Consider the following 72,089-nt stretch of genomic DNA (forward strand, 5'->3'; position numbering starts at 1 on the left):
GGTCCCAATCAGTGAAGAAGACAATAAAATGTCATCGTTGATTTGTGAGATATGATAACAGAGAACAAACTCTATATATGTGAATGTTGAGCTTGTTTCAATGTGTAGTGCAGTTTGTGACTGTATATAAAGCTGTTCTGAAACCATCATTTTGTCATTTTCAAAATTCCAAATTGACCGTGGCAAACAATGTCTGTGGCACCATTAAACTGCTAGTGCTTTGGGACGGCCTTGGCAACAACACTTCACTGACTGAAAATATATTTATTAATAAATTTAATTAAAACAATAAAATGCGTCTGTGGCTTTCCATACTTCAATAAACAAAATTCAAAATTGGACCGATATAGGCAATATTTCGAAAATCATTTTATATTTTATAAATTACTAAATTGTCTGTGGCTATATATTTTATAAATTACTAAATTGTCTGTGGCTAACCGGCAGTCGGATCGATATGCATGTGATGGTAACATATGGGGCGCTTATCTCGATATATCTGAGACATCTAGAAGAACTACATGACGGGATGAAGAAGACCACTCTGAGGGGATGAGAAGTCCATGACCAAGCTCCGAAAATGTCGCACTCTCAAAGTAGGCATTAAGGGGGGAGGTCAAAGAAGACATCTTCGAAGACCGATGACGTGGAAGAGTTCTTCTAGACCCACCAGATGAGGGAAGCTGTCCATGGTCCATGGCCGAGCTGGAAAACTGGAAGGAGTGAACTTGTCTGTCCGTTTTGCATGTCTGTGGCACCGAACCAAAAACACCAGTCCGAAGCACCATTGCTTGTCCGTGCGTCTATATGTCAGGAAAACCTTACCCGTCCGCTTCTTGATCCTTTATTTTAGGCAGCAACACATTCTTTTACTTACCAACATAATGCACACAATGGTCTCATTGGCCTCCCGTGTATTAATTCATTAATAAATCTAAAAACAATAGCATTTTCTTTGGGCTCATTCAGTGAATTACTGAATTCCAATCAAATAGGTCACCATTTTAGAACTATAACATACTTTAAGGGCATGACTGGTGACATGTCCGGGGTCCGTACTCGACAGCGAAAGCTGCTTTTTGTGCCCGGAAGGGCGGATGGACCCTCATTAAGCATTAACATACATACATACACATACATCATTTTGTGATGGTGGATGAGCAGTGGCTATGCTTTCATGACTGTTCTGCTAGGCGCTGTGCCGTAATTGGACTGGCATATCGATGTGGTGGTATGTGTGTATATATTCTCTCATTTCTATCAATTTATCTGCACACTTGTATCTTAAGTGATCCCACGCAGGGGAAAGTATAACTGTATTGAATTTAATTATCTCCCTTTATATATATATATATATATATATATATATATATATATATATATATATATATATATATATATATATATATATATATATATATATATATATATATATATATATATATATATATAGCTTTAAATGCATATATGTTCATGTTTGGAGATATCCATACTTAAATATTTTTTATAATGTTATTATTCTCATAAGAAGTATGGATTTCAAATTGAAGTGTAAGGCAGATTATCACCAGGGTGCTGCATGCCTGCCGGAACAGGCATGTGGAAAGCACTGTGTGCCTTGTTGTTTAGTTTTTCTTCTGGTAATGAGTTGTTCGTCTGTTGAAACACTATCAACACCAGACTTAAACAATATTCTCAGTACCGGCAGTTTGCTGTATTGTGAATTGCTAACTTCTCATCTGATGAAAGACCACGTGTTCTTTGAACCCCAAGAAATGCCTCAATTTATAATATACAATAAAAGAAAGTTTTGTGTAAAACACAAACAGGTACAATCTGGTCCCAAAATAGAAATGTTAAGAAAGGAACTGTTAAGGGGGATAATAGTCTGACTACCTATGCTTTACAATTCTCGGGCTTACCGCATACAGCACTTTCAGTGCTTTGATTATGTTAAGATTTAAGATTGATTTTAGCTTGACTTTTTGAAGTATACAGAGAGCTACTGTACCCACCAAGGTATCGGCGTTGGCGTCACATTCTGGTTACGTATTTGTGTGCAAGTTGGTAACTCCAAAACTAATGAAGGGAATGGGATGAAACTTAACACATTCATTTGCAAGCATAATTGGGGGGTCACTTTCCAGTGTTCCTTACTTTAATTGGGATTTTAACATAACTATGGTCCTTTTTGAACTAAAAAATGCTACATTATCCAGGCACTTGTTTTACTATTGAGCACTGATAATAGTCTAGCACACTGCATGTACTTGTTAATAAATAAGTAGGGAGATATATAATATTCTCTACCATAGTCACTTGTATTGTAAATTACGTACAGTCTCGTGAGAAACATGCGAAAGTTAAGATAAATCGTTGCAAATATTTTTACATTTGAATCTCACGAGGATTAAGTTAAGCTTGCGGCAATTTCAACGTTGAATATTCGAGAATGTAAAATCTTGCTATACGAAACGGCGACGGAAAATACTTGCATGTCAACTGCTGTCTTTTAACTGGCCCAGACAGGACACCGTATTTTCAACTGCACTTAATCAAACATAAACGTAGCTCTGCTGGGGGTATGGTCGTATTTATATAAATACACATCAAGCTTATCTTAAAACGGCCGGTTTATTAGGTATCAGTCGTTTTAAACGAACAGGTGATAATCATGCGTAATATCTATAAATAGACAATTGTATGTTGTTGAATTTTCATTGGCTGCGAATATCGTATGATTAATACTATTTGAAGGCAAGTTTCTCAAACTCCCCTTTTATTTCCCTGATCAGTACAGAAACCACTGCCACCGCTCAGAGAGCCGAATATTTTTTTTTTCACTTATAATTTTTAAATAGAATACTTTATGTCATTTTAGTTTTCTTTCATTAAATTGTTATGCTTAATGTACAAGAATTAAAAAAAAATGTATAAAAATCATTTTGTAAACATAACAAAAGATATTTTACTGTGACACCGTATGTATTGTAAACAATGGTTGAAGTTAGACAGTTATTGAACGATTGCGCAAGATTTTGATCCGGCACTTGTTTTAAAATGTAAACAAATTGAATGTTCTGAACATATTTTATCTGGTAAGGATGCAATTGTAAATCTGCCAGTTGGATATAGGATCCTTTTCTGAAATTGGCCGCCATGTTTTTGTCACATGATACAACTATCGCCACGTGGGTTTCAGCCAAAGCGTCACATGACCGCTGTGAGGAGTTTGCAAGTTTTTAAGTATGACAAGATTGTTTAAAATTTGTGTTTTTTATCAGTTGTTTTACTGTGATTTCATTTTAACATTTGAAATGTAAACATTTGAAAGATGAACCTTGAACAAAATTTTCAAACCACTTGCTTCAAAACACAGAATGGATTAAACTGTTAAAGAAGACACTTTTACGTAAGTATTAAATTGTAATTTATAATTATCTATCATGCATTGTTTTTTTATTTAACTGAGATCCAGTATTTTTATTTTAAATGTATTTGCAGATATTATCATTTTTATAGGAACAACAGATGTCTTATTTTTGTTTGTTTGTTTGTTGCTAACAGTTACATATATCATTGGGATATTCGATGACATTTTTTTCCGATCACTTTCGGTTTCAAAAGTCAAAGATAAGCATATCGAATTTTCAAGTTTTGTGTAGACGCACAAACTCTTAGGCACAAGGTTTACATATTTTCGTAACTATTGAATGGAGGGTGTCAAATGTGATTAGAAGGACAGCATGCGTATACAATGTTGTACAGCTCCTCAAAACTCCGAAACCGAAAGTAAAGTTAACATGTTTACGTCGAGTTCACTCATTTGTCAATAATAATTTAATCGTTTTTTTCAAACTTAACTATTTTGTGAAGCTAAATATGTATGCACCAAGGCAAAATATTTGATTATTGCTGTGCATAAATTGAGGGGCTTTTTCCAATGAACGTTGTACAACAGTGAGAACTGATGGTACAGGCTTCGTTCAGACATGGCAATAATGTACAATGCTGGATTTTTTTCTCATATCTATAGTGAGAAGACTCCTTTCCTTATCTAAATCAAGACGCCATTTTTAGCTCACCAGAACCGAAGGTTCAGGGTGAGCTACATGTATTAGTATCAAAGGGGGATACTCCGCAGTCCGTCGCCCATTGTCCGTCGTCATGCGTCAACAATCATCATCTTCTCTGGAACTGATGGGCAGATTTACCTCAAATTTGGACTGTAGCATCCTTGTGACAGTCACACTTAAATTGCTCATGTCATTTCAATTGGCTCCTTTTAGGGGTAAACAGAGCTAAAAACAGAAAAAACCCTTGAACATCTTCTACCACTAAATTAAATGATAGATGACCACCAAAATTTGTCTGTAGCATTCTTAGGCAGTCTTGTATAAAATTTGCTCATTTTCATTTGATTGGCCCGTTTTAGGGGTCTCTAGAGCTAAAAATAGAAAAACATTTGGACATCTTCTTCTACAGAACTAATTGATGGATGATCACCAAACTTTCTTTGCTCATATTAATTTGATTGGCCACTTTTAGGACCGCTTAAGCTAAACATAGAAATACCTTTAAACGTCTCCTTCTACAGAACTAATGAATGTATGATCACCAAACTTTGCCTGCAGCATTCTTAGGTAGTCTTTTATCAAGTTTACTCATATTAATTTTGATTGGCCCTATTTAGGGGCCGCTAAAGCTTAAATGCCTCGGGCCATGACATTTCTTCAAATATAGTTTAAAGATATTCTATGCTCAAATTTGATATTAGAAAATATTGACAGTGGATACATCTCTTTATAAATATATTAGGTGGTCATATTATGAATATAGAGTGTCTGTTTTTGTATAGAAAAGACCCACTTTACTTGGCCTAAATTAGGGAATGCAGCTTCCCATACATAGTGTATTCATTCTTTTATTCAAATTCGATAGATTCAGTAAGAATTTCATAGATTTCAATAAATTTCTATGATAAAAATATTTTACTCAAGTATGAGCATAGTATTATATCTTTTATAATGAAAGGGAAACAACTTATGGTGGAATGTCTGCGATACATGTGTACATTTATTTTACATAGTCTCATAGGTACATACTTGCAACATAGATAGTTTAAACAATGCCTTTCCAAAATATTAGGGCAAAATATTTCAATTTTAATAATGAATAATGAAATGATGGGTTAGATGAGTGATCTAGGGCCATCTTAGTGGTCCTATTGTTTAAAAAAACAATTAGAAAAAAAAACATTATTGTGAAAGTATATTACTAGAGGGGCAAGTTAAAGTTGAGCTGAACTTGCCGAAAGAGCTGGACTTGCCTTTCAGCAAGTGCATTTGAAAAATAATTTCCAACACTGAAAAGCAGTTGTTTCTGGTGAGCGACTCAGGACCATTATTGCCCTCTTGTTTATATTCATACTCTGTAGCTTTAATTACATTTTGGCTGGGATTTACGTCGCGCACCAACATAGTAGCAAAGGGGTCCGTCACACTTTGGTGTGTTCATATATATAAAATATTTGTCCCTAGTATATTTTTTGTGAGATTGCTTGTGTAAGTTAATTACACTATAGATGAACACACCTAAGTGTGTCGGACCCCTTTGCATAGTCATAGTAGCAGACGATATATAACAACCAACCTTTCAAAACATTACAGAAATCATAACGCGTATAAACACTCATTTTGTCTTGTGGACAGGGGGATATCTAAAATTAAAGTAATTATTATCATTTTCGAAAAAGCGGAAAACAAGTTCCATATCGGAAAAAAATCTTTAAAAAATGGAAACTTCCTCGTATTTTGAAGCAACTTGAGCGATTTTGATTTATGAAAGGATGAATTATTCCTAGAGGTGGTCTTTTTTACGGCACAGTTTTTGTTGGGTTTGCGTGATAGTTTTCTCTCGTTAGGGGCCTTTATTCTCATATATAGTATATAATTTGTTGTGTCTGTTAACTGATCCAATTTTCCAATATTCAACTACCATTCACATTGGTTGTGTGTACTTATGGATCAGAGGCGCTACTATGTAAACATAGAACTGATAAACCGGGCTACTGGCTGATATTTTTACTACAGGCACAAAAAAATAATCGTGATTTATTATTATGTGTCAGAATAAATAACCATTATTTGAGAGTTGTTAAAAAAACAACGATTTAACAACCAAGCAACAGATTAATCTGAATATTGATTATAGGATTGGACAGGAAAAGGAAAGATAGGATCAAATGAAATACATGCTAAAATATACAGGCCGAATTTAACATTATAAAATTCACAACCATTTAAATAATCTGTGGGCTCATCCGATGTTTAGATCTGCCAAAATAATGAAAGTATTTTTGAACGTAACATTAGATATTGTTGATGTTTACATGGACCTTGTGGATGTCTATTTTGTATGGTGGCGGATTTGTGCCATTTGTGTTTTCGCCCCGCGACCCTGCCAAGCGAAAAGTCGAAAATTAACTAGGTAAAATGGCGGGGGCGCGCAGCGAAAACACGCTAATTAAAAAATTAAACTTCGCCGCGCGCCCCCGATAATTAGCGTGTTTTCGTCCCGCGACCCCACCCCCAAGCGAAAAGTCGATACTTAACATGTTAAAATGGCGGGGGCGGGCAGCGAAAAAACGCTAGTAAGCGAGGGCGCGGGGCAAAGTTTAATTAATTAAACTTCGCCGCGCAGGACCGCAGAGCGAGACTTAAAAAATAAAACGGCGGGGTCGCGGGACGAAAACACGATAATTAGCGGGGACGTAGGCGAAGTTAAGTTAATAAAACTTCGCCGCGCGCCCTCGCTAATTAGCGTGTTTTCCTCTCTCGACCCCGCCAAGCGAAAAGTCAATATTTAACAAGTTCAAATGGCGGGGATGTTAATAAGCGTGTTTTCTCTCCGAACCCACCCCCTCGCTAATCAGCGTGTTTTCGCTCCGCGCCCCCGCCATTTTAACTTTTCGACTTTTCGCTTGGCGGGGTCGTAGGTTGAAAACACGAATGGCACAAATCAGCCACCATAATTTTGTTGAAACGACTAGTTCATTATGCACATAAACAAAAACAAATATTATCATTGGCGTCCGCGCCGAAACGTGAAGCCCCTTATGGAATGAAATCAGATTTTGTGAAAGGGCAATTGCAACTTCTTGGGCCTTTTCGTCTGTCATAATAGCCGATAATTCTGATTGGTACGAGGGTGTTTGATTATCAAAAAGAAATGTCGGATATGTACAATGAATAGCGAAGTGGAGAATTTCGCAATGCAAACATATTCTAATGAAATTATCTTATCCGTCACTTAATCGCGGTCCTCGGTTTTTTTTATTAATCATGTGGGTTATTATGTATGTTACTGCTGTACCTATAAATAGAATGATGACCTTGACATTGTAAAAGTCCGAAAATCTATTTATAGAAGTAGTTTTAGTTTAAAGAAACGATCATTCGTGTCGCACTATGACTGGATAATTTTGCAGGAAATAAAATGCAAAAAGTATTATCATTTTGAAATTGTCGTTTCCGTAGGTCTCTCCGGTTTTCTGTTTTACGGCCCTGATTGCACTTATGGCATTTCTTCCGTGAATATTTAAATAGACCTAGTTCATAACTTTAAATGTCGCTTTTGCGACAGTTATACTATAGTTCAAGTCAAACTGTTCTATGTTTTCGTTTGAAGGCAATCGATTTTATGGTAGTTTGAGTGGAATGTTCACTTGCCAAATAATGTCAGAAACTTTTGTCTGCAATTTTAACATGAGTTGTTATGGGTTTATTGAAGTGGATCAGATGAGGTTTTTGAAGTAATTCATTAAAATAGTAAACTGACCCACCAAAAAAATTCATTTTGACTACTATTTAGAAAATACCACCTCAATCTACGGAAACGTATAGCGACCACCCTTAAATGATACATATCAAATGACTTTTTTTATAGTTTTATAGTATGTTTGTTATATATAAACATGCTTTGAAGGAAGAAATACATATTTAAAAAGATGTAACGGTTTTATTTTTTCATTTTGTAAGAAAGTTAAAAGTAGTTTATCTTGCATTATAAGATAAAAACGTACGATATATTACGAAAAAATACGTATTATATATGGTTTACAACATAACTTGATTTAATTGCTCCCTTTATCAAATACAAATATCTTGACTTTTCTCGTGTCACACATCATATAAGACTATCATACAAAAATGCGGTCAAAATCAAATGTTAGGGTGATGAAGCGCCAATATTTTACGAGTATATTTTTCATAGGAAAAAATCTCTCTTTTTTCGCAAAATATATAATATGCAGTCCACCAATTTAGCTACTAATTGATTTAAAATTGCGCGCGTAATGGAGGAGTCACATTCCTTAATATTTGTAACACAGGCACGAGTATCGGACCTGGGAAGAAAAAATATGACCAGGTTGATAAAAAAATCCTGTGTTCATCTTAAAAGTGTCAAAAACCACAAAAAAATTGTAAATTATGACCCCCTTTAAAAATATACTATAAGTTAAGAGAATTCGCTCGTTTCCTGATAGATATTTCATGAACGGGAAGGGCTAGAGACTTGGGATTGGTCTCATTTTGAAGCTTAATACAAACGTGAAATAGTGATAGAAGTTTTTTTTAATTGTCTGGTCAATTGTTTTCACAACGGCCCGGGAAATGAATCCCTTGCTCGTAGGCTCGAATCTGGAGTTTCCGGCCTTCTCTTAACTTATAGTATATTTTTAAAGGGGGTCATAATTTACGGATTTTTTTATCAACCTGGTCACATTCTTCCCAGGTCCGATACTCGTGCCTGTGATTTGTAATACAGAAAGCCTCATTCAAATGGTTCATAAAATATATAATCTTTAAAAAAAAGTTTTGTATTGTGCACGATTTTTCTGTCCTCTTTATCAAATATGAATTGTAAAAAATGTAATATTATATTTCATAATGATAGAGGTATGCGAATAAAAAAAAACCTCAAGTATATATAACTAATACATATATAAATGAACTGAAAAATTTCACATAAATTTTAATCCAGCAATATAAACAGCAGATTGAGTAAATGATATATATTCAAGATCAAATAACAATGTAAATATTGGTCAGATATATATCGTGTGTTCAATAAATTGTCTTAAATTCTGTTTTACCAAAATGTAGGGGCGGTAGATATAACTAGATAATTATTTCAGATCAAGTAAGTTTGTAAAAATTGGTTAGGTATATAATATGTATTAAATAAATTGTCAAAAATTATGTTTTAGCTAAGATGTAGGGGTGGTCGCTATACGTTTCCGTAATACCCCCTATAGAAAAGTCAAGACTTTTGTATTTGATAAAGGAAGCAATTAAATCAAGTTATGTTGAAATTATATATAATACGTATTTTTCGTAATCTAACGTACGTTTTTTATCTTATAATTGTAATGCAAGATAAACTACTTTTAACTTTCTGACAAAACGAAAAAAATAAAACACTTACATCTTTTTAAATCCTCAAAGCATATTTACATATAACAAACATACTATAAAACTACAAAAAAAGTCATTTGATATGTATCATATAAGGGTGGTCGCTTTACGTTTCCGTAGGGGTATATTTTGGATATTATAGACCTGTATATTTTGGATATTATCGTTAATATTGATAGAATTTCAAGTTCCTGTGTAAAAAAGATAATAGTCTGATCTCTTACATGCCTACCAAAGTTCATGATGAACAATGTCTTTTGTCTGCCGATTCATAAATGATATACAATTCTGGTAAAAACCAATTAACCATTGAACATTATTTATCAGAATATCTGGTCATCAGATGTCTACTACTACTAGTTCATCTTCATTTGCTGGGTTTTTTTTGCATGGACGCCCTTTGATGCTTTGCATCAATGCTTTTCTTGTTCTTTTACTATAATGATTCCAAGTACATGGATGGTATTTAACTGGCTATGAAATATGCGTGAATGATTCAATGGAAACACGTGTTTCATATTTTAATATTCTTGAATCTTGAATACAATAACCAAACAAAATTAGCCAATCGCACATTTCTATATCGAAACGTATGGAGCTGTCGAGCTGTCAAAAAAGGCAACTAATCTATCAACATAATAAAACTGTTATTGTCCAACAATATTGACCTGACACTTCATTAACTTTCGTAAAGGTCATTGGATAAACACTGGTATCTATCTAACGTCATTCAGGTGTGGTATTATGGTATAGATACCGAACTAACGATTTGAAAATCCCTGGTTCTATTCCCAACCAACACCTAGCAATGAAGATATTTTTTTGAAATTTATTTGCAAGAATTAATTATGTCTCCCAAAAAAATTTTGGGAGACATATTTTTTTGCCTTCGCCGTCTGTTTGTCTGTCCGAGAAAACATTTTAGGTTTAGGGGTTATATAACGGTTAAGAGAACAAAAGGTCCATTCCGTGATCAAAGGGTTTATGGGCTTGTAGATCTCAAGCAGACAAAAGAAAACAACAAAGAAAATAGCCCCTTAACCCAAATTGTTGGAGCGGACAGTCCGTCCGTCCGTTCCGTTATCCGTCCGAATTAAGGAAAGCAAATAAACTGCTTGGGTTTTAATTTCTGTCGTAATTTATGGCACTCAAAAATTACAATTGAAAAATTCTAGCATATGTTATAAGATGAAATGACAAGCATATAAATTTAAACTCTAACTCAAAATATGATTACTGAGAGATATACCTACAAACAATGAAAATGGAGCCCAGATCCTGGACGAACCGCACCCGCCTTTTAAACCGACCTTTTGGTTTTGGCACGGGACCATGTTCAATAATTATAAGTGTCCAATACACGATCTTAAGGAATACTCATAAAATATCGAATTTAATGATTGCGTTCTGTCACATATAAGTAACTTTTTCAAAATTTCCAGATTCATGCTAATTTTTATGAAAATTATGAAAATGTCTTTAAAAATAAAATACAGTGAAGTGAACAAAGAAAGTAATTTACACATTGCAAACGGCACTTACAATCCACGTAAATTACCAAAAAGAGGTCAAAATATACATAAATACCTCTTACTGCGTAACGCAGTAGTATTATTGTGATTGATACTACAAAATCAGTCATTAATCGCACATAACATGTAAATAACTAATTAAATATTGAATCTTTTTACTTTTCTTAAGATCTTAATACATTTTTTTTCAAGATTGATTTTCTTGAAATATTTTGGCTGATCTGGAGGCGTGCAGCTATATCAAAGCGCTGTTTATAGATGTGTGAAGTTGGCGGCCTGGCGGCGTGAAGTTGGCGGCCCAGTGGCCTGGCGGCGTGAAGTTGGCGGTCCAGCGGCCTGGCGGCGTGAAGTTGGCGGTCTGGCGGCCAAAAATTTTAATGTTGTACAAATGTTATTTTAACAATAAAACAGCATTTAATGAAGTTTTAAAGATAATTATTGTTATTTAAAAGATATATAAAAAGAAAAAATCACTTTCATAGAATTTTTTTATTTTGTCTTTTTTGTAAAAGTTGGCCCCCAGGGGCCTGGGGGGCCGGCGGCAAAAATTTAATTTGTAAAAATGTTATTTTTCACAATAAAGGCTTTTTAATGAATTTTTAAGATAATTTATTGTTTCTTTTGTTTTCTGGTCGAAATATCAATTAGGCTTAGGGTTATTACGGTTAAGAAACAAAGGTCCTATTCCGTGATCAAAGGTTTATGCTTGTAGATCTCAAGCAGACAAAAGATAACAACAAAGAAATACCCTTAACCCAAATTGTTGGAAATACATCGCGTTCATTATTGAATAAAACATAATAATTTTTTTATTTTTCGATTTATGGCATTCAATACAATGAAATTTAGCTTTTTTAAATGTAACAAGCATATAAATTATAAAAATATATGATTTGGTAGACTATATGAAACAAAATAATACCAGTCCGGACCCCGGCCTTTTAAACCCCTTTTCATTATAACAAAAAATACTTCAGAGTTTTATTTTGTAAATACCCATGTGGCCCGCGGCCAAATATTAAGGCTTTGTAGAAATGATAAAATAAGGCATTTAGAATTTAAAATTTAGTATTTTAATGTTTTCTTTAATGTCAATCACATTACTTTTTTATGCAACTTTTTAAACGCACTACGATTTAATTTTTATCAATTGAATACAGATAGTAATTGTGTAAAGTTTAGTTTTGAATAATGGTCTCAAGTGGAGTGTTTTCTCTAATTCAAAGGCAATCATTTCCAAAATTTTGATTCTTTTTCAAAAACCCGTCGAAATAAGAAAAATATTAAAAGACGCCAATGTAATTCTTAATATAGGGGTTATGTATATATAACCATGATTCGACCATGAATATAACACTTAAACGGTCGCTCTGCCTACTGCGCTATCAAGGCACGTTTTACTTGCCTTACCTTTTTTATGGAAAGCCATGGCTGTCTTATATTGTTCTTTTTCAATTTATTTAACCATTTGGATAATATATAAGTTCGCTTCGACTATATATGAATTGAAAACACCTTCTAATTTAACCGGAATCCATTATATTAATCCACTGCTACAATATATGAAACCATACCGTCAGTGTATGAAACAGAGTTAGCAATATATAAGTTGATTTTCTCGATATATGATTCCAGTTTTTCAATATATGGTACCAAAGTAGCCATGTATGGAATCAGATATCCTTATATGAAACCGAATTTTCAATATATTAATTCATTTTTCACTATATGTAACCAACTATCAATTTATAAAACCAAAGTAGAAATATATAAGTTGGTTATCACATTATATGATACCAATTCTTCAATATATTGTACCAAAATAGCCATATATGGAACCAGATATCCTGGTATTAAACCGAATTATCAATATATTAATTCATTTTTCAATATATGAAACCAGTTGCTACTTCGGTTACATACATTAATAAACTGGTTTCATATATTGTAAAAATGAATTAATATATTGATAATTCGGTTTCATATCAGGACATCTGGTTCCATGTATTGCTACTTTGGTACAATATATTGAAGAATTGGTATCATATAATGTGATAACCAACTTATATATTTCTACTTTGGTTTCATAAATTGATAAATTGGATTCATATATTGAAAAAATTAATTGATATATTGATGATTCGGATTCATATAAGGATATCTGATTCCATACATGGCTACTTTGGTACCATATATTGAAGAACTGGAATCATATATTGAGAAAATCAACTTAAATATTGCTAACTCTGTTTCATACACTGACGGTATGGTTTCATATATTGTAACTGTGGATTAACATAATGGATTCCGGTTAAATAAGAAGGTGTTTTCAATTCATATATAGTCGAAGTGAACTTATATATTATCCAAATGGTTAAATAAATTGGAAAAGAACAATATAAGACAGCCATGGCTTTCCATATTTTTTTCGCATTTTTATCAATCTTTGTTATGTAAACAAAGGTTTACGTCGAACTCGATAACGTTTACATTAACGGGTCATACCATTATGATATAATGGGTTGTGCAAGTTATTCAGTTATTTCACTTTGCATTTTTATTGATATATAGAAGAATGAAAGTGGATATGGATACGTACAACTGAGCAGCGTAGTGGTTAGAGAGTTCTGATTATGAGGAGAAAATTGGATGATTTATTCTATTATTCATTTCGTGTTAAGTGTCTTGCTCAAGAAAATTACGGCTTGTCCCTGACTGGCTTTGTGCCCACACGGCGAGCGATACATAGATGACTAGTCTGACGCGCTTACCACTCGCCATAATACTACTTTAATTTATTAATTATAAATATACATGCATAATAAGTACTATAATAAAGTAATGATATGGTTATAAAGATATTTATTTCGTGTACAAGTGATGTTTTTATTTTTAAAATATGTTAGAGAATAATATGACCGTATGACCGTTATAAAATAAGATTCTATTCCAAATATTGGCATCATTGTAACAAAAATGTATTTTTACCATAATTCATGCGGTGTTGAGGTATAACTATTATGCGATGCAGATCGAAAATGGGTGCAAAACCTTAATAATTTGAATAAGAAAGCAAAGGTACTGTACATTTATTCTGGAAATATCCGTATATACAACACCATAAGAATGAAGTGTTGAAGTACAGCAATAGTAAGAACGATATATTGATAAACATGTGATGTATGATAATAATTTAAACAATTACATACAAGCAACATACAACATATACAAATGTTAAAACAAATCAATGTTTAAAAATTACAAGTTCACGTATTGAACTTTAACAAATAATAGCGTTAATATAACAACATGGAAACATTCAATACATTTTTCACCCGAATAACGACTAATTTACACTTGTGCTAGCAATCGGAGTCCCGACCATTCAACCTTTCAGTTTCATTCAATAACAAGGAGGAAATCATTTAGGGTATGACCATAACCCCATGCTATAATCATGAGTTATTGTTAATAAATGTGTAAGCAAAAGTTATTTTGTAAAGTCAGTAAAGGATGATTACCTGACTTATACTCATGGTTGGGACGGGGAGAATAAATTGGATGGGACCCGAAAAAAAAGTTTTAAAACTTCATAAAGGACCATTCATATTTGTTACAGAAATTGTACACCATACATTATTAGCCTGCGTTCAAGTCTGTCATTCTTATGTGCTTCTGTTCGGCTGATCGATATTATCAAAAACACGAACAAGTATGAAATAACGCGTATGTATGTAATGAATAAGCAAAAAATATCAACGCCTGAATCCCAGGCGTACCATACATAAAACAAGTTTATGCCGCTCCCTTCACAAAAATGATAAAAGAGCTCTCAAAGTGATCCCTTGCTTATATAACTTTTAAATAACAAAAACTTCATTCAATACCATTTTTTATATCATTTCAATAACTGTAAAATTTTAAGAGGTCACTTACTTCACAAAAATTATAAAATAAAGAAAAAAACGTGATCTGAAAGTGATTTTTTCTTTTTATATATCCTTAAAATAACAATAATTATCTTTAAAACTTCATTAAATGCCGTTTTATTGTTAAAATAACATTTCTACCACATTAAAATTTTTGGCCGCCAGGCCGCAAACTTCACAAAAAAATGACAAAATAAAAAATTCTCTGAATGTGATTTTTTCTTTTTAAATATCCTTTAAATAACAATAATTATCTTTAAAACTTCATTAAATGCCGTTTTTTGTTAAAACAACATTTCTACCACACTAAAATTTTTGGCCGCCAGGCCGCCAACTTCACAAAAATGACAAAATAAAAAAAATCTCTGAAAGTGATTTTTTCTTTTATATATCCTTTAAATAACAATAATTATATTTAAAACTTCATTAAATGCCGTTTTATTGTTAAAATAACATTTGTACAACATTAAGATTTTTGGCCGCCATACCGCCAACTTCATGCCGCCAGGCCGCCAACTTCACGCCGCCAGGCCGCCAGGCCGCCAACTTCACGCCGCCAGGCCGCTGGGCCGCCAACTTCACGCCGCTGGGCCGCCAACTTCACGCCGCCAGGCCGCTGGGCCGCCAACTTCACTTAGGAATCCTTAAACACGAGCAGTAACTGAGTGTTGTTTAATAATGAAACCATATGTTTTATATTGCGCTAAGTAAGTAAACTAAGTATATCAATGCAATATTTTTAATGACGTTTATTGAAACAGAGAGCAGAGCGTTCCTGCAACTGGGGAACACAAGTACGTTACAACATATGGACGAATCATACACGGGTTAGAGAATTGAAAGAAAAAGGGGATATTTAATATTTTTAAATATATAAATACAGGATTTATTTCATCGAAAGGTATGAAAATAAATATTTCATGAGTAAATATTTCATGAGTGGCGGTAGCCATAAGTGAAATATGATATTTTTTCATACCACATTTTTTTCTCACTTTTTAAGCATTTAAATCTTTCAACAATATTTCTCACTGTTTTATTTATTATAAGTATAATTATCGCCGTTCCTGGACACAGTTCTACCTGTACACCGCCTGCCTTTAGCCAACCAAAGCGAATGATTGAATATCACATGATAAGAAAATGGAAGTCAAAAAACTTCAACGAGGGATGCTTAAATGGCCTCGCCCAACCACCTATATGTACAACTGAAATATACCATTATCAATGTACGAACTCAGTACCAGTCTTTAGGCTTTTGCAGGATAAGCATAGCAAATTGCAATATTTTTATGCTATATGTCATTTCTGATAAGGGAATGTAGTCCAAAAAAAGAGTATATTTTGTTTTCTTTCCAAAACTTGCACTTAAATAAAAATAATATAAATGCTTTCTTCTTGGCGAGTTTACTACTATAAATGTTGTTATTGCATCATACCTATAATATAGCAGAGTCAGTTATAGTCCGTTTTAGGGGGAAAAACACGTCGCAAAGCAGTCGACGGAGCATAGAACATATATTCCATTTATAGAATGTTCACAGACGTGTAGCAAGTAACTGTTGTTAATTACGCAAGGAGCTAATTATTTTTGCCGATTGATGCACTTATTAAGTAACGCATGTAGTCTAACTTATTGTACTACATGTACGTGTTTGTTATTGCGATTTTTTTCTCATAAGCAAAACTGCTTATCTCCTACATTCTGACCCAGAACAAAAATATCCCAGAATCTTGCTTCGCGCGTCAAAATATTTTGGCAAGAACGGAATGGTAGAGTAAATCAAGTATTTTTGTTGGCTTCATGTGTTGACCACATACAATAAAGGTTTTAGGCAAGAAAAGAAATATTAATTCTATATTCATGGCTAAACGTCGATTTCTAGCATTTTTGGAAATACTAATACATGTATATATTTGTACAGCTATAGCTCCGTGCACATCCAGTAACACAGGAATGTGCAATTATCGTAAAAGTAACGCTGAAGCTGTGCAACGCTATTGCCAAAACGAATAACACAGTAAGTTAACGAACCAAAATATTTTATTCTTTATCAAATTCAAAGAAATGAATTAGCGCATACGGCTGCTTCTACATTATACTTTAACCAGCATAACATGTTTTTCAGGAATTTGTTTACTTTCTTAGATCATTCGTGGGAAAGACAACCTGATTACCGTTTTGAAACTGTCTTTTGTGTTTTGTCAAATAAATATATACATTTAACACATTCAAACATTTTTTCATATTCTGTATACACAAGACATTTGTTAAACTACAAGTGTCGTATAACAATAGAAGGAAGCATGTTAAATAGGATATAGCTACTTTTAATGAGATAACCGCAGTTGATTCAGTGCTTCATTTACGAATTTTGCGTAACCTCGTAAAAATGGTCTCAATTAGGGTTTTTTTGTGCTAAATTTAGTGTAATATGACCCGAGTAAATTGGAAAATGTCTCAGGTATACGGGGTAACACCTAATATATATAAAATCATAAAGTTATAAGTACGTTACTGTATTTAAAGATATCAACAAAACTAAAAATCGCCATCAATACGCTAGTCAGATCGTCATTTTCACGAATGAACTTGAAAAATAAACATTATCAGGTTTAAAGTATAATGTCTCAGCAACCGTATGCGCTAACTCGTTTCTTCCAATTTGGTGTCCAATAAAAAATATTAGTCCATTTACTTATCGCTGTGCTCGTTTAAGCCACTAAATTGCACAATTCTGCGTTATTTTTGCACAATTCCTGCGTTATTTGCACATTTCTTCGTTACTGGATATACACGGTGTATAGAAATCATCTGAAAGGCGATATATCTTTAATACACTAAACATGTTGTCAAGCAATCCATACTTTGTTTAATAAATGATGAATTTTTAATCTATATTTAAGAAAGCTGGAGATGGCAGAGTCTTGTGATAATGAGATTTTCCGTAAAGCCATAGATAAGAATTATGTGGCGGTCAAGAAGTATTTGCATCCGGATCCCATAATTGATTGTGAGACAGGCTTTGAATTACTTACCGTCGCAGACAAAAGGAATATCCAGGTACGATATAAAATAGTTTAAAGACCAGTAAAGTTTAGTTTACTTTATCCAATTGTCAGTACTTTATGACATCTGTGACAATGGTGAATTTTTTAGCTCACCTTGGCTAGCTCAGGATGAGCTTTTAGGATCGTTGAATGTACATCGTCCGTCCACACTTGTTCGTTAACATTCTAGCGGTCACATGTTTGCCTCAATCATCACCAAACTTTGTCAGGATGCTTGTCTAGGTAATAGCTCAGATGAGTTCGAACATGGGTCATCTCGGGTGAAAAACTAGGTCACAGGAGCTAGAAATAGAAAAACCTTGATATTACTCTAGTGGTCACATTTTTAACTCAATTATCATCAAACTGGATCAGGATGCTTGACTAGGTAATTGCTCGAATGAATTAGAATTTGGGTCATCGCGGATGAAAAACTAGGTCACAGGAGCTAAAAATAGAAAAATCTTGTTAACACTCTAGTGGCTACTGTTTGATCCAAATATCCTGGAAATTGGTCTGAAAGACTTTTTGATGATTTCTAGGTCACATTCGAATATGGGTCACCTGGGGTCAAAAACTAGGTCAAACCGCCCAAGTATGGAAAAACCTTGTTAACACTCTAGTCGTCACATTTTTTACTCAATTATCATCAAACTTGGTCAGGATTATTGTTGAGATAATTGTTCGAATGAGTTTAAACATTAGTCATTTCGGATGAAAAACTAGGTCACAGGAGCTAAAAATAGAAAAACCTTGTTAACACTCTAGTGCTCACATTTTTGACTCAATTGTCATCAAACTTGGTCAGGATCCTTGTTGAGGTAATCGTTCGAATGAGTTCAAACATGGGTCATCTCGGATGAAAAATTAGGTCACAAGAGCTAAAAATAGAAAAATCTTGTTAACACTCTAGTGGCTACTGTTTCGATCCAAAAATCATGGAAATTGGTCTGAAAGTTTTTTTGATCATTTCTAAGTCAAGTTTGAATATGGGTCACCTTGGGTCAAAAACTACATCACACCGCCCAAATATGGAAAAACCTTGTTAACACTTTAGTGGTCACATTTTTGACTTAGTTGTCATCAAACTTGGTCAGGATGTTCAACTAGGTAATTGCTCGGATAACTTTGAACATAGATCATCTCGGATGAAAAACTAGGTCACAAGAGCTAAAAGTAGAAAAATCTTGTTAACAATCTAGTGGCTACTGTTTTGATCCAAATATCCTGGAAATTGGTCTGAAAGACTTTTTGATGATTTCTAGGTCACGTTCGAATATGGGTCACCCGGGGTCAAAAACTAGGTCAAACCGCCCAAGTATGGGAAAACCTTGTTAACACTCTTGTCGTCGCATTTTTTACTCAATTATCATTCAACTTGGTCAGGATTCTTGTTGAGGTAATTGTTCGAATGAGTTCGAACATGGGTCATCTCGGATGAAAAACTAGGTCACAGGAGCTAAAAATAGAAAAACCTTGTTAACACTCTAGTGGTCACATTTTTGACTCAATTGTCATCAAACTTGATCAGGATCCTTGTTGAGGTAATTGGTCGAATGAATTAGAACTTGGGTCATCGCGGATGAAAAACTAGGTCACAGGAGCTAAAAATAGAAAAATCTTGTTAACACTCTAGTGGCTACTGTTTGATCCAAATATCCTGGAAATTGGTCTGAAAGACTTTTCGATGATTTATAGGTCACATTCGAATATGGGTCACCTGGGGTCAAAAACTAGGTCAAACCGCCCAAGTATGGAAAAACCTTGTTAACACTCTAGTCGTCACATTTTTTTTACTCAATTATCATCAAACTTGGTCAGGATTCTTGTTGAGATAATTGTTCGAATGAGTTCGAACATGGGTCATCTCGGATGAAAAACTAGGTCACAGGAGCTAAAAATAGAAAAACCTTGTTAACACTCTAGTGCTCACATTTTTGACTCAATTGTCATCAAACTTGGTCAGGATCCTTGTTGAGGTAATCGTTCGAATGAGTTCAAACATGGGTCATCTCGGATGAAAAATTAGGTCACAAGAGCTAAAAATAGAAAAATCTTGTTAACACTCTAGTGACTACTGTTTCGATCCAAAAATCATGGAAATTGGTCTGAAAGTTTTTTTGATCATTTCTAAGTCAAGTTTGAATATGGGTCACCTTGGGTCAAAAACTACATCACACCGCCCAAATATGGAAAAACCTTGTTAACACTTTAGTGGTCACATTTTTGACTTAGTTGTCATCAAACTTGGTCAGGATGTTCAACTAGGTAATTGCTCGGATAACTTTGAACATAGATCATCTCGGATGAAAAACTAGGTCACAAGAGCTATAAGTAGAAAAATCTTGTTAACATTCTAGTGGCTACTGTTTTGATCCAAATATCCTGGAAATTGGTCTGAAAGACTTTTTGATGATTTCTAGGTCACGTTCGAATATGGGTCACCCGGGGTCAAAAACTAGGTCAAACCGCCCAAGTATGGGAAAACCTTGTTAACACTCTTGTCGTCGCATTTTTTACTCAATTATCATTAAACTTGGTCAGGATTCTTGTTGAGGTAATTGTTCGAATGAGTTCGAACATGGGTCATCTCGGATGAAAAACTAGGTCACAGGAGCTAAAAATAGAAAAACCTTGTTAACACTCTAGTGCTCACATTTTTGACTCAATTGTCATCAAACTTGATCAGGATCCTTGTTGAGGTAATTGGTCGAATGAGTTCGAACATAGGTCATCTCGGATGAAGAATTAGATAACACCGCCCTAATATGGAAAATCCTTGTTAACACTGTAGTGGTCACATTTTTGACTCAGTTGTCATCAAACTTGGTCAGGATGCTTGTCTAGGTAATTGCTCGGATAACTTTGAACATGGATCATCTCGAATGAAAAACTAGGTCACAAGAGCTAAAAATAGAAAAATCGTGTTAACACTGATGTGGCTACTGTTTTGATCCAAATATCCTGGAAATTTGTCTAATTTTTTTGTTGTTGATGTTTTCTAGGTCAGGCTCGAATATGGGTCACCTGGGGTTAAAAACTAGGTCACACTGCTCAAATATGGATAATCCTTGTTAATACTTTAGTGGGCACATTTTGACTCACCTGTCATAAAACTTGGTCAGAATTCTTGTCTAAGTAATTGTTCGGATGAGTTCGATGGGTCAGGTGAGCGATCTAGGGCCATCTTGGCCCTCTTGTTTACTTTGTTGATTATAATATAATTACTAAGGCATTTGGGGAATTATCTTATTTCATGCTTGGAACTTACATTTATGATATTTTTTAAAAAAAAAAATACCTTATCATTTTGCATTAGCTATTTCAAAAATTGAACTTTGTAACACTTATCTTATTCTTACTTTCGAAACACAAATTAAACGCGTACCGAACGTATTGTTATCAACATTTAATTTATAAAGAAATAAAACAATTGTGAAACTTATTGATAAAATAAAATGTTACAGGGTAAGGACCCAACTGATAAGAATGAGACGATATTGAGAAAAGTAAAATTCAAAGGTGCTAAAGGTTACACAGATTTTAAAGAGCGTCTAAGAAAGACCTGGCAGACTGACTTATTAGACCTTATAGTTTGTGCAGAAAATGGACAGGACACAAAAGAGATTGAAAGCCGGCTTGAGAAAACTGCAGTGTTATGTCCAGAGTATATCAAACGCAGAGGTGGTAAGTCAATTGTGTTACGATTGCGTGCGCACTGTGTTCAGAGGTGAACATTTGTGACTGCAAGCATGTCGGTTGTTCCATCATTGTCTGTTTGTTTGTTTGTTTCATTTTACGCCTTTTTCTAATCATTGTCTGTAAACAACATATCCACCTGACCCAAATTATCGATAAATATCAACTTTTACAGAAATGATTTAAAGTGCGCCTTCTACAATATTCCCCTTTGTTGGTTCTTGTTTGATACGTAAGTAGGCCATGTTTAGCTTAGGATAAAAGTCAGTGGTATTGCACAAGGAACTTCAAACATGTTATGCTATATTTAAGAAATGATATCAGTTTGAGCGGTATTTCAATACCGGTGCGTAGTATGGCAGAAAAGGTGAGATCACAAACGATATGTTTATGCCCCCGCCCTTCCGTCATTACATATAAGTAAATATGCACCACATGTTAAACGTATGTGACACACATGTTTTACATCTGGTAGAAACATACGGTTTCTACAAGAAAAGTACCCCATATGTTTTACATATGGTGCAAACACAGGTTTTTCATATGTGTTTTATATGGATACACATGAATAACATATGATTTTCATATGGTAGGAAACAGAGTTTCTCCAAGAAAAGGACACTGTATGTTACATTTATGGTACATATGTATATGTTTTTCAAATATTTTTTCACATGAATCATGTTTTTCGATTGTGCTCCAGAGTTTGGTTTGCTGGAACTTTAAAAACAGTATTCTCACGAGTGGCGTAGCCACGTGTGAGAATACTGTTTTTAAAGTTCACGAGATGAATTTAAAATTACATCTTACACAACAAACAAACAAATTTTCTTTTTATTTTATGCTTAAAAACAAGTTAAAATAAAATTTCCTTTATATTAACTTTAATATTGAAATCTGTTTTCCCCATTGATAGCCTCAAGAAAGTCGAATTTCTCATTAAATACAAGAAGTTTTGGGCTGAAAAAAAGTTCGACAATCAACGTTAAAAGGCGGTGATATTATTCATTTTATGGAAAAAAAATGAATGATCGTTTGTTTTTATAATAAAAACAAACAATTCTAGTAGGAGAAAAAGTCCAACCATCCATCCATATTTCTGTTACTTACTGCGAATTTATATTAGACTTGGCTTTGTTAAATGTAAGCGGTCGTCATTTTTAAAAGTTGCGCATTTCAAGGTAGGAAAATAATTCTGTTTGATTCAGAGGGATATCATTTGGATTTATTAGTCATACACCTTTTTAAAAGAAAGAAAACTTATTTGAGGATTGTAACAGACAATAAATTAGTATTGACAGATAACTTGAAACTTCATAGGTGGATAGATTTTACTGAGGAGGGATGCAGCACACAAGAATGATAACCTACCCTGCATTATTTTTCAGTTATTGCCCTTTGTTATTTTCAGCCATCAGTATTCACATAGGTTTCAAATCTGTAATCACTATAGCCATCAGTTTTCATTACCAAAAGACCTCTTAAAATGGAATTATTCTGCTCTACTACATATACATTCTTCCAATGAGCAAACACATTCGGCAGGGGATGGCCATGTTGACATGGCTCTTGTTAACCTCAGATTTGGCAGGGAGGTTGTCCTTGAGCTCTTAATGACCACTGTTGATTCTGACAAAGTGGTATGCGGGGGTATTCACAGTGGCAGTTCAAGCTTATGACTAAAAGGAGGATATAATAATATCTATAGCTTGTGGTGGCAGATTTGATGTAACGGTAGTTATAGTCTGTCTGCAAGTTGGATTTTACATTATCTATAGCTTGTATTGGCAGGTTTGATATAACGGTGGTTATAGCCTCTGACTGCAGGTTGGATATAATGATATTTATAGCTTGTGGTGGAAGGTTTAATATAACGGTAGTTATAGTCTATGTCTGCAAGTTGGATGTAACGTTATCTATATAGCGTGTAGTGGCAGGTTTGATATTACGGAAGTTATAGTTTATTTCTGCAAGTTGGATGTAACGTTATCTATAGCGTGTGGTGTCAGGTTTGATATAACGGTAGTTATAGTTTATTTCTGCATGTTGGATGTAACGTTATCTATATAGCTTGTAGTGGCAGGTTTGATATTATGGAAGTTATAGTTTATTTCTGCAAGTTGGATGTAACGTTATCTATAGCGTGTGGTGGCAGGTTTGATATAACGGTAGTTATAGTTTATTTCTGCAAGTTGGATGTAACGTTATCTATAGCTTGTAGTGGCAGGTTTGATATAACGGTAGTTACAGTTTATTTCTGCAAGTTTGATGTAACATTATCTATAGCGTGTGGTGGCAGGTTTGATATAACGGTAGTTACAGTTTATGTCTGCAAGTTGGATGTAACGGTATCTATAGCTTGTAGTGGCAGGTTTGATGTAACGGAAGTTATAGTTTATATCTGCAAGTTGGATGTAACGTTTTCTATAGCGTGTGTTGGCAGGTTTAATATAACGGAAGTTATAGTTTATATCTGCAAGTTGGATTTAACAGTATCTATATCTTGTGGTATAACGGTGTTTATATCTTGTGTCAGCAAGTTTTATATAACTGTATTTATGGTATCTGTCCGCAAGTTTGATATAACGGTTTCTCACTTACCAGATAGGAATCCGCAAATGTTACTAAAAATAGCGGTGCTCACATGGGCATTTATTACCCTTCCAGATTTTTTCCGCCTTTTTGATTGGATATTGATCACCCGAAAGAAATTGATATTACCGAGCCAGACGGGTAATATACACACTAAATTTCCCCGTTGGGTACCCCACGTTGTAAACAACATGCGCTGTGGCGATGCGCGTACGGTTTGATCATACACGATGTAAATTCCGATTTACAGGCACTTTTTAACTGTAAAATGATAAATTTTTACCAAAATAGAGCAATGATACATATTCTCATCTGTATTCAGTATTGAAAACAAATATGACCTTGTGAAGCTTGATATTGATATCAAAAAAGTGCGTTCAACAGACTACTCCTTTTCACTTGTTTACATTCGTTACGTTCGAAAGAATATACGTCATGTATTTATGTGACGTCATGTTGTAGTGAAGGGGTACCCCAAAGGGAAGCTTATTTCGACGTTTCATTTGAAGTAGCAATGATTTATTTTAAAATCATCTAAGCTCGACAGGGGAAGGGTAATAAAATTATAATTTTGGTTTTGGAGTGATATATGTGGATATATTACCTGCCAAGATAAAATATCACCCTCGCCTGACGGCTCGGGTGATATAAAATCTTGAGAGGTATTGCTCTTTTAGATATTTTAGTAAGCTATATATTAGTATATTAACAACACGTGTAACTTTTTACTCTGAGGCTCTACATAAAATTACTGAAGCTCAATCAGGTTTTCGTAGTGGATATTCGACCATTGATAATGGTTTTGTATTATATTCAATAGTGAGTAAATATTTAGGTATGAAAGGTAAAAAGGTTTATGTAGCCTTTATAGATTTCAAGAAGGCATTTGATTCTGTAAATAGATCAAAGCTTTATTATGCATTGTACCAACATGGTTTTAAAGGTAAATTACTTTTTGCTATACAGAGTATATATAAATCAGTAAAAGCATGTGTCAAAAGTAGTAATAATAATTTAACTGATTGCTTTGAATGCCCTCTAGGTTTAAGACAAGGATGTAAGCTCAGTCCAATTTTGTTTTGCTTATTTATTAATGATTTGGAGTCTTTTTTGAGACAAAATGCTACTCATGGTGTGCAGTTATCACCTGGAGGTATTGAAATTTTTCTTTAAATGTTTGCAGATGATGTAGGTTTGATTTCAGATACCATCGTAGGTTTACAAAATCAACTCAACGGTCTTCAAAAATATTGTTTAGAATGGAAACTTAATGTAAATGTTGAAAAAACGAAAATTGTTGTTTTTAAAAACGGAGGTCACCTATCTAAACGAGAAAAATGGTTTTATAAAGATAACCTTATTGAAACAGTAAATGCCTTTACCTATGTGGGTTTAAAGATCCTGTATGTTTTGTAATTGAGATTGCATACCACTCTTCATTGAATTATATATGTATGTAATTATGCAAATTTGTCAAGTTTCAAACATGGAAGAATATGTAAAATATGTATTGCAAATATTTGTACATATTTAAGGTAATCATTAAATTATATGCATTCATTTCTTATTGGAAAAATTGACTTAGAATTTATAGAAAACTAAATTCTAATTACCTCCCTTTATTTACATGAAATATTAAATTCGGTAATATCTTTATAAATAATGTTTTTTGAAACTTACAATATCGATAAATCTTTATTTGAGCATCATAATTTGTATATAAAACCATAAAAATAATGTGTTACAGGATCTTTAAATTTCACTAGTAAATTATCATTGTATAAAATGTCTGAAAATTTAGCTATAAAAGCAAAAAAAGTATTAGTTATCCTTTTAAAAAATATGTATAATCTTTTACCAATGTCAGGTAAATCTTATTTTAAAATTTTTGACTCAAAAATATGTCCTGTTTTGTTATATGGGTCAGAAATATGGGGACTTGAAGTTAGGGATTGTATAGAACGTGTTCAAATATATGCATGTAAGAGATTTATGAATATTTCTTTAAAGTCGTGTAATGCAGTTGTAATGGGAGATTGTGGAAGATACCCAATGTATATATATGCAACAAAAAGATGTATTAAATTTTGGATACGGATTTTATATATGGATGATGAGAGATATGTTAAAAAAAGTTATTTTATGCTTAAACGGTTAGATGAACTAGGTTATAAAAATTGGGTGACAACTCTACGATTAAATCTCTATAAGAATGGTTTTGGCTATATTTGGGAACAACAAAAGGTTGAAAATGCAAACTTATTCCTTACCCTTTATGTAAATAGATTAAAAGATCAATACATGCAAAATTGGAACAGTGAGTGTTTAGAAAACAGAAAGCTAGTATTCTATAGAAATTTTAAATGTAATATTAATTTTGAAAAATATCTGGACTGTATAGATATATTGAAATTTAGGAGTAGTCTTGCTGCTTTTAGGTCATCTTCTCATCAATTGAGGATAGAGAAAGGAAGACATATTGGTATTCCAAGGGAAATCCGTTTTTGTATACACTGTCGATATGAAATTGATTGCGAATTTCATTTTCTGTTAAAATGTCCTTTATATGATAATCTACGTCAACAATTTATACCAAATAAGTATTGGGAACATCCAAATAATCATAAATTTAACTTATTAATGTCATGCAAAAGTGTTAAGACAATACGAAACTTATCAATGTTTTTATATTATGCATTTAAACTGCGAAATGAATCTTTATCTTAAATACCCTGATGTCAGTTGCTAAATCTTATTACATAATTATATGTTTTGTGAAAATTGGCTAAAATGCTGCTCTGACAACATGTCATTGTTCTTTATACAACTCTATGTAAATCTGTATATTATGCGATGTTATATTATCCTAACTAGCTGCCATGTTCATTATGCTATTGTGTTTATATATATATATATATATATATATATATATATATATATATATATATATATATATATATATATATATATATATATATATATATATATATATATATTATGTATACATGTGTATGGGCCGGTGGCGTTAATGCAAATTTGAAATAAACTGTTATATCCACATATATCACTCAAAAACCAAAATAACATATAATGTCTCACTCCCCCTACACATATGCGATACTCACTCTTTTTTTGACAGAAATGAAACGTAAGAAAAGTATGACATTATCCACAGAATAGAAATAAATTCAAATATCTTTCACGCTTCAATGAGTCCAAAATTTTCCTATCGATCTAAAATTAACACACCTTAAAATAGCACACTAAAAAAAGCACACCTTAAAATTTCACAAAACTGATATTTTGTCACTTTTCCTAGAAAACATTCATGTTCTTTTGTAATGATAGCGTTGCTTCTTGATGGCGAATCTCATTTCAATTTTTACTTTAATTGAATATTTTGCCAAAATCACTGAAAAAAGTTAACGGTAAAAAGGTTTTTTGTTAACCATTGAAGTATGTACTGACTTCCTAAGCCTCTTTTAAAACAAGGTTGTAATGCGTATAAGAAGTAATTTCATTGATTTTAATATAAAGTTTCTTGTGTGTCCAGGTGAATGAGAAAAATAATGAATCATTGGGTTAGGTGGAGGATAGGGAAATCCCAACACTCGAGCAATCGGTTCCGTCGGGAATTCGCCAAAGCTCTTTCTCGAAAGAACCGATTACCCTCTGGTTGGAAATTTCCTATCCACTATCTAACCCAATGATATATTCTATTTTTCAATAGACTCTGTCAGCAAATGAGATACAATAGCCTGAATAGCTTTGAAATAAGGCAAGTTATTTGCAACCAACCCGTCGATATTTGACATAAGACAAGGGACTTAACTAGTACGATGAAATTGAATTAATATATTAATAAGTTATCTCGCTTTCTGCGACCAAAACACAGAGGCATTCTTGTGGCAAATGAAATTCATGATAATGTTGTTGTATAGATGACATTGTAAATTGTGCTGAAACAGCAATTGTATTTACATTTTAGTTCTATTTAAGATTTTTTAGTAATCTTGTAATATGGGTATGATTATAATGAGCAAAACCGAAATTTTGGTGTTCAGCTGCACCGTTTATCAACGCTCTACGACACGTCGCAGGCTAATATTTGTCACAGACCGGTACGGACCGTTTTGTTATTGTGTGTCGTAGCCTACGGCGTAGTAGAAAATGTCGAAGCTTTACGACACGCTAAGGGTAGGCGGACGATGTTTCTGTGACCTTTCGGAACTGCCTCGGCTATATTCGAAGACTGGCGGAAAGGGCCGAGTAGTTGCGATTGTTCTGTGACGTCAAGACTGTCGATCGCTGTTTACATGTATACATGCTCAGCACATTATTTTTATGAAATAACTTTTTTCAGAATAAAACACATAGTGCATGAAGTGAATAACTGAAATAATGACTGTCAGATTTGGAGCTAAAAGAAACATAAGAAAGAAGTCCCTTAAAATAAAATAGTGTGAGTTTTGACTCAGCCCAATTGCATATAATTTATCATTTAACAGAAATACGGAAATATGCGGGATTAATAATTCAATGATCAAAACAGCATACAGAAGTGCTCTATTTAAGGTATCATTAAAACGACTTTTGTGGTAGTAATTTGAATTGAAACAGCAGGGTGTTAAAGATAAAATTTCATTACCCCTGTGTTACATAAAATATACACAATTGGCATTGTACACTTGTAGGTGGATTTGCAAGGCGGTAAGTGTCAAACAGATTGACACGTGCACGTGGTCGGTTGTTTCTTCCGACAAGTTTACAAGATCATTCAACCGGGGAGTTTTAGAACAATGACATATAGTTAATTACGTAAAATTATGAAAATCGCAATTAAATAACTTTTACATATAGCAATCTAATCAATGTTTATTTATTTTGTAAAGACGAGCATTTATGTGTTACGAGGAACCAGAAAAAAATGTGTGTTATTTCACTACCCATCTTATAACTTAAGATTTGAAAAAAATATTTAAATATATTTATGTGACTTAAAAAGTTTTTGTTTGTCATCGCAGACCAATCAGATAAAGGATAAAATCAGGTAAACTGAAAACTAAAAATGCATTTTCACGTGTTCTGACTTTTTTCAGAGAGATAATTTACCTCAATTTCATATGTTATAAAATTTCTTTAGTTTTTTGTATGAACTATTTCAAATCAATTAATTGTAGTCTATATTTGCTAATAGATTTCCACTTTTTTACAACAATAATCTAAATGTCAGGTTCGCGATCGTAAGGCGGAATTCTCAAACAATCTTTATTTCTTGCATTTTATGGCAATCTTGGCCAAAAAGCTGAAAAGGCATCTTTTGTGCTTTTGTTAAAAGCTGTTTTATATAATTTTCTACTTTTTCCTTGAACTAACTCGGAATTGTCTATAAACTTCTACTACATTTCTATGTAGGGCGATGCATTTTTTGCCCTACGCAGATTGCGCATGCGCGAGAAAATACTACTTCCGATCGATTTTTCATAGCAACGGACCGCGTCGTGAAAAGGTCTATACAAATCATATTAAGTGACGATTTTTAAAAAATCTTAACTCCCTTTGTCCTGTAATTTGCAGAGGTAAAATAGCAGATAAATGAAAAACTCGATCTCCTCGCTTTCAAACATGCATAACAGGCTTGATAATTAATTAAATGGTTATTGTATGTGACTTTGTATCTTTCTCAAATGAAAGACAGTATCGAGTTTTTAAAGTTTACAACTTAGTTTTTTTCTCCCAATATATCAAGTATAAGTCTGCCGAAATTAAGTAAATTCATAGATATAAAAGTAAACAATGCATTATTAAGCTTATAGTTAAAGAAATCGAAAGCTGTTGACATAGGGTCGAGTATGTTTACAATTTGATTTTAACAAGGTTGTCAGACATTTTCAATCAAAATTTTACCGAAACTGACTTTTTGAATTCCTGTTCTTTATAAAAGATTACACCCTGTATTTTACATATAAAACCACGTGGTAGAAATACTTTTATAGTCTGATTTTATTGACCTGTCAGATATGAATACATTTTAAGATTAATTTAAATATTTGATCCAACTTTGGTTATATCTATGTAGTTAACGATAATTAATATGGAATATTTAAATAATGTTTTGAAAAGTCACAGTATATAAGTAGTTATCACATCCTGTTAAGTGATTGCCTGGTATACGATTGGTCAGTGGTCAGATGATAACTGTTGTCATAGTTTTTTTTCTTTATTTATTTCTGAAGTATTTTTAATAGAAATGACTAAATATTTGCAAAAATGTAAAACAAACCAGCTAGTAACCGCCTCCGTGGTCGATGGATTAGAGTCGATGACTTCTAATCGAGTTAACTCTCTGGCGTGGTTTCGATCCCCGGGAGATGCTTTGGTTGTTTAGCGCGGAGGAAGGTAGTCTAGTACTGGTGTAACTCTCCAGGAACGATGGTTAGGAAAATACCCGCCTATATGACTGAAATACTGTTGGAAAAAGGCGTAAAATGAAACAAACAAACAAACAAACAATCTCCCTATTGCGTTACAACGCTCAGTATAACTACATGTATTTCACAGAAACAAATAAATGTAAACACATATAATAAGGTGCTTTGCCGAAAATCTACAGTATATCTTTATATTGTGTGCTTTGATCTAATAAAATCAAACAAGGTGCGAATTAAGTCTGATTATGAATAATAGCCGAGGAATTCCGATAAGGCAAAATTAAAATGATGGAATTACTTCCTGTTTCGAGTAAAAATCTCCGCCCCCTTCGTGATAACGATTTGTTTTCATATTTTTAATGTAATGAACTATGGAAGAAATATGTTCTTCTTAAGCTTGTCCACACCCTCTCCCATTAATTCTTTGGAATGAAGAAAGAAAATGTTTATTTTCAAGCATACAATGTATTAATTATAACGATGGATTGTATATGAATTCATGCAATTATTTAAACAGGGTTTAGCTATAATTATGCATTGTTAAGTTAAACATACCATCTGAATATAGTGTTACATATCTACTTCTTATTCGCCGTATGCATTATTTTGTTAATAACCATGGAAAATTGAAGTTAGTAAACACCTCAGCAGTTTGTATATTATATAGAAAGATTGTCACTGATTAACACTTTTTTCTACTCTCTTTTCAGAACTTCAAGGCGACCTGATTAAATTCTACAGAAAAAGGTGTAGTTCAATACCTCTCTCACCGCTTCTTGAAGAAATAGAGACACCTCTAGCTGGGTTCTACGTGATGCCAGATATAGTCGCCGTAAAACAGAAATCCCTAACTTGTCATGAGGAGGAAAGAACACCGATCAAGTCTTTGAAAGACCTGTTTTCAACCGGAAGTGGAGATCAACAAGAAATTTATCTATCAGCTGATGCAGGTTTTGGAAAAACTGCTTTTTCAAAATATCTTGCAATCACGTGGTGTCAAGCTCATTGCCACGATGAAAACTATGCCTGTTTTAAAGACGACGAGTTAAAGACGTTATTTGACTTTAAGTTCTTGTTTTTGGTTTTATTAAGAGACTGTACATCTGTTTGTAACATTGACGATATGATCGAACAGCAAATTACCAAGAAAATTCCTTCCTCTGCAACACTATATGAAGTTTTACGTAGAGAAAAATGCTTGATTATATTGGACGGTCTTGACGAATGGACTCACCCTGTAAATAGTTGTGGCGAAGTATCAGAAAAAATCCCACATCGTTATGTACGTGATAATTGTGTTATCCTAACGACAACCCGACCGTGGAAGCTTGGAGTCGCAAATCTCAAAACAAGTCAAATAAACAAAAAAGTAGAATTGGTTCAATTAAGTGCAGATTCTACGCGGAAACTTGAAGAAAATGCTATAAGGAAAATGACAGGTGTCCATAACGATAGAGTATTGAAGAGTAAAAGACAGGACTTTAATAAAGTGATACGTGACCGTCGCCTAGAGCACATGCAAGAAATTCCACTCCTCCTTATGTATATAGTATGCCTATGGTGTAACAACATTCCCATAGGAGAGTCAAAACATGAAATTTACACCAATATCATTGAATTTCTATTATCGAGAACGTCAAAGAAACACCCGGAAGTTCAACCATCTCGTGAATCGTCTGCCTGTGAAATTCCAGATTACTTCAAAAGTCATGAATTTTGTAAAAAGTTTTACAGCCTTATAACATCATTAGCAGAACTAGCTTACCAAACATTATTTAACAAAAACAGAGAAAACACGCTTGTATTTGATAGAACGGTTGCTGAAAAATATCTGAAAGCAGACCACATGAAATTAAGTCTTCTCTCAGGAATATTGTCAGAAAGTAGAAGTAAAACTTTAATCAAAGAAATTATCAGAGTATCGTTTTCCCACAAAACAGTGCAAGAATACTTTGCCGCCATATTTATAGGTTCTCAAAGTGACGCTCAGAAAACTATTGTAGAAAAATGCAGAAATATTCAAGACATTCTGGACATGTCAAAAATTTGTGAATTTATAAGTAAAATGAATGCTGACCTGATATGTGCAATTTCAAATGATTTTATGTCTGTGATAAATGAAGACGAGAAAACACGCGACTTTAGAACTAGGACAGATGACGAGTACTTAAAGTACATTACTCCATTGTATAACATACAGGAAATGTTCATGTCGTGTTTACAAGAAATGCCTATAAGTAAAAATATTCAATTATGTTTACAAGATTTCTTCATTGTCAGGAGCACCGTGCACAGTGGGCAGTTACAACATTGTTTGTTAAAACAAAATAAAACCAACATAAAATCACTTTATATAGACATCAGCTTGACTTCCAGCAGTTTATGTGAAATTATAGATTTATTCTTTCTCAAACATCTCAGACATATACAGAAGCTTCTCTATGGTGGTAACAGGAAAAAGGAAGCTGAGATCAATCTGATATTGTTTCCCAGTTTACAGTCCTTAACTTTGAGGTCGGGTACATGGACAAATGATGAAGAAATTCGGAGTGAAAACATGGCGCGATGTCAAAACTTACAATATTTATATATTGACAACTTCACATTATCTCACAAAATACTGGAAAAATTTCTCAATTTTATCTCCGGTCAAAAATCAATGAAAGAGTTGACATTGAATTGGTTAAACTGTAAAGAACATGGCCGCCGTGATTGTAAGAGATTGAACTTGGACTTGTCTCAACAATCAACTCTATCAAAGTTAGACTTGCAGCAATTACCTGGGAGGCTTCAATTAAATATATCAACACCGTCATTAGATGATGTTTGGTTGGATGACATCAGTCTAGATGAAACTTCATTGTTACTGTCACGTGACATGTTGAATATTGAACGTGTGGAGTTGTGTGGTATAGAAATGTCTGCAGTAAGTTTACAGAACTTTTTCACCGTGCTGGAAAATCTGCCGCAGTCAGTTACAGTAAAGATGAGACGCATTAAACCGGAAACAGAATATGACCGTGTTAGAGAAAATATTCGGAGTTCACAAATTTGTCATGTGATACACGACGGGGAGCTGTTAAAGTTCAAAACAATAAAACCAAGCAAAGAATACTGTAGACAAAAAAAAGCATTGTGAAATAAATTGAAGAAATTAATTCAATTATTTTAAATAATTAAAACAATTTTAATATGGACACTTAGAAACAAAATGGCGACTCTTCAATCTTTAATAAGGACATACATGTACTTCCGTTTTCAATTAATAAATTAAGTGACAATTGTTTATAAATAAAAACATTTAATTAATAGAAATAATTTAAGGAAGTTTTTACGGAATTTAATGGATATAAAAGTTGGATTAGGATATGGAAATATTTAACAGGTAAGTGATTTTATATTGAATATTTATTATTATTATTATTTTTTATATACATGCATATAAAAGAACTGAAATATATTATTAACAGTGAACAATACTCTTATTAACTTTTTCTTGAAAATATATTTGATATAAATAAATTAACTTTTTAATTAATATTTACCATGAATTTTTATTCCCGAAATAGATTTTTTTTTAATCAAAATAAAATATTTTTTAAACATAGTGCATGTAATTGTATACATAGGTGAACACAGTTTATTAATTAACCGTCTATTATCTCCTATACATTTTATTAATTTCAAAAATATTTAAAGATTGTTTTTCTTTTCTTATTTTCAGAAATATTCTCGTTAGATTTTTATTTTTTGTAACAATTTAATTGCCAGACTCTTTAAATTATTAATTACTTTTAAAAGTGTCTCCTTTAATAACATTAAATGCTGACCTGTCAACCAGTTTCCTTTAAACCATATAGTAGCCCTAGGGTCTAAACTGACTCAGTCTGGTGGTTGGATGGGGGAGCATAATTTTCTTCTTATAATTAAAAAAGTTATCTTTTCTAAATCAATCAATACTGTCTAGTTTACCTGTACCAAGTATGTTTAATTTAAAGTCCTTGGGTCAATGTTTGCCCAACGGAGGAGGGGGTGGGGGGTGTCTTAGATTTTCCTTAAATGTATATGGGTAACATTTTAGATAGTCTTCCCTTATACAATGAAGGTTTAATCTTAGATATTTGTCAAGACACATACTTTAGTGGAAATCAATCAAGTTTGTTAAATTATAGCTGTTGGATTAAATGGGGGGTCATGGATTTTGATTAACATATAAAACTTTAAAAAAATCATTTCAATTCACGAGGGCCTAAAGCTGAGGTGTTTTGCATGTGTTCCTCAAACAAGTTTATACAAATTATAGCTGGGGGTCAAAATTTCCCTGGTTTGCCGGGGGTGTAGATTGTCTTTATATGTATGTAGTAAACCAAATAGATATCTAATTCTCTAAAATCATAAAGGCTAAAGCTCCGATATTTTGCATGAAATATTGTTTTGTGGACCACTATTAGGTTTGTTCAAATTGTAGTCCGGAGGTCTCAATTGAACAGCCCCTGGGGTCTTAGATTTTTTTACATACGCGTATACATTTTTATAGTTAAGATTAAACTAATCAACTATAAAAACATCGAGATTAAAGCTTATGAACTATTGGCATGAACTATTGTCTTGTAAATTCTAGCAAGTTCAAATTATAGAATCAGGGTCTATATTGGCCCCACCCAAAAAATCATGGATTTTCCTTAAATGTTTATCAACCATTCCAAACGACCATTGTTATTTTAATACTTAGCAACCCTTAATTTCTATAGCAACTTATGACATAGATAATAACCATTAATTACTTTCCATAGCAACCACTGTTTTCAAAAGCAAACGTTAACTTTCCATTGCAACAAGTGAATGTCTTTCATAGCAACCATTGAACTTTCATAGCAACCATTGATTTCTATAACAAATTTTGACTTTACTTAGCAACCAGTGATTTCCATAGCAAAAAAAAGAGAAAAAGCCGAGCGATACAGGTCCGGCCTTGCGGTGACTTTTATCTTAAATGTTCAATATTTCAGATGCAAATATGAACTGCGTGAAAATTATCAGATTAAGATTAGAATCAATATCTGCTTTTCATTCATAACTTGTAAAATTAATTTCTCCATGACAGTTTTAGCCTTTATAATCAGGTGAGCGACATAAGGGTCATCATGACTCTCTTGTTCACAAACATTTGACTACATTAGAATAAAACAGTGTTCTGCAAAATTTCCCCATTAATAAGATCTGCGTTTATCTTGTGTCTTATTTCTCACTTCAGCGGACTTGGATCAAAATTTTTGAGATGCAGAATTAGGATTTATATAGTAATAGATTATTTCAAGCAACAAAAATACCACAGGTAAGCCTTAAATTATCTTTATGATTGACAAATCAATTAAATCCAATTAAGATAGTAAAATAAAATATAGAAGCCAGCTTTCATGCAAAAGACAATTGCTTCATTCAACCAGTTTATAAATGGACGATTTATAGGGAAATTGTTGAAAAAAATTGAAATATTACGCCACGTTTTGTAAGCCAAGTTTCAAAACTATCTGAGTCTAATACCTCTTAAGCAAAGTTTGGTACTATTTATCTTACGAAAGGTCCGTGGTTTACTCGGATATCAGCTTAGGCCAAATAGTTAAATTCACTTAGCTGACAGCAGGCCCGATGTTCTACTCAAATGTCACCTATTAAGCTCAGATGGCTTACAGTAGGACTGAGGTTTATACTGTGATGTCATCGCATGTGGTTCTACTAAGATGTCAGCTGGTGGCTAAATAATTAAATTCGGTTCGCTCACGGAAGGTTTGTGGTTCTACTCGGATACCAGTTTATATTCAGCTTGCTTGGGGAAGGTGTATTAGTCAATTCAGTTCCTTCACGGAAAGCCCGAGGTTCCCCTCTGAAATTGTCAGCTCATGCCTATATTATTCCATTAAGTTGGCTGACTCTACTCGGATATCAGCTCGTGCCTAAATAATTCAATTCAGTTTGCTTATATTCTACTTGTATACTAGCTTATATGCTTAAATAATTCTTTTCAGCTGGCCGGCGAAAGATGTATTATTTAATTCAATTTGCTAACGGAAGGTCTCTGGTTCTACTCGTATGTCAGGTCGGGGACTTATAGTCATCCATGTAAAGTGAAATTTAAATATATCATATTCAAATTTCTATCACTTCATGGCAACTATTTTTACAAAAGAGGATGTAAACATAATCACTTATACTTTATGTAATTTTTTCAATGAAGGTGACATGACTAAAGGCCCTTTAGGTTTGGTATATTTATCATGCTATATAATTTAATTTAAGAAAATATGTTTACACATGTCACTATAATAAATATCTTACTTTACTTTTATTTACTTTAGTTAACTTTACTTTGCTTCACCGTTCTTGACCAATTTAATTTTGTAAATGCTTACAAATAAACACAAGCCTATACATAATCTTAATCACCTAATTAATACAAAAATTATGTTGATTTACTCTGGCTGCTGAATCAGTTGACATCCAGGATTTTCTACCTGAAATTTCATAAAACACATATATTATTGCATGTATAATATATCTACACTGTTACACAATAGTATCATTTATTCCGTTTATCTTTTATTTTCTTCAGAAAATCAGCTTCAGTATTATCTACAGTTACAATCTTGATGAAAATGCTTCTACGAGAGTTCAATATAAAGACTAAACAACATATCTGAAAGAAAATTGTGAAAAAACAGTGCATCATGTATACCTTGTTCAAGCTTCTAGTGCCTGGCTGAAACGAAAACGGACCAGCAACTTTTGGCAAACCTGTTTTCTTCAAGAAGAACTTAAATCTAAACAAAAATTTCTAACCAAGGTCAGTAGAGCAAAAGGGGGGGGGGGGGAGGAGAAAAAAACCTCCTCCGTTGAGCAAAAAACCTCCTCCGTTGAGCAAAAAAACTCCTCCTTTGAGCGATAAAAACCCTCCTGCATGAAGCAAAAACCCTCCCTGTGTGGAGCAAATATTACTACGTTATGATACAATGACTATCGTGCGTGCGTGCGTATGTGTTCACGCAAAATGAAAGAGACTCGTTGCGTTTGGTTTGTACCAATCGCTTGATAGTTTCCATTCGGTTTTTTTCCATTTGCCGCTTTAAATATAGAGAATAATAGGTTGGTGCCGTGGATGGAGAAAGTTTATCTGGCGAGGCGGAGGAATTTATTGGGTGAACCAGATAAACTTTCTCCATCCACGGCACCAAACTATTATTCTATTTATCCTGTCACCGTTTTTTTTTAAGAATTTTATTAGGCAAACTACCTTAAATCACAATATAGGAAATGTTTCTATATAAACAAAAAAGGTCCGAAGCGTGCATTATTCTACAACAATGCATTCGCCGTTCTTATTATCTCCCTGTGTATTTTCACATTGAGGGTGCCATTTTGTTTGAAAAATGTGATAAATAAAAACATTTTTTTGTCGAATTTTGTTGTGAAAACTATCTAGAATGAAAGAAAATGGTCTAACTAAGAAAATGAATTCGAACACCAATATCTTTTATTCAGTCGTTAACGCTGTACAGACGTTTAAAGTATTGTTTACGTGACGTCACAATGTAGCGCCAAACAGCACGTGCAAAACAATCAAATCAAGTACGCTACTCTAATGTCGCAAACGAGTTAATTTTTATTTCGCTTGAAAAATTATAGAGTGAAATAAAATAAACAAACAAAGTTTTATCAACGTTTCCAAAATTCGTTATTCTACACACAGAGGATTTAACGACAGTTTTTATATTTTTTTCTTGAAAAGTAGTCCGGCAAACATGCATACCACGTGATCAAGTGCCGTAGATCAGTAAAAATATACGGCACCTTGTTATCGGGCCGAAATTGATACAAGTGACAGGATAAAGACACTTTTCAATCTAGGTCGTTCGTTCAGTCGGATATAAATGCGATCTTGCTTGCAAGTTGCTTCTATAAGATTACATCAGTGTGAAAATACAACATCATCAAAATGGATAGTGAAAAGGAATGGCACCAAGATTCCTGAAAGTCTGCGAGTGCCTCATAGTCAGTCGCAGACAAATAAAACGGATTCTAAAGAGTCCCTTGAAATCAAAAATATCATTATCTGCATTGTCACCAAAAATTCCTGAAAGTCTGCGAGTACCTCAGAAACTGTCGCAGACCACTGAAATGGGTTCTAAAGAGTCCATAGAAAGCAAAAATATCATTATCTACATTGACACCAAAATTTCTGAAAGTCCGCGAGTACCTCAGAAACTGTCGCAGACCACTGAAATGGATTCTAAAGAGTCCCTAGAAAGCAAAAATATCATTATCTGCATTGACACAAAAAAATCCTGAAAGTCTGCGAGTACCTCAGAAACTGTCGCAGACCAGTAAAATGGACTTTAGAAGGTCCCTAGCAGTCAAAACCGTCATTATCTGCATTGGCACAAAAAAAAATCTGAAAGTCTGCGACAGTGGCAGAATCAGTCGCAGACCTATTATTTTGACTCTGGAGAGTCCCTAGATGTAAAAAATGTCATAACTGCATTGGCACCAAAATACCTGAAAGTCTACGAGTGCCTCAGAATCAGTCGCAGACCAATTATTTTGGCTCTGGAGAGTCCATAGAAGTCAAAAATGTCATCATCTGCATTGTCACTAAAATTTTCTGCATTGTCACTAAAAATTCCTGAAAGTCTGCAACAGTGCCAGAATCAGTCGCAGACCAATTATTATGACTCTGGAGAGTACCTAGAAGTCAAAAATGTCATTATCTGCATTGGCACCAAAAAACTCCTGAAAGACTGCAATAGTGCCAGAATCAGTCGCAGACCAATTATTTTGACTCTGGAGAGTCCCTTAAAGTCAAAAATGTCATTATATCCTAAGGCACAAAAATGTACATATGTATATGTGTATAAATGAGGAGGAAATCGCATAGCTGCACTAACTTCTGGAAGTCCAGGCGAGTTTCTGCAAATGTCGCAGACTGTGGGGTTCGTACGTATTTTGCTGTATGAAGGAAAGAACCTACATAGTATATAAAACTGTCGTTAAATAGGAAATGTGTCATTGAGTTAAAAATGTTTTACACCCAACATAGAAACAGTACTGCAGTATTACGTAAATTTATTTTAAGTATATTTACACAACATAATGAAAGCACAATACAATCAGTCTTACAAAAAGATGCATCATTGAAAACCTCTAGCTTTAACACAAGGGCTGAAGTGTGAAAGGTAATTTGTCCATTTTACAATGTATTGTTTATTTGGTTCTTTTTTTCACATGCAACAACACTATCCGTTTCAGGTTTTACACAATCATTCGGAGTCTTCCTGTTGTTCCATAGCATCCTGTCCTTCTAGCTCTGGAATTTCGTTACTATTTAGAACCTTGTCAAATAAAAACTGCCTTTTGAGTATACCGTATTTCAAAGCTTCCTCCATTGTCTTACCAATCTGTATCAATCAACCTATTCACTGTCATTTAATAGATTTATAAATAGGATCTTTTTCATTGCTTCAAATAACACCACTTTACTATCAAAACTGTTTATTAGTGCTTTCCTGTAGTGCTTTTCATATTCCTGAAAGCCCTTTCCTTGGCTTCACTCAGACTGATGTCGGTATCATCCTTCATAAGCTCATTTACCATGGAGTCATACTGCGACTGGCACTTTTGAAACGCTTCATCTCCAATGTTGTCCCAAGGATCGGTCAGCAATGACAGATGCGTCATCTTCATTCTCGCTATGACTAGACTCATTGTCTTCTATGGGTGCAAAAATATCCTCTTTCACTGATACGTCTGACATCGCGTCCTCTTCTGAGTGGATGTTTGACATCATGTTTTCATTCGGGTCTTGTTCTGAATGCGCTGTTTTTTATGACGTAACATATTATCCTTTCTCACAAAATATTTCCAAACAAATACCGCACTGAAACATCGTCCTCACTCCTCAAAGTTTTTAAACAAGAATGAGGAGGAGTGAGTGAAGTCTTCAATTAAATACTTGTCCTAAAGATGCGATGTCGATTTTACCCGTGTTCTCTTTATGCTTTCTTTCGCTAGATGGCGGATCCTGTCTATGCTTTTTATTCTTTCTGCTTTTGTCACCAACTTTTGAATTCTGACGTTTGCGTTTTTCACTGGTAGGTTTTATTTCTTTCTGACCTATAATTGACAAATCTTTAGGTTAAGCTTGACGTCTGAGCATACTTTTAGCTATAGCGGTCATCTGTTCTGCTAGAAGTACCATTCGTATGTACATTTCAGATCGCGATGTTTTACTGTTTGGTCGTCCAGTCATTTTACTTGTCATCGCCACGTTTTCAAATATGTCCCCCTTTCAAAAGTCTACTATTTTTTCTTTTGTTGCTCCTCGCTGCGTATGAAATATATTCATTTTTACGAATGAGCGTTCATACTCTTCAAGAACCAAACGATGACTAAACTGAATAAGGTATGTCAGTCTCACTTTAGATAACATTTTCTACATTTGAAAGTCAGTAATTTTCTGGTTGGTTAGGTATTATATCAAACACTTTGCACTCTAAGCGTCTACTCTGCCAGTATTCACTCCTCACCATCCTCATGCCACTCCTTACATCCCTCATCTTTACTCCTCACCTTTCCCATGTTACTCTTTACCACCCTCATGCCACTCCTCACCTCCCTCATGTTACTCCTCACTTCCCTCATCTTTACTCCTCACCTTCCCCATGTTACTCCTAACCACCCTCATGCCACTCCACACCTCCCTAATGTTACTCCTCACATCCCTCATCTTTACTCCTCACCTCCTCCATGTTAATCCTCACCACCCTCATGCCACTCCTCCCCATCCCCATGTTACTCGTCACCACCCTCATGCCACTCCTCACCTCCGACAGGTTACTCCTCACCACCCTCATGCCACTTCTCACCTCCGACAGGTTACTCCTCACCACCCTCATGCCACTCTTCACCTCCCGATGTTACTCCTCAACACCCTCATGCCACTCCTCATCTCCCCATGTTTCTCCTCACCACCCTCATGCCACTCCTCATCTCCCCCATGTTTCTCCTCACCAACCTCATGCCACTCCTCACCTCCCCCATGTTAATCCTCACCACCCTCATGCCACTCCTCACCTCCTCCATGTTACTCCTCACCACTCCTCATGCCACTCCTCTCATCCCCCATGTTACTCTCTTGACTATACACAAGGTGATGAGGAGTAAAGATGAGGGAATTTTTATATGTTATTTTCTGTTACTTTCTTGCTCAGTTGATTTACTTTGTTGTTTAACTTTGTCTAGATAATCTACATGTGCTGATAACCTAATTGGTGATAAATATATTTTGCCAATGTTAATTGATATTAAGATATTACCTTAAAGGAAAACAATTTCAGATTAAATTTCAGTCAAACGTTCAATCTTCACCACTGGTTGCATTACCTGCAAACATAATAAATACCGATATCTTAATACTTAATAAAATTCATAAACATTTTTTTTTTAATTTTACTGTTTTAAATTTTATACTATCTCTCAAATTTTGATATAGTATAGAACATACTTTAAGTAAAAAAGTGCAGTTTAGATTGATTACCGTATATTAAAAATAGAAATGTTTCAATGGTTGTTGATTGAAATTCACCCTAGACATTCATTTGTAGAAAAGTCTGCAATAGTGGTTCTGCTATAATTTTATAGCTTCTTATTTGGTTTGAGTTGAGGATTCAAACCGTACTGCTGACCAGTAAAATGATTGTTTAATCTGAATAATGATAATTGATCATTCCCATGAATCATGTGATATAAATATTAATCTATTGAAGGAAATACCTACTTCTTTTCAAAATTAGTCGTCAGATCCAATAAAGTAGCCACTTTGTCTAGCAGGATGCCCTGCTTATGCAAAAGATAGTTGCGCTGCAGAGAGAAAATATCAGAGTATTTAGAGAGAATAAAGCTATTCTAATAGTTGAAACGAAAATTCGATGGTTAACTTAATAACTCCAAGTTTGAAGTAATTTTTTTAGTAGTGACAGAGACATTTCAATATGCCAAAGTTTTTATCACAAGTTATGCACACAGACGACATAATCATATTAACTTTTCGTTGAAAACAGCATTGCCGATATGTAGCGAAGATAGATAATAAAGACCTTTACACTTCTATCACATAGGTAAATATTGAAGTGAATATTAAGTTACCTGATTGCGGTTTTCCTCCAATATATATATCAGTTCTTGGGTTGTTTTTGTTCCAATTGTTGTTTACACAAAAACAGCTCGTTCCTTGTGGCCATTAGTTGAATTTCGAGAGTTCGCATCTGAATGAAGAAATAAGAAATCATTATCTAATTATTTCAGTATAAACACGGATGTTTCTGATAAATTTGAAATCTAGAATCAACTTTTAAAGTGATAATTTAACAGCTAACATTTATCAGAGAGTTAATAGTATGTAAAATAAATTACATAACAAACCTGCTGTCGTAATTGTTGGTTTCTTTCGCTAAATTCCCAATTCTCTATTTGGAGCGCATGGTTTGTCCTCTCCAATGATTTTTGTTATTTTTTTCTTCCATAGTAATGTTAATCAATTGATTAACAGCCATTTTTTTTATTTTAGAAATTCCGTACCACTGAACCAAACATGGAAATTAACTTTTAACGCCTTAAGTAGCGTTTAAAAACAACAACATTTCCTTCTACATTCAAAATATTTCCTTTTTTCACTTAGTGCTTTCATTTAAGTTTCCGCAAAAATGTTTCCTCATCAAAAAGTTTCCTCAAAATGTTTCCTAACTCTCGTAGCGTCCTCATTTTGGCTCTACTGGTAAACGCCTAGCACCCCTAGTTTTTTTGCGTGAACACATACGCACGCACGCACGCACGATAGTCATTGTATCAAAACGTAGTAATATTAAGGTTCTTTGCTCGACGGAGGAGGTTTTTTGCTCACGGAGGAGGGTTTTTTTCTCCCCCTCCCCTTTGCTCTACTAAGGTCGCTGTCAAATATTTAAGAGTTCCTTCAGAAATTCTTGTTTGTGAACTACTTTTATACTTTTAGAAACAAAATGAAACTTGTAAAAAAATGCTTGTTATTAAAGTGGATTGGCCTACAGTGGGCACAACTATTGATAAGAACATATTAGATGTGTCTTTTGGGTATTCTTATAAAATTTTACTGAAAACAAGAATGTTGATAGAGTTCTAAAGACATTTAGGTTGAACACAATGAATATATATGGTGAGTTATAATATTTTGTTCTAAAACACTTATTATTACATGCTATATACATGTACTTATATGTCATATCTAACACTTACCAACAACACCCATATACAATTCTTTGGTGGTTTACATTAACATATCATACTAAATACTTTCAACATTTATTTTTGGCACTTATAAATCTTACATTATAGACCAATTCACTTTAAAGATAATAACAATAATGATTGAAGCACCATGCCTCCAGATTCATGCTGATTTTCATTAACATTTTGAAAATGTATTTAAAACTATGATATTGTGAAGTGAAGAAATGAAATAATTTATACATTGCAAATGACACTTAACATCCACGTTAATAACAGAAATGAGGACTAAATATGCAATAAATAGGTCTTAAATTCTACGTTAGTTACGCAGTAGAAATATGTACCGTAGTAAGTACTGCAAAATCCGTCATAACATGGAACATTATTACTTGAATCCTGAATATTTTTATTTTCTAAAAGTCTTAGTACATTTTTCTCAAGTTTGATTTTCTTGAACCATTTTTGTTCATCTGGAGAAATGTAGCTGTAAAATTGTTTTTCTTTTATTTATTTAGATATACATATAACATTATGTTCTGCAATGTTAGAGTGAAATAGTTTAGCATATATTGCATGATGACTAATTGTAAAGAAAGCAAATAATATTTGAATTCTGTACAATAGTTTAAAGGGAGATACATTTAAAATTTTCATTTATTATTCTGTAATTGCCCTAAAAAAAATACACTAGGTAGTCACAGGAACAAATCTTTTCTCATTATAAAGTATTAAATGATGGTTTTCTAACCTGACCCACCTGGGTCAGGTATGAGCGTTAAGATTTCACATTAATTGTCACAGTGAACGTTGGCAACTTTAAAGAACATATCAAATAAATTACTTAGACTTGTTTCAATCATAAAATATCCACAATATCTGTTGTTGTAACTTCCAGGGTTTGTACATGTCACAAAACTTGTTTTAAAACTACTCTGGGATTCTGTCGGCTTCTAAATTTCTTTCAACGTATAAAGATATATTTACGCTTCAAACCCGAAATATGTAGAATTAAATGCAGAAAATCATGCTAGGATTTAAAAAAAATGCCACTTTAGCGTGATTTGAGTTCATAAGATCATTTTGATATTTTTGTCATTAATTTGTAGGACCCTTTAATTTTGATAAATGCATAAAATTATATGACAAATAGGAAATTTAAAATATTGCTGAACAGCTATAAACGAATGAGAATAAAGAGAAATAGTGTGTAATTGTTGCATTTTGTTATTGGTTATATCTTAAATAAGATAAAATTTATCATTAATGATAAAAATTTAACAAGTTTTATGACCTAGATAAAACGGCGGTAGTGTAAATATAGATTTCTAACCGAAGCTTTCTTCATTAAGTTTACTTATGTCCATACTTTAAAGAAAATACAAACCCTTATTGGTTGTGTCATATGTGTTTATCAATTTTAAGTTGATCTGTATATTTGTACATAATATATTAATGTATTGAATATCCATGCTCTAGTCAAATTTAATGTTGTTTTATTTTCCGCTCATGTATATGCAGATGTGTATAGTTATCTATAAGGTCTTACCATTTTTTGTGTTTGAGTAACTGTGTATCTGATTGTCAAACAAGTATGTTTATTTGCATGTACATAGTTTATATTCAGTGATCAGAAAATGACATGTATATAACTTACCTATGTATATGTAATAAAGAAAGTTACATACATTCATACATTCATGTAACACAATAAGGATACATCCAGAAGGATGGGATATTATCATGCTACTTTGACGTGAAAAATGGCGAATTAGGGTCATCAAGAGATGTGTTTTTTGTATATGTATATAGTTTTCTTAGTATGGTTTTGTATAATATACAAAGATAAGTATTTTTGTATTTTGTGTACGTATTCAATATAGCACCTGTTCTCTAAAACCACAATCATATCAGTAATTATACACTCATACAACAAAGTTGTAAAGAAAGTAATTATTTAAGAATCACCTTAGTTTTCCTTTGGCCTTTTCATATTTAGTTTTGTCCCCCAGGTTTATTTTTGAAGTGTGGAAGTTAAGAACTTGAAAATTCATAGATAAATAAATCTCATTGAACTTTAAAAAACCATACCCGCTTATAATACATTTTAGACTTAAAGCCCTTTAAAGTTTGCAATGCTTAATTGTTGTTTCGAACCATTGAGGTAAATTGCTGTTTTGTGCACATTTTTAGCGTTATTGTCCATCAGGCATTGTAAATTTACATATTTTATTTATTGCCGGGACACAACTCGTACACATTTCAATGCATCTACATGAAACGTTTTTGGTAGAAATATCTTATTGAGGTATATGCCGTATGTAAATTTTGTAGTTATTTACCTTTTAAAAAGTTTATACTAAATTTGTGTGTAGAGCATACATTAAAAGGCACATTATGCCTCAGAGATCTGTTTTTATTAAATTCTTTAGAAATATCAAACATGTGTTTAATAATGTTTTTACAATAGTACAGTCCCTGAGGACCTTTTGTGTGCAAAAAAGGTCCATGGATAAATATTATACCAATGTAAAGCTAAATGTTTGAAGTTCACAAAAATTTTGGGTAGACATGTCAAATCATGGTACGTTTTGAGAAATCCAAGATGGCCGCCAAGATGGCCGCCAAATTATTGAAAAATGGCTAATATGTATTTTATCTGATAAAATTAGTTTTCTTTTGTATTTATTTTAAAAATGATATAAGAACTTCACATCCTGTTGGAACAATATGAAAATGGAGGCATTTCCATTATTTTTTCATATTCTCTAAATTTCATAGATAAATTTGCTAAAAAATGCATAAAAAAATTATCAAAAATTGATATGGGGCTGACATTTTTTCCTACCAGCTAAGGCATAGCGGTGTAAATGAATATTTTTACCATATACTACAAAGACTTGAACAATATCATACTAATATCACCCTTATTTTTATCTTCATTGTAAAAGAATGTGGATTCTGATATTCTTAAAGTGGGTGGGGTAACGAAAATTAAATCTCAGTATATTTTGATAACTGGTTTGTTATGAAAATTAAAACTATGAATAGTCAACATGTATTGCACTTTGGCATGTACCTTGAGTTATAAATAATTAAGAAACTTAGACTGATATTTTGTTTATCAATATTCAACATGTTCTGTTGCCATGGCAACGGAGAAGTAAAATGAAAGACACACCTAAAACGTATGACACTTTCAACTTTTAGCATTTTAAGCATGTTGATAAGAATGACACAGACTTAAAAATAAATAATCGTTGCACAATGCCGTGTTAACAAATTGAAAAAATGTAACATTAAAAGAAGTCACATTTATTTCTAGCAAATTATCAACACAGATAACAGCTGACATTTTGAAATTAGATGAATAAATTTATTTCAAGCATTTGCATCATGCATTTGCTTTTTTCAAACTGCTTTACATAGAAAAAGGTCATGTAAAATTTGCATGTTGTTATGTTTATAGTGATAATAATAAGGTCTTAAGGTAGAAATGTATACAAACATTATCAAATGTTTGAAACTGTACATAGGGTAAACATTTAAGACTTTGTAGCTAAAACGAGAATAAGTAGGTCACTGGTTCAAATTCTAGGTCAACCAATATCAAATTTTAATGACAATCGAATTTATTGTTGAGTTCAAACTTTTTGGTTGTAGCTTGTATTATGAAACTCTAACTTGCATTAAATTAAATACTTGGTCAACTGATCTCAGTGTATAATTCTGCATCTGGAATTTTACAATCAAAATACAAAGAGATCACTAGAACAGATTAAGGTCAGCTGGCATGTCTTATTGTGTCTGTCAATATCCAAATTTCTTTAGCTTCAAAAAAAAAAAGAAAGTAGGTCACGAGGTCTTAAATTCTAGGTCACCTTATACCAGTGGGCCATGATTTGAACAATCAAAAAAGAACACAAGGCAATTCTTCCAACCAAATGGTCTTGCATTGTGGTTTCTGACATAAAGAGTTTTTTATATAAAAAGTTCGGGGGCCATTTTTATGCATATAGTGGCCGGGCGTGTGTCCAAAATAGAGAGAAATAAGAATCCCTAAAGATAGGCAAAAAAGGCAAAATTGAAAATGTTGCAGGCTCGGTTTGCTTGAGCTAGTCGGGGGAGCATCATCCGGTTCAACCGGCTCTTGTTTTAATCTAGACTCATGATCATTATTTGATGCCTGCAAACTTAGCACTTTACGGAGAGTGTCAGATGTGAAGTCCAGGCGTCTCTTGTTCCACAGACAACAATTGATCTCGGACATTGAGTTTTACGGTCATTTGTCTGTCAAAAAAGTTAGTACCGTAGCTTAGTAGAAATTGGTCATTACTCTTCTGGTTATTTATCCATGAAAGTCAGATAGTTTTACCGACCTTCAAGCTATCAACAAAGAAGTGTTGAAATTGGCGTATAACCCAGGCCCGGCCCTATCATGATTTGAAGAAACATGGTAAAAGTCTTCTAGAAATTATTTCACATGCTCTAAACAATTGGGTTAAAGGGATGATTTTATAAAGGATTTTATATATAAGTGAGACTATGTAAATTTATTGACCCTTGGGAAGGTAATTATAATCAAACGGATCATGACTTAACCAAGCTTAGTAGTTGTGTATTATATCGTGACATAAATTGATATGGTCATAGAATGAATGCTTCACACTAAAATATCAAAGCATTTTATTTATGGAGAAGTTTTCAAAGCCTTTTCTTTATAACACAAAGTAAAATGACTCCTGGGTTAGTCAACTTTGACTAGATTGTCAAGATTTGAAAAATAAATTAAGGTCTTTTTGACAATTCTTTTAACCCAAAATCTAAGATCTGGGCAATTGGTTTTGGAAAAAATATGATTGTAAAAAGTTTTCCTGTGTCTCCATATGAAATAAGTTGACCCTAGGGGTGGGTTAAATTTTCATTTGAATAAATTTTGTACTGGTCTATACAAGGCTACAACAGAAATAATTAGCTATAGGCATCGGTTTGGGAGAAGTATTTAAGCTTTTCCTATATGTAAAACGAAGTGACCCCTGGCATAAATGAATTTGACCACAATGTCGTGATTTAAGCAAATTTAATAGTATTCTATACCAGGTTCTGTAGTTATGGAGATGATTATTTTCACGGTTTTCCTATATTTACACTGTGTAAACAAAAGTTTACTCAGGGGCTTCGCAAGGAACATGAATGTGTACTTCTTGACCTTTTACCAACCATGACCTTGATGTTGTGTCATGCATATCATAAGCACATAGTCTCACGATGGTGATTATTTGTGCCAAGTTATTTAAAATCTTCCATTAGGTCAAAAAGTTATGGAAAACATATAACCTTGACCTTGGTTGCAGCAACCTGGATGTTGAGGTCTGTAGATTGTGTCGTGGTGGGGATCATTTGTGCTAAGTATTTTAAAACCTTTGAATTGTCAATAAGTTATAGAGCGGACATGAAAAAAAAGAAAGATGTTTTTACATCGGACCGTTGAGTATGACCCTGACCTTCAGGGCTGTGACTTGATTATTGTGCTCTGCCAATGATGTAATAATGTTGTTCATTTCTGCCAAGTTATCTTAAAAACATTTCGATGTTTAAAAGTTAGAGACAGACACGAAATGTAGACTTTCTAACATATGACCTGTAAGTATGACCCTGACCTTTAGGGTAGCAATTCAATTATTGCGATCTGCACATCGTCTCATAATGGTGATCAATTGTGCCAAGCTATTTAAACAAAATTTCATAGGTTTAAAAGTTATGGAGGGGACACGAAATGTAGATTTTTATACATTTGACCTTGACCTTTGGTGTAGCAACCCAATTTTTGCGTTCTGCACATGTTCTTATACTGGTTATCAATTGTGCCAAGATATTTTTTTAAAAATTTCAGCGGTTAAATGTTGGAGCGGACAAGAAATGTAGACTTTTAAACATTTGACTTTAAAGTGTGACCTTGACCTTTTGGGGAGCAACCCAATTATTGCGCACTGCACGTCGTGTCATAATGGTGATCCGTTGTGCAAAGTTATTTCAAAACTTTTCAGCATTAAAAAAGTTATGGAGCGGACACGAAATGTAGACTTTTTATTATTAAATGAAGACTTTTAACATTTGACCTTAAAGTGTGACATTGACCTTGGGAGTAGTAACCCAATTATTGCGCTCTGCATATTGTTTTATTATGGTGATCACTTGCACCAAATTATTTCAAAAAAATTTCAGGGGTTAAAAAGTTATGGAGCGAACACGAAAGTTTTACAGACGGACGAACTGACAGACGGAGGCCATTCCTATATTCCCCTTTCCGCTACGCGGAAGGTGATAAACAATGTTGGCATAGTCCCATCTGAAAAAGCCATACGTATTAAAGCTCAAGATCTTTTTATTTATTTCCAGGAATATTTGAAAACATTACACATTGTCAGTTCTATTTTTTACTTCTGTGACTAAGATATACAATAATCCGATTTATGCAAAAAACAACAACAAAACAAACTTTCTGTCAAATTTTATCAAATATAGCCTATTTTACGTCACATCAACACTTTAGCGACTTTTCTGCTTTACTGAGGAAGACCTTAATATGTTTCCCTCCGTGCATTATTTCATAATATTGACACCTTCTGGTCATCTTTTAAGGCAAATCAGAATTACAAAGTCTATAAAAAAAGTGAAATTTGGCTGATTCAAATAAAAAAAACAACATTAAAATTGTTTGTAAAATAAAGAAATCAAAGTCATATGTTTATCCTGATTCCAAATTCAAATATGTCCTAAACTTAATCTTAATTTGGAACACACTAGTGTTCATGTGCATTACATGCTACCGAACAATTTGAGAAATGCAGTCTTTCCTCATCTCCAATTACATTAAGACTGCACTTTTATAATGACTTATTTAAAACAGAAAGCTTATATGAATTTTGGATACGTTCAGCCGCCGGTTACTCCACATGATTTATTGATATTTATTGATGATGAGAAAATAACGAAACTGTAACAGTTGATATGATTACCAAAGTCTTTGAGATTTTATTTGAATGCTTACATGTATATCAGTTATAGCTTATTACTACGTGACGACAGTTTACATACTTTTTTGTGTGAGTGGAACGAAAATCGCTCCCAAAGTTTTACAAACACATATTTTTCTTATAACTGGTAAAAAACGGTCGAAAACAAAAGCAAAATCTATCATTACACCAAATTTATTAAGTGCCTTTCTGATATATATATAACATGTTTAAATGCGTTAAAGTCAACACATTTATATCATAGTTATAAACATTAAGAAAGAATACTCGACATTAAATAAAATTTTAACAATTATACAAATCTAGATATGACTATGTAAAACTATCTGCATATAAACATACTATTAAATTTTTTTCTACGTGATTTATAATAATATTATGAAACAGACCGCCATCTACTTAAATAGTCACATATTTCTAAAGAACGAAATGAGGCTGCAGTAACAAAACTCATATTGTTTACATATCGGAATTACTTATATTGTATAATTAATTTGAGACTTTTAAGTTTTAGTTTTGTGTACATTCTTCTGTAGCTTGTTCTTAATGTATACAGGAGTTTGTCCCTATACTGTATCCGATTTTCAATAGGTAAACAATGGAGAATCTATACAACGTTTTTATGTGTTTAAATGGAGGGGTTGTTTTTGGTAATAAGACAAGATGCCATTTGATGAACAGTCCGGAGTTTGTTGATGATGGTTTAAGACATACTGACCATATAACAAAGCATAAGGTGGTGTGACCTGTAGGTCACAAAATTATTTATAAAGAATTTTGAGGCAACGGTGGAATATGGCCTACTAGTATTTGTTTTGCGTAGCAAGACATCTATACGTACAGGATTTATAATTTATGCTACTCTATAGTTTTTTAGAATAGAAGAAAGTGTCAAATTTCTAACACAAAATGGTGACTTTATCCATGTTTCTCCAACTGTTAAAATATTTATCAGCTGGGCTTGTAATGCATTAAGATGAGAACACAATCATTTAGGTTTTTCAGATGGATCCATGGCACATTATCTTGAGACCTTCTTCATCACAACATATTGACATATTGTCTATTCCTTCTTATCACATTTGATCTGTGGGATTTTTTTTGCTTTATTTGTTATCTATTATTATAATTTAATGACCAATTAATGAAGAATGTTAAAAAGTTTTTTTTTCTCAAATCCGTCCAAACATCAAGCATAAATTTTATTTTTCAATATAACTCTGAGTAGATTTCATTATTATCTTTTACCTCTAACACTTTAAGCGTTTTTTTGTTACAGTAACTGTTCAGCAAAATGTTACCGATGTTTTAATTCAAATTTGTGTTATTTTATGGAAAGTAAATGTATTGAAATTTGAAATGATTTTTTTATGTTTCAAATGTATCCAACTCTGAATTCTGTAATGCATAATCATGACATTAACTTCTACAACATGCTTGAAATTATAAAACTGAAAGCCTCATACGTTTCCGGGTTTTTCTCATTTTACCACTTTGTTGCCATGGCAACAGAACCAATTAATGTTGTTGGTAGAATGCAAATCTACCTTTAAAAAGAATTAAAGACTTTAGAACATTTCAAAATGTAATCTTGTTGGTTATTCTTAGTCTTAATAATCGTTATATATCAGTTCACTAGAAATTGGGACTCAATTTCCGAGTACCCCACCCACTTTAGGAATGTCAGAATTCACATTCTTACACAATAAAAATAAAATAAGGGTACAATTAGTAAGTTGTTGATCAGGTCTTTGTAATATATGGTAAAAATATTCATTTTCACAACTATGCCTCGACTGATAGGAAAAAATGCCAGCCCCATGTCGATTTTTGATACTTTTTCATGCTTTTTTAGCAAAATTTCTCTATGAAAACAAGAGTATATGTATAAGAAAATGAAAAAAAGACCCTTTTTCATATTGTTCCAATAGGATGTGAAGTTTCAACATCACCTGTACCAAAATAAATACAAAAAAGAACTAATTTATCATATAAATTGCGTATTAGCCATTTTTCAATAATTTGGCGGCCATCTTGTCGGCCATCTTGGATTTCTCAAAACGTACCATGATTTGACATGTCTACCCAAAATTTTTGTAAACTTCAAACATTTAGCTTTACATTGGTATAACATTTATCCATGGACCTTTTTTGCACACAAAAGGTCCTCAGGGACTGTACTACAATGGATTTAGAACATGTTAGATGATTTTAAAACAGCTGGGGAATGTAACGCTGAATGTGCAGTAATATGTCGTAAAGTTAGCAAAATGTTAACTAAAGTAGTACAATTATTTTGACTTTCATACAAAATAATAATGCATTACAATTATACCAATTACCTACAAAGCAAATCGAGCAAAGATAAGTCACTTTTATGGTAAATGAGTACTTTTTTTTGAAATTGTACACTAAAAACAAAGTTTTGAGAATTGATATAGTAATGAGAAAATTTTATAATGATTTTATTTTCAAAAGTTGGTGAAATGTTGGTGAAAGACACATTATACATCAGAAATGCTATCTTTTTATTTCTTATTTTCACCAATCTGATATTCACAACAGACTTGACCTTTTTACAAGTCTTAGAAAATGTAAGAATTATGATATTACTATTTTATTGTTTGACATGTTATTTAGTAAAGGGGGATAAATATGAAAAAGTACATTTTGTTTTATATATTCTAACGATCATACTGTCAGTACTGATTGCAAGTATGATGTTTACAGAAATCTTATTTTTTATAAATTGATGTTCTAAACATGTATGTAGATTTTATTATAGTTCATATATTTAATAAAAATAAAATTGTGAAACAACATTGATGTTTTAGTTATCATATACAAATATATATGTACGTAAATCAGTTTCGTTGTAAGGAAACTTGGCGTCTGTAGCTGTACACAATTATCCTGGATGTTGTGTTCTATTGGGGAAATAATCATAAAGTAGCACCAGTACTGGTAAGTCCAGGAATAAAGAGTACACACATGATTGAACATGACAAGTTTCTTCACAATCTAAACAAGTTGGACTGGTCGTATTGTACAGATGCAAATTGTTGAAAAGCAATTATTAAGGTGGCTTTATTATGAAGGTACATGAACGAAAAGGATAAATACCTTTTGATTGATGTTGTCTAGAAAAAAAAGCAAAACCAAAAGAAAAAACTATGCAAGATTATTTAGATAAACAAATCAAATTCTGTCCACTTGATAAAGGTTATAACCTATAATGACACTTCTAGATTAAACAAAACCTAGCCGCATTATAAAAAGCTTGAAAAAGGGTAGTTCATTCCCGGAAACTGAAGTTTTTTTTTGATACAATTACATGTTCCGATGTTATTGTGTGTTCTTCTACATAACAGCAGAGAAAAATATCGTGGAAACGATTATTACTGCATAACTAATCAAAGGCCATAACTCTTTGATGAAGGGTCTGACAGGAGCAAGGCAACAATATGCGAATCTCCTCTCCCATACACTTTTATTGAATTTCTACCAGTACTTGCAGAGAAATAGCAGGGAAACGATTATTGCTCATTATGTATACTACATAACAAATCAAGAGCCATAACCGTATTGATGGTTCCCATAAAGTTTCGTTGAATTTCAGCCGGTAATTGCAGAGAACTAGCGCTGAAACGAAATTCGGACGGATAGATGGAAAGCACCTATATAAAAGAACCAAAACAAGCAATCTGACCACATAGTGAAAGTACAAAACATTTTTTACAATAGATGCATTGTGTTGCTATCGTAATATCCTGGAAACAATATGCAACCTCGTAGAAAACAAGAACGAGATATTGATATATTTGGAATGAGTTATTATCTCGTGGCCACAATATATTATGTCGTTTTTCCCCTGTGTAACCGTTCTATACAGGTACAAAATGTTTCAGGAAACATGGATAGTGTGAATCCATTATATGCCCTCACGAGTTATTCCCCTTCATTACTTGATAGTAACATGTTCCGCTCAAACACTTTTACTAAATTATAAATATGTTTAATTTATAGTGTTCTCGACATAAAGAATATTTCGCTTAATGATAACAAGATAATGCAATGATGTGGCTGACTTTGTAATATATCTCGGACAAGTTTAGAGTCTGTTTAAATCACTAAATGAATTAACAAAACTGAATTAAATGTAATTGTTGCTTTTTTAGCTCACCTGAGCATGCTCAGGGTGAGCTTTTAGGATTGATGATTGTCCGTCGTCCGTCCACATTAAGTTGTTAACACTCTAGCTGTCACATTTTTCCCTCAATCATCATCAAACTTGGTCAGGATGCTTGTCTAGGTGATAGCTCGGATGACTTCGAACATGAGTCATCTCGGATGAAAAACTAGGTCACCGGAGCTAAAAAAAGAAAAACTTTGTTAACACTCTAGCGGTCATATTTTTGCCTCAATCATCATCAAAGTTGGTCAGAATGCTTGTCAAGGTGATAGCTTGGATGAGTTCGAACATGGGTCATCTCGGATGAAAAGCTAGGTCACCGGAGCTAAAAAAAGAAAAACTTGCTTGTTATCACTCTAGCGGTCACATTTTTGCCTCAATCATCATCAATCTTGGTCAGGATGCTTGTCTAGATGATAGCTTGGATGAGTTCGAACATGGGTCATCTCGGATGAAAAGCTAGGTCACAGGAGCTAAAAATAGAAAAATCTTGTTAACACTCTAGCGGTCACATTTTTGCCTCAATTATCATCAAGCTTGGTCAAGATACTTATCTAGGTGATAGCTTGGATGAGTTTGAACATGGGTCATCTCGGATGAAAAACTAGGTCAAAAAAGCTAAAAATAGAAAAAACCTTATTAACACTAGCGATCACATTTTTGCCTCAATCATCATAAAACTTGGTCAAGATGCTTGTCTAGATGATAGCTTGGATGAGTTCGAACATGGGTCATCTCGGATGAAAAACTAGGTCACATGAGCTAAAAATAGAAAAATCTTGTTAACACTCTAGTGGCTAATGTTTTGATTCAAATATCCTGTTAATTGGTCTGAAAGTTTGTTTTGATGATTTCTAAGTCAAGTATGAACATGGGTCATCTCGGATGAAAAACTAGGTCACACCGCCCAAATATGGAAAAACCTTGTAAACACTCTAGTGGTCACATTTTTGACTCAATTATCATCAAACTTGGTCAGGATGCTTGTCTAGGTAATTGCTTGGATGAGTTTGAAATCGCATGTGAAACTAGGTCACCGGAGCTAAAAATAGAAAAATCTTGTTAACACTCTAGTTGCTACTGTTTTGATCCAAGTATCATGGAAATTGGTCTGAAAGTTTGTTTTGATGATTTCTAGGTCAAGTTTGAATATGGGTCACCTGGGTAAAAAAACTAGGTCACACTGCTCAAATATGGATAATCCTTGTTAACACTGTAGTGGTCACATTTTTGACTCACCTGTCATGAAACTTTGTCAGAATGCTTGTCTAGGTAATTGTTCGGATGAGTTTGATGGGTCAGGTGAGCGATCTAGGGCCGTGTTTTTCGAGACATTTATAATCGATACAGGAAAACAAAAATGAAGCAAGAAAAGAAAATAAACAATGCACAATAACTCAAAACCCATGGAGTAGAGTACCGCACTTCACTTCATCTAAATGAGATCTATCATCCTATGAAGTTTCATGTCCAGAGCTTGTATAGTTTAGGAGAAATGGCCCGGACAAACTGAAATATGAAAATTAATAAAGGGAAATAACTACAAAATGAAAAAATGCAGAGTTCCAGTTATTGTGCAATGCACTCTTCCTTATTAAGATCTATCATCCTATAAGGTTTCAAGTCCATAGCTTTCATAGGTTAGGAGAAATGGCCAAACAAAAATAAAGTATTGAAATTAACAAAGGGCAATAATTCAAAAAATAAGAAGTGCAGAGTACCGGTTTTTAAACATTGCACTTTATCTCAATCAGAGAGGTAATAACTAAAAAATAAAAACATATTTTCTAATACTAGAATATTACACATCACTTACTTCATTCAATTGATAAAATGCTAATTCACTTCTATATATTCTATTAACTGAATAATAATCGTAATCGTAAAATTGAACTATTAAAATATGATTTCATTACGTACAGCAATATGTTTGCATTTTTTGTGAATATAATGCCAAGTGATCAATTAAGCCAGTATACATGTAATTATATTATGTACAAAATTTATCGGAGTTACAAAAATCTTTCGTCGATATTGCTATAAGATTTATTAATAAGAAGTAAAACATTTTGTAAAGTTTCAAAAGATATGTACTAGAATATAAGAAATAAGCTCTGTTTAAATATACTGAATAAGATGCATTTATTGTAACGTATTATCGTAATATTGCTTGTCTATTTACTTGATGCTCATATTGGCGAATACTCTATATTAATAATATATGTCATATGTTACGGTTCGGACCGGAATATCCGTCCCGAGGTGACCCGCCCATTGGGCGGTAACGAGGCTTGCTGAGTTACCGCCCATGGGCGGGTTACCGAGGGACGGATATTCCGATCCGAACCGCAAACATATGTCAGATATTCTTTCTTGCATATTCAACAATATTCGATTATAATTTAAATTCTTTATATTTATTTTCAACGGAAATTTATATCGTTAAAGCCGTAACTATTTTCTTACAACAGCGTATGAAAATGCAACGGTAAAATGGCGTCATCCTAAGCGTGCCATTGAACAGCACGCGACTCATCTGGCACCCGCATGCCAGATGAAATTTCCGGCATGGGTAAAACACACGGAAACGCAAGTCTGCTATGCAAGAAATTACATTCGACAACAAAATAGTTCAGTTGTATTTATGATTCAAACTTTTCTTATATGCTCACTTACATTGCTCATATATTTTACACTTTGTTCGTGTTTCACGCATCATATTCTGATAACAGTAGTCATAGAATAACAGGAAGTCATAATTTGTCGCAAAAATGCTTGGCTGCAAGGATCCAAATACTATAATACTACATGATAGTAAAAAGTAAAATATAATATACATTTATTGTATAAAAAGGAAACATCAAATGTAAGTAGAAAAACACCTTACAGCTACTGACATATCTATCCACTATTTTAAAACAACAAAACAATTCTCAATAAATGGGTATAATCGAGTTCCGGCGAAGAGAACTAACTATTCTAAAAAGTTGGTGTCCCTCGACAGAAATTAAGTATAAAACATGTAGATGAAAATTGCAAACTCAGTTGTATCAAGCCTCGTCATGAGAAATGATTGATAACGCAAGATCCTTAACACCTCAACCATTGGCAAACGATATTAAATCTCAACACAGGACTGACCTACCTTTAATACATATGATGTTATCAATGGTTGCATGTACAGAAAAAAAAATTCATTATATTGTAAATGCAGTATTTAGTCCCATTGTCTTATAATATATTTTAAATATATTTAAATCTTTCATGACTATTCCCCTTTCACATCAGTTTCTTTAAGAAAAGATTAAATTGCACTTGATCAATTTTCCGGACAGCAAATGCTAATTAGCTAACAAAAGTATGCTAGCGACAGCAGTAAAAGTTGAGATAGATAACATATTGAAATCAACCAGGAGGTAAATAAACGTGATATCTGTCAATCAAGGCACATACTTGCAAACAGAAAGGTAAATCTAACACGCTGTTTTGTTTGTGGTCTCAAAAAGTACCGACATTGCATCAAAGATCAGTTTTTAACAACCTATGTCACATGCTCTTAATAATAATGCTAATAATTAACGTGGTAAGACTTTGAATCGTTTTTAGGCTTTGCTGCACATTCATTAATGCAGTTTAGATATTTTGTAGCGCATTGGCCCTGACAATCAACTTCATTTTTTCCTTTGGCTAGATTTTGATGGATGTACACGTGACAAAAATTTTCACACATGCTCAGAGTTTTGTCAATGTCTTTGCAGCTCCAATCGCAAGTTTGTCTTTCATTCTCGAACTGAAGAGTGTTGATCTTGAACAGGGAACCATTTGAAAACATGGACAAACATATCATCGCTAAAGACATCCCTACCGTCATGTTTAATGGCTGAAAAAATAAAAGATTCATTGACAATGAAATCTTAATATAGTAGAGGCATTTAAATTGAGTATTCTCAAAAGAGTATAATTGGTTTTGTGACACGCTTGTCTTTTTAATTTAAAATATATACTCTGTATTTAGATTGACTTTAACCATTGAGAATTTATAAATTGAAATGAAATAGAAATGCATCTAAGCAATTATTTATGAATTGGAGATAACAAGTTTGAGAATAAACATATCTTGTGTATAGTTTGACGATAAAGTAATTAACAATTAAAAATGGTTCGGCAAATATTTACCTAACATCAAAAATGTGACACATCGCTTTAACGCCGTGTGTTTTTATATTTGAATGCAATTATGCAAAAAATATACATGTAATCTGATAAATAAACTTAAATTGATGAAATTGAAAAATAAAACAAATAAGAAAAAAAAAAGAATAAAAGTGCTAATTCAAGTGATGATATATTACACTTACCGTAGCTTATATCCTTTATTTCGTTTAAAGTATTAAAATCCAAATTATTGAACTGTCGTTTTAAAAGCACATACATAACAAGTTCATGATGTTTATATAGGAGTTCCCGTAGGTGTTATAACATCTTTGTTTGAACACATGTTTCATTTTTTTATCATATTTCTATCACATAGAATGTACACCTTTTGACCATATTTCAATATTTCAACACATATAACAGTCAGAAATTCTATATTGACAATATCTGAAAAATAAAACCAACAAAAACAATAACATCTGATGCCAGTTATATCAAACTGCAAACAAATTTCGTTTAAAAGCCAGTTCATGTATCATATTAATGTTGATGTTTACTAAATTTAATATTTTAGCTACTACTGTTCAGCGTAAAATATTTTTGACTTCTGCCAGATACACAACCAAGTTATCTCCGGGAGAAATAAAACCGATAGGCTTATGAAATAAGAAAATGCTACAATGTTGAAACATTGTAAAGACAAACAATAATTTCAACAAGTATTACTAATAGCTATTAACATTACAAGTATATCCGCGATGTACTGATCTCACGATTTGTCAGTATTGTATTTATATTGATTCCATCACTGATTGTTAAAAGTAAAACCACAGCAATATCTCTTTTCACGAAAAGAGTAATGGATGTCCACTTAACATCAATCGTTTATACTTATAATTTAATTTTCTTTGGATCGACTTCGTAATTTTTTTTCCAAATAAATCTATCAGCTAGTGAAAGATGAATGGTCATAAAAGAAAAAAGTAAGACAGTTAACATATCTAACATTAAATAAGGAGCACTGTCATAGTTTTTACATAAACAAACAAACACAAACAAAAATCAAAATTTAGCATTTGCTCTTGGGAACAAATTAATCTATCGAGCTTTTGATGTTTCAATTTTGTGAATTGAATACAGCCTATATCAGGGGCCTAAAAAGAGTTGCCTTTTCAATTGTTGCTCATTAGCAGCCCTAATAAACCTCGATACTCAGTACATTAAATAAATTTTCTGTCTGAAGAGATCTATATTACATATGTTATAATCTTGCGGAGACCTAAGTCAATTACGTCCTCCAGTAATGGTTTGTTTCTAATACAACAAAGGGACTGCAAGACTGATGGTATTGTGGTAAGCAGCCACTAAAATATGAACCTAATTATTTACTGAATAACTGTTTCCTTGTTTATGCTTGTATTCTATAATCCTTAACCTTCTAAAAGCGTGCAAGTGTACTTATTGTGTATATGTATGTGTGTGATTTATCCGGAATAAAAATCACTCAATCAATCAATCAATATGCGTCTGATGGCTTTGACCTGCTTTGAATGTTTTAACCGACCATTAAAAGTTAAAGGAAATTAGATTTCAATATATAATACAGCTTAAATTTTTTAAGTATTTTATAGTTTGATATAGGCAAAGTAGAAAAGGGGCATAATTCTGATAAACTGTTTGATGGATTTTGTCCCTTGATATTCAACAAATATTTAAAGTTTAAAGCGAATGTCTCAAATGTTTTTTGATAAAATTATAAAAATATAAGAATGGAATTTTTGTAGCAACAAATGCCTCAGTATAATCTGCCCTTTAGAAATTTTATTCCAATTTCTATAGTGAACAAATGTTCACCAAGGGCAAACGATTTAAGTTAACAAAATCTGCAAATATAATTTCAGTAGATTTTTGTTTTTTGCCAAATGTGCTTTCTGTCTGGTCTCAATACTGGTACGAAAGGACATTCCTTTTTTGTAACATCAGAATCAGGATTAACGCAAAAACAAATAAAGATAAAAAACACAGATACTTAAGGTGTTTTGTTTGTTTGTTTGTGTGTTTGTTTGTTTTGGGTTTTACGTCACATCGACACAGTATAGGTCATATCGCGACGTTCCAGCTTTACTGGTGGAGTGTCTTTTTTCTCAGGTGCCCTTACATGCATTATTTCAGGCACGAACGGGCACCTGAGTACAACCACCGACGTTCCGTAAGCTAGCTGGATAGCTTCCTCATATGAAAGAATCCAAAGTCCCTGTCGGGATTCGAACCCACAGTGGTGAGGGGCAAGTGGTTTGAAGTCAACGACCTTAACCACTCGGCCACGGACGCCGCTACTTATGGTGTAATAATATCCTATGGGGACAAAATCAATACAATTTAATATAATATAAAGTAATTTAATCCAGAATACAGAACGAGTTCGAAAGAGAGACACTCATTTATTGCGATGGATCATGCTAGTTTACGCGTAGATATGAAGGTGTCTGAATCATGCGCAAACGCAACATAACACAGTGAAATAAAATTCCTATGATATGTAGAGAAATAATTACTTCTTAGATCGTGCCGTTTTATTTACGATGGTGGTCACGTGATTTGTCACGCCTTGGCGTTAGTTATAACTTTGATACTCTTTCTTATAAAGTGATATTTTGTAAATATATTTTATAAAGGCGTTGTAATTATAAGGCTAATTTCATTATTACACATGTATTTTATTTCTATTCCAGAAAATAGTAACTTGGTGGCCTAAGTGATCATCTTATTAGACGACGTCTTATTTGGTATTACAGTGCAAAATGATTAAGGCAATTATGTGCAAAATCAAACTTGACATATCTACAGTTAATGACCTGCTGTTTAAAGATTTCCCTCATCCGAAAGTCCGCAAACAAGACGAAAGCAAACAGAACAATGACATTTTGATGAAAACATTTGAATCAATCAACAGTCACTCTAAACATTTAAATATGCGGAACAAGTTGCAACTGCAAACCTATTCACAACCATTATGCAATTGTATACATATCTGGAATTAGAATGGGCTGGTTCAAAACAAGTTATCCGTCAGTATTAAATAACTTGTTCTCTATAAAACGAATAAACACATCTCTTATATTCCATATTTCAATAATAACATATACCTACAATGAGCATATGCAGACCATTAAGCATTCAATTTAGATATTTATTTTCTTGTACTGCATACGTAATAATCATTCAATTACACTGAATGCTGGACTTGAACTGATATTTCATCATTAACTTATTCTGAGTATACATCGGGAAAAAGTGATCCCTGGGAGGAAATAAAAAAAATTCATGAAAATTGCAAACTCGGTTTGATTGACTCTGTACATAAGGGAAAATGAAAAAGTGCAACATCCCTCATGCCCACTAGCACCGGATTGAGCGGTACTCAATTCTCAAGACTTATAAGTGCTGGAGTTAATGATCCCGAAGGACCAGAAAAATATAACACGCTGAAGTGAAGTACGAGGCAACTTTTTACGGCTGCCACACAGCACTTGACACCTGCTGTTGTGATGTATAAATGTCTGGAAAAAAGTGAAGTTACTATTATTACTATTAAAACGTTTTACTACTAAACTTATTACTACTAAAAGTTTTTTCACCTGCAAACATCATAAAGATTTTTGCATCCGGTGTTGCATGAAACGTTTTGAGAAATATATTCTTTCTACATTTACGTTTGTATCTTAAAAGGAATTGATTGAACATTTTTCTTCCAAGAAAAAAAAGTAACAAAAAGTGAATAAAGTGTTTCTTTCACAAACCATGCATGAAACTATTCCTTATTATTCAAATCCAGTTTCAGCTGAGACTAATTGATAATGAAACCAATAAATGATTCACTTCATGTGTGCAAGAATTAAGCTATTGTTTGAGAAGCTTTACTAAAATAAAGTATCAAGCAATTTAAAAAATATATATATATTTATACTTCTACGCTATCTTTTTTTTTAAATTGATATGAAATGTGTTGAAATAAATAACATTATGTCATAACATTAAATTTAGAACAGATGTGTTATACATTAAATATAGAAAAAGTCATTTATCATTTTCCATTTAGTTGAAAAATATATTCTGAATGCATTGTGTATTAAAAGCATATATTTTTTCTAAGGGGCCAATTTGATATATTGATTTATAAACTCGGCTGTCACTAACAATATTGTTTGAAAAAGAAATCAATTTCACCGTTTCGGTAGCAACAAATATTCATGTCATACCGTTCACATCCGCATATTCTAATTCCGTTGTTATATGAGACAATTAAATGCAAGCATATAATCAATCTGCCCACAAGCAAATGACAAATTGTGCTTCAAATGATGTACTTAATCTAGAAAATGGACAGAGAAAACTTCCATTATGATAGCACTAATTTGAGACGTTTGAAACAAACAAGTCCTTAAAAGTGAAAAACTAAACAACAATAACAAAACAGAAAAATACACAAAATAAACACAACAACAAACAATTGAAATATGAAGCAATATTAACCAAAATTGGATATAGTTACAATACTGTTGATGTCAATATAAACTTGATACCTCCATAAATTTTTTTTATTACAAATGTACTAATATAAGGGTGGATAATTTTAGTAACCTGATTATTTTGTTTTTTGCTTACAAATATTGCTTATCGTATGACTTTGGTGTTGGGATCACATCTCAAACGAAAAACAAATGCCATCCTCTGAATGTAATGTTATTTAACTGTAAATGGTACATTTTCGCTGTGACAAAAAACTTTTTTGTGAGCGTTTTAATATAAGTGTAGAAATAATGTTTTTATTCAATAATTCGTGCTGTAGGAAATACAAAAGGTATTGCTTCATGACCTATGGTGTATTATATAAACTTAAAAAATACCACACGCTTTTAAAAATGATTTTTATTGTGTAATATTGAAGTTTATACTATTCATATAATTGCCTACAATAAAATTATGAATTCATTTTATTTTAAACACAGAAAGAATGAAATTGTACGGTATAAGCATTTCGTTGTCAAGACTTATATTTGCTATATGGCCGTGTATGAATTGTTGTTTTCTATATAATCCGTTACTGCTTTTAATATTTATACTAAGCTATAAATGCAGCTCAAATAATTTTTCTTAAAGTTTTTGGTACTCACTCTTGAAATCATATTTGAGAACCTAATTGCAAAACTACTCATTGCGAGTTCGAATCCTGCCAGGAATTTGGACCTTTTCGTAAAGCCCCAGAAGATCTTTGTTATACTAAGATGCCTTCTTATGCTTTCTTTGTTTGATGTTGTTTTTATTTTTGAAATAGTTAAAGCTGCTTTTATTAAATTTCATAAAAACAGAAATAGCGACATTTCATTAATAAATTGGGTTTCATATCGACTCCATGCCTTATTTTGGTGTCAAGACAACCAAAATGAGTTTTATAAGCATAAAAATCTGCCACCTCATTGTAGCGAAATCGGAAGTACAATTTCTGTGTACCCGAGACATTTCTGCTTCGGATCATCCGTACATCAATATTTAATAAGAATACGTGGCTATAAGTAGCGGTTCTTATCTAACAGTATATTTCCGCATTGTAACGGATGTCTTCATACAAATTTAATATTGTATATGTATGATTACATTTTTCTGAACGCCAGGCCTGATGCACGGTGAAGCTAAGGTTAAAGAGTGTTTGCACATGAAAACCCAATACATGTTGTGTTCCGGATAAAAACTATAACACTGTGACGTAGTGCATATAGTCTTTATTTGCATAGTAAAATTCATATATGAACTTTAGTGTTACCGATGTGTTTTCCATTTAAAATCGTTATTTATGAACAATTTTTGATGAGATTTCAAAAATACTGTTAAAAAGGTTAATGAAACTATAGAATGCTTGGTGTTTAGGCCGACGGCAAAAATATTCAACTGAGGAATATCTGAGGGATTCCTACATCCGTACACTAGTCGTCGCGTGATTTTTACAGTGTCGGTGTGATAAACTTATTTTAGTCCAAAAGCTAAGTGGTTTTATTTCTTTTTAAACAGAACAGAACAGAAACTTTATTTTCAGACTTGTACAAAATACATCGTCTTACACAATACAATCAATTAAATATATCTAAGTATAAGTCACATTACATAATAATATCATAGTCAAATGTTAGCAAAGCACATGTTTTTATTGCTAAATTTATAATTCCGTTAACACAAATCATATCAAAATATTAGCAAAGCAAAATGTAATCTATATTTAAAGTTAGACATTATGCAATCAATACTTATTTATCTACGCTATGTTACACAGAGGATTAACCGTGAATTCAATGATGTGTAACTGATATTCTCATAGCCAATGCTTCTCGTATATAACAAGCAAGGTTAAGTAAAATAATCTTATTATCACTATTTAATAATTCTAAAAAAATATACATACTAGGTCTAACGTAGTAAAATTTCTTAATATGTTTCTTTCTAAGGTCATTGTAACAAGTGCAAAACCAAAACAAAGTGGTACTCATCTTCAATATCATGTAAGCTACAGTATATACAAAAACGTTCATTTCTTGGTATCCTATTTGAGCCATAACGACCAGACTGTATAAGTAACAGATGTGCTGATAATCTTATTCTACTAATATAATGCCTAAGGCTACTAGGTAGTAAATCCAGATATTTTTCATACTGGAACACATTTTTTTAGATCATTGTATAACAATAAAACAGGACTATTTACAATATCAGCATGCCAGCTTTGTACAAAGGAATCAATTAAACGCTGCTTGAATTCTAATAAAAACAATTTACAACATAAAACCCCTTGATTATGCCATACATACATAAAACCATACGACGATAATAAATCTTTATCTTATAATTTTAGAAATAATCGTCGTTGTCAAGTATTTCACTTAATGTGGTAATTGTAAACATGTACGAGGTAAGCTCTAGAATGTATACTGTTAATTTCTACAATTGGAACAATGCTTTTCGCTTTAGCAAGTGGAAACATTTAAAAAATTACCACTTAATAATGAATCAATAATATACTAAATTAATTTTTATCTTATAAAAATATAAAATATCATTCTCTAGAGTATAAAAGACTAGAAAAGTATCTTTTTGTGTTTTTACTAATTTAGAATACTATTCGAAAGCAAATAATTGTATATTTAAAATTAACCCTTTAGTATCGAGCTGTATATGGGGGATCACTCGAGTATTTTGATTTCATTAATGCGATTCAATTAATCTCCCATGTTCACTTCAAAACGTTTTGGCCTTCCGAATTCAATAATTAAACTGGACAATATTGAATGAATTTATGTCATTAATGAATGTAATCAATTAATGAATGTATTACAGAAAATTGATAATTAATTTTTACTTTTATCAAAATGGATTAAAATAATCATAAATGTACAAATGTCAACTCAATGCTTGACTTCAGTTTGGTGTAATTCATTCGATATGGACGTCTTTGTCTCTTGAAGTTGGCTGTCATATGAGCCGCGTCACGACAAAACCAACGTAATGCGTTTGCGACCAGCATGGATCCAGACCAGCCTGCGCATCCGCGCAGTCTGATCAGGATCCATGCTGTTCGCTATCAGTTTTGCTACTTGTAATAGGGTTGGTAAGCGAACAGCATGGATCCTGATCAGTCGGCGCTGATGCGTAGGCTGGTCTGGATCCATGCTGGTCGCAAACACATTATGTTGGTTTTGTCCTGACGCGGCTCATATATCAACGCAACCCCACTTTTCATTTACAATGACTCTTATGGGGCTTTTCTGTTTTATAATTTCTATAATCAACTACATGTATTATTTATTCACAAAGAATTTCAATTAATATCTCCATTTAGATATATTTTGCCTAATGAATAATTAATATAACATTATAAAAGTTTTATATGAATAAATGATCCGCAAGAATTGTTGTCACAATTGTCATTCATTATTTTCACGTATTAAACACATTACCGAAATGCCAGATTTAAATGATCGACACTTTATCGAATTAAACTTACATTAAGGTCGGACACAACTCATTAATTGTTTTATCACTGAATTGATAAGCCTTAGTGTCCTTTCATATTTAAAAGCATTTCAAAACATAAAGAGAAAACGTTAATCAAAATGTGAATATAATTGTGAAGATAACATTTTCTAGAAATTTACCTTTGTTAAAATGGATATTAATTGCATTTAAATGTGTTTTCAGTTTAATCGCAGTTATCATGGCGGTCGTTCATACAACTTTACAGATTTACAATTATTAAAAATAATATTCAGAATTTGTTTTTGAAGTTTGTAAATAATTTATTTAGTCTGAAGAACGGAATTCTTTTGAATTAGCATATAAACAATGTGCTTAACGAAATTCCTTTAGATATTGTTGCTGTTACATCTCCTGTCACAAATTTTCAAAATATATTTGGTGTCGGTGTCATATAACGTGTACGTTTTATTTCAAATTTAATTGTAAATTCAACCAGTTATTAAGTAAGAGTGATAATAATTAAGTTTTATGACAATTTTGAAAGAAACAGTTATCAAAATAGCACATGTAATTGCGATTATTTGTACTTTTAACTCAAAATTTCATGTTCGTTCTATTTAGAAGAAATTGTCATTTTATCACAATATTATAGCAATTAGGTCGTAATATTTCATAAATTAAATTTATTTTATGCTTTTCGGTGGATTACTGATTTATCCGTGAGAATAATATTTGATAATTTCACAGTGAAAATTATCAAAATATAATTTCACACTTTATAATGATGAGACTACTTTTTTTAAGTTTTTCCCCTTGCGGTACCTCAATTTTATTATTGTTGACATTTCTGACATTGTCAGGGCTGTTAAGAGAAAAGCAAAGCTGAAATTGATAAATAACTGAAATTTCAAAAGTAATCATAAGAAGAAACTTACTTCAATTCATTCAAATTACCAATCAACAAATATCGTTTCTAAATTTTTATTTCATGTTTACGTCTGAAATTCCTTCCACATGCAAACTGCTCTTGATGACATTTGGGCATATTTAAGTATCCTACGAGCATTAAGTGCCTAATAACTTGAAAAGCAATGGCAGACATCAGCCCGAAGAATAATTAAATAACCCAGCGTTCGTAAGGCAGCCTTCCAGAAATTCCATGACTAACAAATCCAAATGATAGCCATCTGAATCAAACAGAATTATTTTCCTCCTATAAAATACACAACTTTTAAAAATGGCGGCCGCTTACATTTCACAGAACCAAGTCTAATATAAAGTCGCCGTAAGTAACAGAAATATGGATGTATGGTTTGACTTTTTCCCCTACTAGAATTGTTTGTTTTTATTATGAAAAATATGAAAACAGATTTTAATATTTAAGTTAATATCAAGGAAATTTCGTTTTATCTTGTTTTAAAGCATAAAATAAAAAGAAAATTTGTTTGTTTGTTTGTTGTTTAAGATGTAATTTTATTTTCATCACGTGAACTACGCCACTCGTAAGAATACTGTTTTTAATGCTCCCTCGATGAAATAAAATTTTATCTTACACACAAACAAACAAATATCCTCTATATCTTACATAAGCCTGTAACAATAAAAAAGAACGTGATTTGAAATAAAAATATATGTATACTAGTACTTTCTTTTTAGGTTCTTTACAAATATTTCGTTTTATTATTCCATTCAAATGCTTATACCAGCGTTGTTGGCATGGCTCTTAAATTAGAATGCAGCATTTAAAGTGAGTTGCAATCAAATCCCATATATTTTATATGAAGACCAACATACCAACAGGGGCAAACAAATAAAAAGTAGTCTAAGGTGTTTTGAAAATGAATTTGAAGAATAATCAAGCTAATCATTAGTCGACAGAATATCTTTTACTATTGTTCGTGATATAAAACGGAATATCTCAAGAAAACAAGCCTTCAGTTATAACTTTACACCACAAGTTTTACATAAACTTTAGAGCATGAAATAACAAATGAAACAAACTTTTATTTTGTTTCAGCCTTTATTAATTCATATAATATTCTACTTGTTAATGACGGAGTGCATCAATTTGATAAATGGAAATTTTGTCTATACATCATAGCTGTTCACGACAGAAGGTAGCTTTTTATGAAAGAGTTTTCGTACAAATACGTCGTTAAAATAAACTGTATTTTTGCATTATAATGTCAAACTTAACGAAAGGAAATAATATTTCCATTTCAACTGTAAGAAACGCAGTCGTTAAAGAATCGCCTGTTTTACTGCCTGGGTGGCCGAACTGTTCATCACTACCAGACCGCCTCCCTGATGGACCTTACGCTATAGCGAATGATTGGATTAGTGCTGGGTTACCACCAGTTATTATTGTGTTTGGAGTATTTGGAAATCTTCTGACAATTATTGTTTTAAACCGTTCAAGCAAAAAGCTTTCTTCAACAACTTTATACCTCGTTTGCCTTGCAATATCAGACATGGTGTTCTTGTTGAATGGCCCACTGAGGCAATGGATAAGACATACATGGGAATATGATATCCGGGGCTTAAATGAAATTTTCTGCAAGTTTACAGTCTGGTTGACGTATGGAACACTGCAATTCTCTTCCTGGTCCCTTGTTGCTCTAACGGTAGAACGCGTTGTCAGTGTGTTGTGGCCCCACAAAGTTAGAACCAGATGCACTACTTTTTTATCCAAAGTGGTTGTAACAATTCAATTCGTAAGCATATTCGGACTAAACAGTCACTGGTTTTACGGGTTAGGGACATCAAAGTTAGAATACTATGCTGTGAAAACATGCATGCCTTTATATGATGAATATTCGTATTTCTTCCATCATATTTGGCACTGGATAAATTTTGTCGTCGCGTTTGCTGTTCCATTTATCATACTTGTAATTGGGAACAGCATAATTATCTTCAAGTTGAAATCTTCAGAGGAGAAGCGCAACCAGATGAGCGTCATGCAGACAAAAGGGAAACTACTGAAGGCGGAGAAGGAGAAGAAAACATTAACAATCGTGTTGATTTCACTAAATGCTGTATTTTTCTTGAGCCAGACACCAATGTCTGTTTATTACATTTACATACCATACGGAATTGCAAAAGTGAATGAACTTGCATGTGATAACTATACTGAATACAAAAACCAGGCGGAAATTATATGGCTGTGCTATAATGTAGTAAATATCCTTGCATACATGAACGCGACGCTTAATTTTGTTTTATATATTATCAGCGGTTCTCGTTTTCGTGCGGAAATCATAGCACTGTTTCGATGCCAAGGAACACGTTCAATTGGTGTGTTTGAAACATCAGCAAGTGTAAGGAATGGAAGGAACGGATCTATTGCAGAGAAGGCTACAGTGTCCACTATATGTACAACTGAATAGCAATGGTCAAAGAAGTAACATAAAAGCGTTTGTTGCAGACGAGAACTTAATAGAAAATACGAGTGGTGTTTATAACAACAATTACATTCTCCAGAAAGATGTATAAGAAGGGATGGAGTTTATATGGCTAAAGAATTCGAAATTGCCATTTGTTATGTATGTGTCTATGACTTGCTTCAAGTGTTGTGACATGTATTTTATAGCCATTAGTTATTTATTTATTTTGTTTTGATAAATAGAAATACCTTAATCATACGAATTTCAAACTTTGTTAAATATAAACATGTAATTGGAAAGGTCGTTCATTTTGCATAACTGTTTCTAAATGATGTATAAAATGTTGTGTGTTCTTTAGGCTTTTACTATCTTGAACATCGTTTGTGTGTCTATGAATATTGTATGCTTATGTATTTTACTAAATCTCTAAATGTTCATTAAATGTGTTATGTAAATAAATATTGAAATTATTATTTTAATTTTGTAAGTCATTTAAATAAACAAATAAGGAAAGTGGATATAAATGTCAAAAGTGGTATGATACATATGCTACATGCTAAGTAAAGTGGTATAATATTTTGTTTATAATACTACACGTTTTAACTGGACCAATTGTTCATATTTTATTAATATATACGGCTGCTAGTAATTTTTTAATTATCTTTTCTTTTTATCTCATTCAAAGTGTACAACTGTGTATAAATTACTTTTTTGAGGTTATATGGACATTAACAAACGCGAAATGGCTTATCATATAAACAAATAGAATAGCATTATAGTAATAAGTAATTAATATGAATTGAAGAATGAAAATAGAATCAAACGGAAGTTATAATCTGATAGAAGTATTTGAAAAAAATATCTTACATGTTGATAAAATAAATTTAAGAAAATATAGCATTTTACGGAAGTTATAATTTCACATAAAAATTTAGGAAAAAATGTTGTTAAAGTTAAAACATTGATTTGAAATAATAGAATTAAACGGTAGAAATTTGTGTTACAAACATTCATATAAATACAGGATAAAGTAAAGTTGTCATTTTATATAAATATTTAGCAATTTTTATATATATATTTTAGGTCGCGAGTGCAGTTACTTCGTTTTTATTTTCTGATTGAATTTGACAATTGCTTAACTGAAGTGACAACGACTATCCATAAAAAATTCATATAAAATTAAATATAAAAAAAAAACATTCAAAAGATAAAAAAAATATCTGCGTTGTATTGGTATAAATAGGTTCTTGCAAAAAGAGCATATGGAGAAATTATAAAA

General features: G+C 32.8%; 3 protein-coding genes across 3 annotated transcripts; all 3 read left to right on the forward strand.

Annotated features, from left to right (window-relative positions):
* Positions 1–2,910: 2,910 nt before the first annotated feature.
* On the forward strand, positions 2,911–37,558 carry LOC132738818 (uncharacterized). Its single transcript, XM_060726421.1, has 6 exons — positions 2,911–3,412; positions 17,848–18,004; positions 21,459–21,678; positions 31,424–34,098; positions 35,968–36,048; positions 37,324–37,558. Exons 2-4 carry the CDS (start codon positions 17,858–17,860, stop codon positions 33,850–33,852), a joined length of 2,796 nt encoding a protein of 931 aa, XP_060582404.1. The 5' UTR covers positions 2,911–3,412; positions 17,848–17,857; the 3' UTR covers positions 33,853–34,098; positions 35,968–36,048; positions 37,324–37,558.
* Positions 37,559–41,552: 3,994 nt separating this feature from the next.
* LOC132738821 (putative uncharacterized protein DDB_G0291608) lies at positions 41,553–41,927 on the forward strand. The gene has a single exon (XM_060726426.1). The coding sequence runs from the start codon at positions 41,553–41,555 to the stop codon at positions 41,925–41,927; it is 375 nt and encodes a 124-aa protein (XP_060582409.1).
* Positions 41,928–69,453: 27,526 nt separating this feature from the next.
* On the forward strand, positions 69,454–71,628 carry LOC132738815 (probable G-protein coupled receptor 139). The gene has a single exon (XM_060726418.1). It carries the CDS (start codon positions 69,611–69,613, stop codon positions 70,811–70,813), a length of 1,203 nt encoding a protein of 400 aa, XP_060582401.1. The 5' UTR covers positions 69,454–69,610; the 3' UTR covers positions 70,814–71,628.
* The last annotated feature ends 461 nt before the right edge of the window (positions 71,629–72,089 follow it).

Source organism: Ruditapes philippinarum, unplaced genomic scaffold (genome assembly GCF_026571515.1).
Source record: "Ruditapes philippinarum isolate M1 unplaced genomic scaffold, ASM2657151v2 ctg2412_1_1_1_1, whole genome shotgun sequence".
Taxonomy (NCBI): Eukaryota; Metazoa; Mollusca; class Bivalvia; order Venerida; family Veneridae; genus Ruditapes; species Ruditapes philippinarum.

What these genes read in the sequence shown, in the direction of transcription:
- LOC132738818 (XM_060726421.1), top strand. Translation starts at nt 17,858, where the DNA reads ATGGCAGAGTCTTGTGATAATGAGATTTTCCGTAAAGCCATAGATAAG. An exon ending in CAGACAAAAGGAATATCCAG is followed by an intron (nt 18,005 to 21,458) that starts GTACGATATAAA and finishes AAAATGTTACAG; the next exon opens with GGTAAGGACCCAACTGATAA. An exon ending in GTATATCAAACGCAGAGGTG is followed by an intron (nt 21,679 to 31,423) that starts GTAAGTCAATTG and finishes CTCTCTTTTCAG; the next exon opens with AACTTCAAGGCGACCTGATT.
- LOC132738815 (XM_060726418.1), top strand. Translation starts at nt 69,611, where the DNA reads ATGTCAAACTTAACGAAAGGAAATAATATTTCCATTTCAACTGTAAGA.
- LOC132738821 (XM_060726426.1), top strand. Translation starts at nt 41,553, where the DNA reads ATGTTACTCGTCACCACCCTCATGCCACTCCTCACCTCCGACAGGTTA.